Raw genomic sequence first — 72,089 nt, 5'->3', positions numbered from 1 at the left:
TAGCAAACTGAAACTCATCCAACCGAGCCCTAAGCCCCTGACCTCATGAACCCCTCGTGATGATTCATCTACCCTTTTCCTCTTCTCAGGACGACCACCCTTATCCACAACTTTCTCAGGGGATGCCAACTGTACTTTCTGCACATGCTCCTGAATTTGTACAACACTGTCACTCCCTGTGGCCTCACTACTCTTAGACTTCTCCCTTGTGATTTGGGAAACCTCTGCCTTCACTAAGGACAGACCAAAACTAGCTATCCTGGCAGAAGCCCTGGTGGCTGCACGGCGAGGTTCTACATCAGCAATATAAACACATGTCCAAAATAAAAATCTTCAAAATAAAAACAAACAAAAACTTACTCACTGACGAGGAAGCCCCTGAAGCTTTAGCACTCTTCACCGGTTTATAAGTACTTAATTTATCCTTCTTGAAACGAGGCATAGGTGCCTGCCCCAGACAGGCAGGCTATGTCCTCTCCTCCTCAGGCAACGCCATGAAAGCTGCAATTCGATCAGCCGACTCCTCAGCATCAAGATTATTCACCCAGTCATTTACTACAAAGATAAAAGCAAGTAAGTATACTTCCCAAAACATGGCATCTCCAATCAAAATACAATGCAAAAAAGGAAACTACCTCCTTCAACAGCCGGATAACTAAGGTAATCCAGGTCAGGGGCAATAGAATCAGCCTTGATGAACATGTAAGTCTGAGCCCATCCCTTATCATCCCCTGAATCAAAATTAGTAATCAGATGAGCCATTTTTTATCTGACTCGAAGGTTGAACCGACCAGTAGAATGACTTTTCAAGTGGTAGTCATTCTTGAAATGTTCCAGGGTGATATCAGCTTATGTTTGGAACATAACTGCTCAATTGAATGAACAATTTTCCAAACCATTGGCATGAGTTGGAATGGAGAAACCCTAATAGCCCTGATCACTTCAGCCATAAAAGGAGAAAGGGGAAGCTGACATCCACCCTTAATTGCCCACTCAAAAATACAGAACAACCTGGACTACCCCAATTAGCCCTGACTGGACCACTTTCTGGGATCCAAACCTCAACCTCAACAGGAATGAGATCCCTGCCTTTCAGATAATGTTCAAAGGTTGGCTTCAACTGGTTAGCCTCGTGGAAGGAAGAAGCCAAAGCCTTAACAGGAGTATATTTAACCCCCTTTTATGACATGGATAAAATTTCTGGGGGAGTAACCACCTCTACCACTTCATCCTCAGGGATGATATCTAGGACATCAACAACAACATGAACCTTCTCAACTTCAGCAGGAACCTTCTCTACTTCAGCAGGAGCCTTAGAAGCATCCGTCTTTCTTCTACCACCAGCCATATTTTATTTTTGCTGAAAATTGATTTTTTCCAAGAAGAGAATTCTAGAAAGAGAAAGAAGAAATTTTGAGATTGGAATGTGAAAGCAAGATAAAACAAAGCATGGTATTTATAGCCGCAAAAATCAAACGGGCAAGAAAACAAGTGGTTCAGGCTAATCATGACTCTCCTAGGGTTTTGTGAATCTACCCTATTTATGGCAATATAGCCGTTAAAGAAGCTGAACCAAACACAACTTCTAACCCGTTAGAGATTCCTACACAGTTTTTTGCCTGACCCAAATTTTTATCTCTTTATTCCTGGCCAGACCCAACGATGGAATAAGCAGATAAGGGGCAATTGTTGGGCCCAGAATTATCCTGCCTGACCTGACAAAGGCCAGGCAATGTTCAAAGCTAAGACTCAAGCAAGGAATACCTAAAATCAGGCACTAAGAGCATATGGACAGGCACCAAGTAGAGGAAAAATACAAGACAGGGAATTACTAACTCTGCCTGAAAGGAGACTACATCAGGTACAAGAGAAACGTTGTCCAAACTGAGCAGGCAACAATCAGGCCACATAAGTAAAATCTCTACAAACAAGAAAGACCAATTCAAAAGGAAAAGATAGAAGAAAGAGTCAAAGGCAACGGCTGAAATGTTGTTGAAGTCAATCAACTACTTCCGGGTAAATAGGGCACGAGTCCTATTTACCAGGAAATCCTAAACGGAAGGAAAGAGGCTACAGTGGAGCATAATATAAATAGAAGAGAAGACAAAAAACAGAAGGGACATTGAAACACACTCATACTCACTCTCATTCTTGTATTCTTAAGCAGTATCTTTGCCTGTCACACCTGATACATAAATACTTTGTCAGGCTATCTAAAATCATAGTAACAATCACTCCTGGCTTGGTGCCCGTGGTTTTTTCCCTTATTCCCAGGGTTTTTCCACGTATAAAATCTTTGTGTCTTTACTTTTTACTTATTTATTTACTTACTAATACTAGTCAGGCAAACTATTTGAGTTAGATCACCCCTCCTTAATTCCCCTGGCAGGATATTTCAGTTTAGTAAAATCCCTGCTAAAACAGCAACCTTTGCCAAATTTTGTGGAAGAGTTCTTTTGCATTGGTACGGTTTAGTGGATTGGTTAGATGTGGCCACTACTCGATCCTTAGCTCCACATTTCCTAAAATGGTGCTTGCACTGTACCCTTTTTACCTAACCCAAGTCCCATTACAACCCGGTTGTCTCTCTTGTATGTGTATCGTTTTGACATTTCTATTGCGGATATTGGATGGAGTACCATATTAGAATGGGGTCCTGCTTCACAAGTCGAGTTAGAGGAGTGATTTTCGTTACTTTTTGTCACAAAAATCACCCAGTTCTTCATTTGAGTGACTAGTGAAACCCGTGAGAGTCGGTCTTGTGTCTCCCTTGGTCAACGGTTTGATATGGAGTCGAATGTTATGTGTGTCATGTCATTCTTGGGAGTATAGAGAAGTACTTCCTCTTTCCCGCCTAGAGTTTGTTTCTTACGCACTCCGTGTTGTCAATATTGGTTACTTGAGCTAGAATTAGGGGAGTCAACACCTTGGTAAGACCCGGAGACGACATCCTCCACTAATGACCCTCTTTGTTCGACTTTTGAAAGCAAAACGGCCGCTTAGATGACGAAAGCGGTTTGACTTTTGTGATGCATCTTATGTGCTATTTCGTGCTTAAATGTCGGACGTATCGAAATTTTCTACAAGTCCCCACTTGCCTTGCATCGGAATGCATACCTCATTGTGTTTCGGTGTGAGTTGAAGGGACGGAAAAAGCCCGTTAATTGCCTCTCATAAGATATTATTAGTTTAGCTAGTCTTTATATTAAGGGACTCGGTTTCGTTTAAATGAGCTTACTCGAGGACGAATAAGGTTTAAGTGTGGGGAGATTTGATAAGTATAATTTTAGTGTCATTTTACCCCATATTTAATCCTTTACTTGACTCGATTTTTATGTGTTTCATTAATTAAAAAGCTCATTTGAATTCCTAATTTATAATAATTAGTCGCCGTAGTTATATTTATTATTTAGTCGGATTTTTATTTAATATTATCATTAATATTATTTTATTGTTTATAATTTGTAGGCGAGGCATTATAATAAAGTGAAGATTCAAGCGAGAGTAAAATGAGGCGGAATTAATAAGACGAAGAGCGAGTAAAATAAGACGGAGTTAAAATTGAAGAAAGGTAAAGAAAAGTCAAAGTGAGCCTTTTGTTCATGACTCTATGCTCGTTCTTTGTTGGACTCAACAGCAAACACCAAAACTAAATTCACAAAACCAATTTGCCTCCCTCTGCCACCCTCGTCGCCATTCATTTACAATTATTCATCTTTATCATTCGCCTTCACCACGATTTCTTTACTTTGTTCATCACATCAATCAACCACCATGGAACTAGACTCAAGCCCAATTCAGCCCCGCCGCATCACCAGCTCCCTGGACTTGGTGTTTTCACCCTCAACATCATCTTCATCCAACATCAATATCACCATTGAGCAACAACTCGTCATCAACATACAACGAGTAGCAGCCCAGAATCCACCTCGAATAATCCGACATCGAAGCTCCTCAATGTGCACAACCAATTCATCCACCCACCTACATCTCACCTGAACAGGACATCTTCATCATCACCATTTTTGTGCTCATCATCATCACCTTACTTCACCATCCCACTCTCACCACCTCGACAACCAATCGAGCACCACCATCATCATTGTTCACCTGCATCATCACGACGATATTTTCAGTTACCATCATCCCAACCCGCATCAACAGCATACATCCACCACCATCACCGTCATCACCATCACACTACCAGTCTACCACTGTGCTGCAATTCTCCATCAATCCATGACAACATGCATCAACAACAACCACTGCGACAACGAATCTTGCAGCGGAATAAGGAATCCGACAGCAGCATCAACTTGATATTATAATTTCATCCCCAGCCGGCTACCCGTCTGCCTACCAACCGGCTCTCAACAACTTTTGTTCTCCCAGACGGGTACCCGTCTGTCACCCCCCATCCCGGCTGGGAATACATCAAATTTCGCCCTTTTTTTCCAGAGAGCTCCTAGCCTGTGCCACGACCGGCGGCCGGTGGCCGGCTCTTAGAACACCATTGCTGCGTCTTGCCCTTTTGTTTTGCTTTATTTTTTTGACCGTTTAATCCCTTTCCCCTTTCCATTTTTTGGTTTAGTCGTGTGTCCTCTTTTGGGAGTTTAGTCTTAGTCTTATTATTATTATTATAATAATTATTATTATACATATTATTATTATGATTAGAGTATGGACTAGTATTAAGAACATTTACATTATTACGTTAGATACAACTTTTACACTACCACATTAGACTAGAAATTGGACTAGTTTTATTTTCCCCTCTCCATATTTTAGAACCCTAGAAATTATTTTCCTCTCTTCAATTTTCCTCTAGCCAAGTTGTAATCTTGACTAAAAATTAATGTAATTGCTCTTTAATTTATCCAAGTTCTTCATTACTCATTAGTATACATTTAATATTTGGGTTGTATTTGGAGAACTGAAGAGTCCTTCCATATTTCAATCCAAGTTATTGTCTTTCGGTATAATTTCTCTTCTTAATCTCATTTATTTTAGTTTATTTACATTTCTTGTTCATTTAAATTATTGTTTGAATTAGTAACCATGTTTATTGTGTTATTCATGCTTGTTTCTTTATCTTTCAATTTATCTCTTATAATTATGTGTGAGTAGTGTTATCTAAGGTCATGGGGGATCTTGGGTGATTAGGGGGGGGGGGGGGGGTGAAATTGTATTGTTAACCTTTTGAATCCGGTAATTATAATCGGTCTTACTCTTGTGCATATGAAGTGCTCGATGAAATATTTGAACGAAAGTTTGAGTCTTTTATTAGCATGTTTAACTTATCTTGGTGTATTATGCTATTGGGTGGTTTTAGAAGTTTTTAATGAGATGCTTAAATGAGAGTTGGAGCCTTTCTTAGACATATTTCATCCATCTTGGTGCCTATGCTATTAGATAGTCTTTATGCATGTTTGTGATAAGTTTGTTTGTAAACCCTTACTCCCATCCTATGAAATGTTTGATGGATTGCTTAAATGAGAGTTTGAGTCTTTCATTATCATGTTTAGTCTATCCTAGGTCGAAATCCAATAGAAGGCCTATATGGGATGGTCGAGACGCGTTTTTCTTACTAAGTAAATGCTTGTTGGTTAGCTCTAATCGACTAAGAAATTAGGATCAATCTTAGGTAACAATTTTCTCTCCCCCAACTTACCCAAGTGAACCCAAAGACCTTAGCTTTCATTCATTTGATTAGAAGCAATTTCATTTAGTTTAATTTTATATCTCATTTGCATCTTAGTTTACAATCAATCAACCTCTTACATTTATTAGGCTAAATTGAGACTTAAACAAACCAAGTATTTAACCCCTGCCATCTTTGTGTTTGACCCCGATTAAATACTACTTTTTAATTGGGTATTTATAAATACGTTTTTGGTACCGGAAGTGACGGCAAAAACCGGTCATCAACAACCAATCATACCAATCAATCAACAGTACTGAGTAGGCAAATCTACCTTTAGTAATCAGCAGCAACACTGTGTACAACAATAAGCAACCACCTTTACCACCTATCACAAATAGTAGGGAAAACCCTATTACTACCAACCATAACAACAAAAACCTAAGGATGATGATGACTTACCTATGCTCGACATTCCGGGGACAAGACCGCTACCCGACTCATGCCTCCATTCCGATGGTGTCTCCAAGTATAAAGGATATCAAAAGGTGAAGGTTGGGTGAGGAAGAGAATGTATCGTCGCTTTAGGTTTTGAGAGCAAAGAAAGGAAAAACTGATTTGGATTTTACGACTTCACGATTTATAATTTATCGTGGAATCTGACATACTCGATCGAGTATGTAACTTACTCGATCGAGTGGCCTCTACTCGATTGAGTCAGTAGATTGCTCGATCGAGTAGCCTACGCAGTTCCCACACCCCTAAAGGTCACTATGACGCAAGTCCGCACTATGAAGGGTTCCAAAAGGTCTAAACAAGTGTCTAAGGTCAGTCAACGGCTAGTCAACGGGTCTCTAACAGGGCGGGTATTACAGTCTCCCTCCCCCCCCCCCCCCCTAAAAAGAACTTCGTCCCCAAAATTAAACTCGTCGTTTACCCCAAACCCAAAGGTGTATCCTAAACTAAGGTGACTAACAACAACTCAGCTCAACAAGAACTATAACCATACCCGAAACATACCACCTAACTTCCCATGCCAACTAATTATCATCATCTACTTCCAGAAATAAAACCATGAAGCACAACTCCCTTCCGAGTCATAATCCACATATTACAAATCGAAAAGGCACACTACCACAGACTATTAATTCTATTTACCAAACGGATTTAACACCAACAACATCATACAAATTCATCGTTGTGACACCCCTCGATAGGGCATCAAAGAGAACTAATAAATCTAAGCAGAAAATACGAGATTTTTAAAACCTTTAGAAGTTTAAAGTGAGGAATCCACCATAAGTGATCAAACGGAAATAAAAAGTAACATAATTAAGTTTTACAATTAAAAACAAAGTGCGTTGGGGAAAAGATATCCCACGAATAAGCACAAGTCTAAAGATAGGTGAGTCTAAGAAAACGATAACTAAAGTCCAAGGGTCAACGTTCTCGCTAGCTCACACATCTCCCCCATATAATCTGCATCACAAACCTGTCATTCATGTAAACATGAAAGCCACAGTCAGTGGGGAGTAACTCAGGGTTCTCCCAGCCACAATATGTCAAAATACAAGTAAGCAAGAACTTAATTAAACATATTGACCATACATCATACTTGAATAATAATGAACAAGGGGATATAAACGATAATCATAATGAGATAGGCATATTACATTCATAATGAGATAGGCATGGTACATTATATTAAATATGTATTTAAGGGAGTAGAATAACTAAGTCAACCAATTTCATATTAACTCGACTCAACTATTCATGTGAGATAATTAAAATAATTTGGAAGACACGAATACGGTCGTTTAGACAAAAACACGCATTTCAAGGAAATATAACATATATATGAGATTAGTTATCGAATCATATGAAGAAGGTAAATAACGGATCAATTAAATAGAAAATACATGGATGGAAACCATAGCCATTACTTTAAAAACCTCTAAACTAACATTGCACGGGACGTGGCTACTAATGTCGCATTCATACTTATGGCTTGCATCTCACCATAAGAACGGATGAGAATATCGATCCCAGCGATCATATCGCAACTAGAAGCTTGCATCTCACCTCTAGTATCCGATAGGACCAAGACTCTCACAACCAAACAATACAAGGCACAACTCTTGCCCTGAAAGACATACACAAAGTATAGACTCAAACAAGACAACCAACCTAGACTCCAACCTCTTGGTAGGACGACGATCATAATACGGTCCTAGTCTAAACCTGGATCCGGACTCTCGGGATGGACGTCACCCGATTCGACAAACGATATACTAATCGTATCCAAGACTCGAAACATGGCACACATATCTGTAACCAAAGGTCGAGTAACCTCACATCGGAAACATGACACACATATCCGTAACCAAAGGTCCGATGAAAGGCGGAAGGATAACCCAATCCGGAAACATGGCACACATATCCGTAACCAAAGGTCCGAAAGGGATGGAAGGGTATCCTAATCCGGAAACATGGAACACATATCCGTAACCAAAGGTCAGAAATAGGAAATAAGGAATGTCAAGTAGTCAGACAATGTAAAATGTCACACTCGAGTCACAAATAAGAGTAAAAATGATTATATAAACATAACGTAAACAATTCATTTGGAGCATGTATAAGTACGAGAGTATAACAAATATCAGGTGCTCCCATGATAAAAGAGTGTCAATACACCATACACAAGCATTAGAAACAAGTTTAAGATGCATAACCAATAAGAAACATAAAACTCAATTTATAACAACAAGTTTAGTACTCGACTACAACAAGGGTCAACTTCAAACGGTCATACCTTGAGTTCTAGACATGATAATGAAGGGAAACCAGTTGGAGGTGATAGATTATCCTCTTAAGGTTCTAACGGTGGGTCATAAGCCTCAAACAAAAAAGTAACGAAGACGTTATGTCCATTTTACGAAAACTGGTCCAGAGGTGCGCAGCTTGCGCAAATCACTGATTTGCACGACACGACAAATTCATCTTCATCCCCAAATCATTTTTTTATCATGCCATTACCATCCCAATTGCACCATATATTACCCAAGTAACGTCATATAAGTATTAAGGGTGAAATCAAAGCATAAAAGAGGGATTAAAATACAAGGTTCGATTCAAATTCAAACAATTCCAAACTAATAATTTCATGACATAATTAAAGACAATTATTAAGCATGAATAAGACGGTTTCTTTAATAATTCATCCATGTATACAAAAGACTAGAAACTTCTTCAAACCACCAAATGAGATTCCACACAAAAACTCATTCAACAACAAACAAGTAAAAACATGTAAAGAATCTAACTTTAACACATATGTGAACAAACTATAACATATATAAACACCCAAATTGACATAATGTCGAGTAACCCATCACCGTTACCTTTTTTCCACTTAAATCCACAATAGGCTCGTCTACCTTTCAAGAATTCACTTCCGGGTTAACAAATCTTTCTCCTAAACATAAGAAAACACAAATTAAGACTAAGAATCGAAACTAGAAAAATGGTACCATGCGTAAAATGGGTCGACAGCCCCATCTATGGAGGAAAGTCGGTTCCCTTCTTACCTATAAAGATGGAGGGCGATAAGAGGAAGAGATAGACGTGAAAATCACTTGATTCGAACAAGAATTGAGCAAGTTATGGAGTTTTGTAAGAGAAATGTGTAACAATGGTGTTTGTTGTTGAAGACGAGTGCTGAAAAATTGAGGAGGGAGGTGTAGTTAGGGTTTCCTTCATGATTTTTATGAGGAGGAAAGAGTAGTATGTGAGCCCAATAGTCATACTAGGCGCAACATACAGAATTGAGTCGATATACTCCAAAAATTACGTCTCAAGCCCACTACAACTCAAGACGGAAAATGTTATTATTATTATTATCATTATCCGACCAAAATATTTATTTTTGCATAAACTAAGCTTTAAAAATATTCTTTTCATAAGAATCGTGCTCAAAATGAATTAATTGATTTGAATAATTTAAAAATATAAAATAAAGCAATCAAACGGTTTAATAAATTTTAAATGTCAAAATGGGAAATTCGCGGGTGTTACAATCGTTTTCCAACTTACTTATTCAACCCAGTTAAGCCATTAAACACCCAAATGCATAAATTACTAACCAATTTATTCAATACCCCTTTAAATCATTTACACAACATTTAAATTTCTTAACAAATGCTTAAATTACTTCAAAAATTACTTTACAAATGAATAAATTGCTTGCTTACAATTAAATTATTTAACAAAATAATGAATAAATTACAACTAAATTACTCAAAAGAAGATATTTTTGGCATTTTTCACACGCGACATTACTCTTCCCCTCTTAAAAGGAACTTCGTCCTCGAAGTTCACCTTCAAGACGAATTATAAATATTAAAACAAAACGAAAATCACCACTTAACCCTGACATTACGAGATGAACCAAATCAAGATGAACCCAAAAATCACAATCTAACCCTTTGACAATACGAGATTAACATGTGTTCATGTGGGCATATAAGATGGACATAAATCACACGAAATAAATATATCATGCGCAACAATACTAATCAAAATGTCTAGAAATTTTAAAAGTAATCATTTACGTAACCTCATGACAAAATTCATCACCAAGCATAACCAACCCAAAATATTTACCCAAATGATTATACAATTTTAATAACCGCATAGAACGACAATTAAATACAAATTAGCAGCCACAAAAATTTACGAGAACTATTTACCTCTTGGATACATCCCCTATGCAAGTAGAAGGCACGAATTAATAATTAACGATCATAACACAACATATAACGTCAAAAAACTACCCCCATAACCTCCAAGTGACAAGAAGACGGTTTAAAAGCACAAGCAGGGGCACTCGATCGAGTTAGGCTTACTCGATCGAGTACTGAGTTGGGTACTCGATCGAGCTAGTCATACTCGATCGAGTATACACAGATCAAAATGCATGCTAAAATGCACATATAGGCTTGTAATACCTCAGATTTATGAGTTGTTGGGTACTCTATCGAATAGGAATTACTTTGTCGAATAAGTTAGTTTTGCATTCTGGAGTACGTTCTGCCTGATGGGTACTCGATCGAGTAAGGGAAACTCGATCGAGTGGGCAGTACTCGATCGAGTACCTTAGTTACTCGATCGAGTATGACGGGTTTCACGAGTTTTCCGCCGTGTTTTTATAGTAACGCGTGAAGAGTATATACAGAGTTTTCGTCAGTTCCTTGTTACTTTAACCTTATTTCTAAACCTTTTTACAAAAGAAAAAGAAAGCAACGCCAGTTTCTCTTCTCTCATTGCTATCAAATCAAGGGTTAGGGTTTTCGGAATTCGGAGTTCTTTATACCTTCGTGATCGTCGTATTGTGGGTAAGATCTTTGTACTGTTTTTATGTCGTTTAGTTAATACTCCCTCCGATCCAGACCAAAGGTAACATTGACTTTTTGGCACTATTTATGGTCGTAGAGAATCTTCGATATTATTCTTAATCTATAAGACAAAATATATTCATGTGAGATCTTGTTTGATTCATCGTCATGAATGCTATAAGAATATCAAATTTTTATAATTTTTAATAATGTGTAACTAAAGATATTTACGTTGCAAAACGTGCCTCGACAAGTGTGAAAAAGTCAATGTTACCTTTGGTCTGGATCGGAGGGAGTATTGTTTAAAATCCTAATTGGGTGATTTGGGGGTTGTTGGGATTTTTGATGATTGTGAATTGTAATTATGTGACTAATTTATTATAGGAGGTGATTTGGTAGAAGAAGGTTTTTGATCCGCTATTTGTGGTTGATTATTGGTGATTTCATCTCAGGTAGGGTTTCCCTACTCAGTTATTGTGTAAATGTTATAAGATGGTTGTTTGGTTGATTGGCATGTTGATTATATCGTAATTGGTTTTTGGCATTGTTTACATCGGTATTGTGTTGGTTGTTGTTTGTCTGTGGTTCGCGAGGTGCGACCTCGGCTGAGTGGAGTCACTTGCGGGAGTGGTTTTACGTCCTTGATTTGCCCCTTGTAGTTCCCGTCACAAGGGGGATGTGCACATTAATGGACATGAGTTATTCGCTCGATGGAGATGAGCGGGTTTAGGTGAGAAAGGTTGCGGTCCCCCACTGGCAGTGTGGATTACCGGTTGCGATTGGTAATCTGGCAGGGCTAGACCTTCGGGCTAGTCAGATGATTAGTGATGTGACGGAGTTGGAGGATTGTGATTGTGTAACCGTCTGTTGTATTATCTTATATTGTTTATACAGTAACTGATCCCGTTTAATTATTTTGAAAACTGTGGTGATCCATTCGGGGATGGTGAACAGTTGATTAGCAGGTATTGTTTAGATATGTGCGGGATCTAGGTGGGCTGGAGTCACCACGAGTCAGATAGTAGTCTTTCGCTGTTGTGTCTTAACATTTTATTTACTTAGTTGGATTTTTGGTTTGGAACAGTTGTATCGTACCGATCAGTTTGGTTTTGGATGTAGTCACTTTAAACTATTTACTTAAAGTACGTTTTTTGATGGTCACTTTTGATTATTATGCCTCGGGTAACCAAGATGGTAGAAGTCTCATGCGCTGAGTGGTCTTGGTAAGGTGCCTTGGTGTCTGGGGTGTTACAAAGTGGTATCAGAGCGACAATTTTGGAAATTGTAACTAATGAACCCAATGATTGTAGAGAGTCAAACTAAAATGAACTAATGCAAAGGCTTAGGAGACGTCCTAAAGTTGCGAGCTTGCACTTACAACTTTGAACCGGTCACTATGGGGTGTCATGATCGCTACTTGTTTATTGCTTTTTCACATGCACATGATGGATAAAGATATGATTTATTTGAATGGAAAGTATTGGATTGTATGTTGGATATGTTGAAGGATATACACGACCATGATAAATGTTAATGTTTGGCTTTGTAGTAGTAACATGCAATAGGAGTTGTGATATTTGTGTCTATATGATTAAGGTGGGTCAGAGTGGTATGAGGCATTCTTTGGTGTTTTTTTTTATGGCTTTTGATTAGTTAGTAGCTTGTGGAATAAGAGATGTTAGTTGGTAATATCTGAAACCGAATAGTTATGTTGTTCGATTATAGAGAAGTTGTGTTTAAGTTGTTATAACTTGAATGAATATATGATATTGATGTGATTCTAATTGGAGGTGATAGCTTGTTCTCTTATGATTCTAACGATAGATCACACGCCCAAAATGACCAAGAAACGAGTGAGATATGACCTTTTTACGACAATTGGACAGTGTTGAGAACTGCGTAGGGTACTCGATCGAGTAGCCCTTACTCGATCGAGTACACCTCTTGGTACTCGACCGAGTACCCCATACTCGATCGAGTAGCCTTTTTAATTTATTATGCGTGCTTCTGATCTTCACCTACTCGATCGAGTAGGCTGTACTCGATCTAGTAACCCCTGTTTTGGTCATATGCTTATCTTTTCACCTCGTCGCATATCATATTTATTTCAAAGATGTTCTTTTGCTTCTTTATGCATTGTTTTACATGTGTGTTGGTCCTGATGCGTAAGTTATCAGATTTTTTGATGTAAGGAGTAGCATCATATGATTGGTATGAGTTTGGTGGGAGGACATGGGTTATATGTGGTTGTGATAGATAGTGGAAAAAGGAAAGAGAAGATTGATGAGCTTATCGAGGCAGGGAACATGTTTTGTGAGATGTGGTGATTTATATAGTCGCGTGTTGATTAATGTAAAAGTAAGTGAATATGGGCAAGAGGTGATGTAAGTTTAAGGAACGTAAGCATGAAAAGATTGAAACGAGGGATGCGAATGGTGGTAACTCGGAATATTTAAGGATTTATGGAGGGAGATAGTTGTAACTGGGTTGGTTAAGAATATATGTAATGGAAGGTCGTTGTAGAGGGATGGAAAAGAATGATGTATAAAGAGCTAGCTTCAGTTATGCCGTGATGTGGATTTTTAGATAGTGACTGAGTTTGGAATTTGGATTATCAAGAGGTGAGCCTACTGTATAATTCTATAATACCCGAATAATTTGGTAATGACTAATATAATAATTAGTAAATGAGTGAATAATTTAATGGTCTAAGTTACGATTATAGATAATAATGAGATAATTTAAGTAATAAGATGAAATTGACTTATTAATATAAACGTAAGTTATTAACTCGGATCGAAAAGTAAACCCGTATTGTATTAACCGGAACCATATTAATAACTTATTAAGTAAAAAAAAGAGTTGAATCGACATAAAACGTGTCTTTGGCATAGACCTTACTGTCGATTGAAGAAATACCACATTCTCACAATACAAAAACCTTAAAAAATTAGAAGGAGAAAAGGGGGAAGAAGACTAGAAGAGGAAAACGACCCTAGTTCATCGTTTATTGGCAATTTTTGCTGTCAATCTCCTCTAAATTTGTAAGTTTATGATAATCTATTACTTATTTATGTTGATTGTAGTTTGTTAGAGTAGTTTTTATCAACAAAATCGTCATCAAAAGCCACCCGATTATAAAGTTCATAAGAATCACAACACATGATCAAAATCAATACAATTTTCATGATTTTTGTGACAAATACTACTCTAATTAACTACAATTAACATAAATAAGCGATAAATTATGATAAACTTACAAATTTGGAGGAGATTGACAGCAAAAATTGCCAATAAACGATGAACTAAGGTCGTTTTCCTCTTCTAGTCTTCTTCCCCCTTTTCTCCTTCTATTTTTTTAGGGTTTTTGTATTGTGAGAATGTGGTATTTCTTCAATCGACAGTAAGGTCTATGCCAAAGACACGTTTTGTGTCAATTCATCTCCTTTTTTAAATAAGTTATTAATATGGTTCCGGTTAATACAATACGGGTTTACTTTTCGATCTGAGTTAATAACTTACGTCTCTTATATTAATAAGTCGGTTTCACCTAATATACTAAAATTATCTCATTATTATTATCTATAATCATTAGACCATTAAATTATCCTTTCATTTACTAATTATTATATTAGTCATTACCAAATATCAAAAACTCGTGTCCCATATAACTACTTTAAAATATCAAAAGATAACTCCATTAGTAAAAGAATAACCGCTTCAAACCATTTAAACAACCTTCTTTGTCAAATATAATATCAATACACACACATGGAAAATAATACCATAAGCATTATGCTATAGTTTTATAAAATGACAAGCATTTTCCTTACCTGGTCGAAAATGGATACTCCGCAAAAGTGACCTCTAGAACTCCTACAACTCCTCGGCTACAAACTCAGACTCTATACACCATTCATATACATTACATATCAATACACACAAGCTAAACAATCCAACCTATACAACAAACTCGTGACTTCTAAACCATTTATGAACCCAACCTCCATTTTCAAGAATGTTCGCATACAATCTTTAAGAAATAAAATTATCAAAAGATTTGGCTTTAAGGTCTCATGTTTATATTATAGTTATATCAAGCTTACCCATCATCTACTTTTCATAAATTTTCCTACTAAATAGCAAAGTATAAATAGATAAATCAAAGACTAATGCAACTACTTTCAGCACAATTCAACTTCTGTCCAGCTCTTACTAAAACAGCTCCCCCAACCAAACTGTACATTGAAAAGTTCCCAATTTTTTTATACAAATTCTAAACTTCAATATCTAAAATTTCATCTCTAATACGCATCCCCCAATTCTGCACCGATTATTAAGTAAAAATCCTTCAAAGTTACAACAATTACACCGACACCAAAAATTCAATCAAGCATGCTTTTAGTTCATTCAATTAATCAAATTTCGTCCTAATCAATCACTAATCAAAAATCAACAATTAAAAACAATAAATATAAGACTAGTTCATATTTGTTGTGCATTACTTAACATCATTAACAAAATCGTCTCAAAAGCCACCCGATTATAAAGTTCATAATAATCACAACACATGATCAAAATCAATACAATTTTCATGCTTTTTGTGACAAATACTACTTTAACTAACTACAATTAACATAAATAAGTGATAAATTATGATAAACTTACAAATTTAGAGGACATTGACAGCAAAAATTGCCAATAAACGATGAACTAGGGTCGTTTTCCTCTTTTAGTCTTCTTCCCCCTTTTCTCCTTCTAATTTTTTAGGGTTTTTGTATTGTGAGAATGTGGTATTTCTTCAATCGACAGTAAGGTCTATGAGGTAAGGAAAATGCTTGTCATTTATAAAACTAAAGCATAATGCTTATGTGACTATTTTCCATGTATGTGTATTGATATTATATTCGACAAAGAAGGTTGTTTAAATGGTTTGAAGCGGTTATTCTTTTACTAATGGAGTTATCTTTTGATATTTTAAAGTGGTTGGTAAAGCGAGTCTTTTACTAATGGAGTTATCTTTTGATAATTTAAAGTGTTTGGTAAAAATGTTTGTGAGAATGGTTTTGAAATATTATTGTTTATTTATATTTTTGGATAACTTTGGAATTTATGGATATATGAAATGGTTTTAAGTTTGGAAATCAAATTTTATTCTTTTGATGGATTTCATGAGGTAGAGGGGTAGGATGTTACCATGGACAGGAACTCCTATACAGATGTCCAGTGGGGGTTAGTTGATCGAGACCCCGCCTTCTGATTCTCCTCTTTGAGGGGTGTGCACGCTCGGGACTTTTGGCCAGGTAATTACATAGTTGGGGAGGTCATCCTTGGTTCGAAACTTGGTTGACTAAACCTTCTATTTTCCTCTACCCGGATATCATGATAAAGGATTGGTGGAACATTTTTTTTAAAGTGATTTAGAAAAGGTAAAGTGGTTTAAAATTTCAAGAAGTTGGTATTGAACATTTTAGTTACAAGTATGCTAGTTTGCTTTATATACTAAATATTTGTAACGAGACTTGGTTTCCTTACTCAGCCACGGTTGGTTGATATTTTCCGGTTTTTGTGTGTCCACCCAACTATTTATAAATTTGGTGGGTCTGTTATGAACCATATGGTATTTCCCGCCATACTGGGGAGCAGTGTTAAATTTTGGTGTACAGGTTCAATGAGTCTTTTGCTTTTGCTTGGATAATGGCTTGGCTGAACGGGAATGGAGAGCGACGTTTCTACGACTATTAGCTTGCTACAATTTTTGGCCACGTCACTAAACTTTTGTTATATTTTACGCTTCCGCGAGTTTTCAAATGGACTTTTGTTGCTTAAATAATGTAATTTCGAGTTTCTAAGTACGAAAATATGTAATTATCTTCTTAAATTATTTTGGTTAATTTAAGTTTTAATTTTACCTTTACTATAAAACTATTTGAGCTGTAATCACTAGCACGATTCATCTCGTGCACGTAAAACTCCCGATTTGCCCGTTAATGGTTAAATCATGAAACAAGAAATTAAAGAAAAAGGACGGATGAGTTGGGGGTGTTACAAATTTTCTTGGGCAATTAATGGTATGAAATGAATTTTGTTTTCTAAAGATGTAAAAGGGAGATGTAATTAATTGAAGAGTAAACGTTGATTGTGTGGACTGATTGGTGGCAAGTGTGAGTGAATAGCATGATGAGAGAGGATCCGTTGTAAGAAAGAGTGAGAAGGTACTGATATGAATTAATGGAATTTAAGTTTTGGAGCAATGAGAAGGTAATCGGAACATGAAAGAGTTAGGTAGTAGGAATAAAAGAGTTTAATTGTTAATTGATTTTGTCGAGTGTAATGGGAAAATAATGAGGGGAGTAAACTAAGAGAATGTTGACCGGAGTTATGCGATATAGAAGTAAGGAATCGTCGAGATGTATGATACTATCACGAGGGTGTGAGTTAATGGTTATGTAGGAAACCCAGGACGACATGTTAGTCATGATTTTCGAGGAATTTAGGTGAGTAAAAAGTTGGTAGAGTATTTGCAGAATATGAGATTTTGGTGGTGAGTTAGGTGACGATACAATTAAGGACAAAATTGGAATGAATGTTGAGGTAAATTATGTTGACAGATTTGTTGTTTGTTAATTGGGATGTTAACCGAAATAGAAATAATAAGAGGTTTGTTATACGAAAGATGGTGGTGTCGTGATGTTATCACTAGTGGTTTAGGAGAGGCTCGTACCAAACAGGAGTAACGCCGATTCCCAGTCCATTACCTGGAGTAGTGAAAGCCCTTGATACAAACAGGAGTAAGCATCATGGTATGGTTGATGTCAATCGCTATCTATCCTTAGGCCCAGATAAGAATTTCGACCGTCCAGACGGGACGATTGGTCGAATGGGTTGGGTTGGGCCTAGGAAGGCCGAATAAAATGATCTAGGAAGACCGAGTTATGAAAACCGACAACTGTCTCGTATAAACTATTCCCTAACCTTGTTCAAGTTTCACCCTTGGCAACACGTAAGTGTATTACTCCCCAGCGGAGTAGCCAAACTGTGGACGCGGGCCCACGGGGTCGCTTGGGAACAAGCGTTTGCATTTGTGGACTCGTCGCCAATTTATTGTGGAAAATTGGAAACCGTTCGAATACCTCGTGTCATGTCAAGACACAAAGTAGTGACATGAACACCAAGAACTCGTTACCCTTAGCATTCTATGTCAAGAATGACTCTCGTGGATGCCAATGAACATGGATGTTCACATAGATCTGGAGTAAGGGGTGAGGGTACGTATTAGGAAGCTCTTTTGATCATCTATACTTGATATGTTGTCGATTATATGCATGCAATGCAACATCCAATAAATTAATCCTAGCATGTGAGAATTAGCAAAGTCGGTGAACACGTAATTTAGCATGCAATTGTTCAAAGTAGAGATTTAAGGTTGATTACATGTGAAAACATACAAACAAACGATAATAATAAAATACAATAAAAATACAATAATTAAAATTACAATGATTACAATGGTTTGATTGATTTACGTCGAAAATACATTTAAAACGGATAATTTGAGAAAAGAAAGAGAAAATAAATTAATGAACGGATTAAAGGTGATAATACGAATAATAGTAAGTTAATACGTAAACCAATAAACTAGGTCAAAGCAACAACGGAATTTCAGAGACAGAACTCAACCCGGAACAGGCGTAGCAGAGCTGCGTCCCTTGGAAGAGGCGCAGTGGTCACTGCGTCTATTTCTGAGGTGAGTTCTGGCTGTGAAGCCGGAACTGCATATCATTAATGTTCGTTGGTGATTTAATGATCGATTATTGATATTTGACTCGGATAGAAAAGGTTTAATGGATTATTTATATATGAAGGGGTCATAAAAACAATAAAGGACGGACTCGAATTAATTAGAACAAATTAAAGACTAATTACAAGATTAATTATGAATTAAATTTATTAAAACTAACTAATTAGGTTTAAGTAAACGTTAAACTATTGATGATGATGATGATGATGATGATGATGATGATGATGATAAATAGATGAAAATATGTACCAAAATCGAACTCTAGAGACTTGATATTAATGAATCGAATCTCTAAAACCCGGATTTGATTTTAGTGACGAAAACCGGCAAATATTAATTACTTGGGATTTAAGTCGGGAATTAAAAGTGACGAATTATTCACGAACTATGTATTAAAATTATCATACGAACGAAATAAGAAAAAAAGATGAAATAAAATAGACGAATTGACAGAAGACGAAGGAAGAAGAAGGAAAGCAGGAACTGCGGCAGCTTCAGGAAGAGGCGCAGCAGATGCTGCGGCCCTTCAAAGAGGCGAAGCAGTTGCTGGGTTCCTTCTCGAAATATGTCTCCCGTTAATCCGTAAAAAGGTTTGAATAAAAAGTTTTATAAATCGGTTTTAAAACATGCTTTCGACGTAAATCTTACAATAATTAGTACAAAAATAAAATACAATAATAAAAGATGAGATTTACACCCTCAGACTTACATGTTTGACGAAACGAGATTAACTAAGTTAACGATTAGTGATTGCTCGACTCGAATGTACGACGAAAGTTCCCTCGTAAGAGGAATTAAACTAAATAGATTAAGTTGATTGAGTGGAGTTGGTCAAATTGGTCGGTCATGCAAAACGAGGCTGGTACTCAGAAGGATCTGAGCTTACGTGGTCGAAATTTCAAGCACGTAGACGCCAATAATCAAAGAGCACGGTCTTAGAATGCAAAGGGAGCAGAGAAGGGCGGACACTCGCGTGAGAAATATGAAGAACGAAGGTCCCTATTTATACTAATCACACGAAGGAATTAGGGTTTCAATAAAACTTTGGAAGTAAATCTCGAAAAGATCTTAAATTATGCAGAAAGGAGCTGGGGAAGAGGCGCAGAAACCACTGCGGCTCTTGGAAGAGGCGCAGCGGGTGCTGCGTCCTTTCCCCAGGGGTTTCCTCCTGCGGAAGAAAGATTTTCCGCGTTTCTATTATGGAATTGCGGTTGATATCAATTTCCTTATTATTTAAAATATAATTTCGTAAAATACTTTGCCAAAAGATTAAAAGATTGAAATATGGAATAGAAATATCTGGAACATTCCAGAATATTCCGACTCGGCATTTTAAACGGTTATTAGAAAATGAAGACGGTTTTTTACCCGAACTCCAAATGAACTCTAATTATTGTCAAAACGACCGTAACAGTGCGTAGATGACGACCAAGGGGTAGACACAAGTATTTGAGCTATCACTTAACGATAAACTTACGAATTGTCATAAATCGTTCCGTGTACCAAACATGCGGCCCAATCATCACCGGGTGGTTTGCGGGAGGTGCGGAAATGAGGTATCTACACAAACAGAGGCACGAGGAAGAAAAAGAAGAAGAGCAGCAACTGATAAGCAGCCCCTGGAAGAGGCGCAGCAGATGCTGCGACTATTCTAGAAGGCGCATCAGTTGATGTGTTTCTTCTCGACGTCATATCGCTGCTGTTTTTATCAAAAAGGTTTGAAACTTGACTTTTGAAAACGGTTTGAGCATATTTATGATATAAATTTGTACATAAATTAAATACGGAAAATAAATAAATAAAATTGGGTTTTTACACCCTCAGACTTACATGTTAGCGTCGCGAGATTTAACTAAAATCGGTTTTAGTGGTAACTCGACTCGAACTTTAATGCAAATATGAAAGTACCCTTGAAAAAGGATTTAAAACAAATTGATTAGTTGATTGTGTAGTGGTCAAATTGGTCGGTCATGCAAACGTGACTGGTACTCAGAAAGATCTAAGCTTACGTGATTGACTGATCAAGCACGTAGGCGTCGAAAGCTTAGAGCAAGGTCTAGAATGCAAAGAGAGAAGAGAAGGGCGAACACTCGCGTGAAAAATATGTGAGGCAAAGGCCTCTATTTATACTAAACACACGGAGGAATTATGGTAAGGGTAGAATTTGGAAAAGAATAGGAAAGAAAGGTCCGGAAATAACCAAACACGGATTGGGTTTTGAGAGAAAATAAATGAAAAACCGATTTGGGTTTTACGACTTCACGATTTATAATTTATCGCGGAATCCGACATACTCGATCGAGTATGTAACTTACTCGATCGAGTCACTAGATTACTCGATTGAGTAGCCTACACTAGATCGAGTTCCCACGCCCCCAAAGGTCACTATGACGCAGCTCCGCATTAGAAAGAGTTCCAAAATGTCTAAACAAGATAAGGTCAGTCAACGGCTAGCCAACGGGTCTCTAACAGAGGGGTATTACCGCATGCAAGATTGTTTGTGCTGCATTTGGGATTTGGTCTTGGTGTTGATGGTGGCGGTGTCCGATGGTGTTGACTGGCTCTTCTTCCATGTTTGGTTGAATCGGTTCGGTAGGCATGTTTGGCGTGAGTCTGTTATGTGTGGTTTTTTCCTTTTTGAGATGTGATTTGGGTGGTGTAAGTTGGGTTGGAAGAGGCGTTGGTTTGGTTGGCTCCGGTGGTCCGCTTCCAATCTTCCTTGTTAGTGTATTTATGTCTTATGTTTTTCTTGGTATTAATGTCTTTTCGTTTCCTCCAAATAATCTCTTGCTGTGAGAGACCCACCTTTAGCGGTGGGCGGTTAAGGGTGTCTTGTCCCCAACCTCTTGGGTTATAACTTCTATGAGCATGGGTGTCCTGTCTCCGTGGGTTCGTGTTCGTGTTGGATATTGCATGTCGGATTTCTTGGTCTGTTGATCCTACGATCAACGGACTCGATCTCTAAGGTGTAGGAGATTTTTCTCTGTCGATGGCAGACTTTGTTATCTTACTTATCATCTTGTCTTTCTACGCCCTTTTTGTAAGATCGTAAGTACACCTTGCTATTGTCACTTTGCGGCTCGTTGCATCAACGGTATTTGGAGGTCTTCCTTGTGTATGAAGCTCGTTCTAAGGCATATGGCTATTCCTGCTCCCTTCACCAACATGCCCTCGATGCTCTAGTTTGTCTTGTTGTAGTTTTAATTCTAAATAATGTTTATATAATCTTTAGGAATGGCTTTGTTGCACTAGATTTGGTTGCCAGGTTTATGGTGCTACTTAGTCGAATAGCTTACTTTATAAATTTTAAAAAAAAAAAAAAACAAACAAACAAACAGAGCTTGTAATACTAAGCTGCAAATAATTGGCGAAGTAATGTTGCAGCAAATCCTCCCTCCGTGCACCCTATCAAAGTCTATGATCTCTATTGCTGTAAGTCTGTAACTGCTTCATCTATGACTGCAGCCGTTCATGGCTCGTCTTCTTCAGCAACATCATTCGCTACAACAATATCGCTTCCTGTGCCGGCCATTTGAGACATGCTTATATATAAATGTTTTAATTTATCATACACCTCATTGTATTTCTATATGAGAAAAAAATATTGAACTGTGAACAAATCAAGAGAGTTCATTAAAATTATAAAATGTATTAACTAAAAAGTTTTTTTCTTTACCATAAAGCTAATAATTTATAATTTTTCTCATAATTATTTTAATGAAGTTTTTACGAAGCTATTAATACCAGTATAAAGTTAGTTTTGTTTATAGTACAAAGTCTCCGTATGCGTTAAGTTATTCTCTAATATACAAAAATCCGGAATACTCTTTGTTAAGTTCATAGTTTTCATCTATTTGGCCCAAAAAAACGTCAATTTTACCAAAACGTCGCTTATCAAAAGAGGCGTACAAATAGGTGAAATAGGTCTGATCTTCTAAAGCTAATGCATAGGAAAAAATAAAAGTCGTTCTATATATTAAAATGAAATGATATTTGACTCGTTTTAATGTTAACAGGGTATCTTCATCTAAAGATAGACCAGTTGTGCAGACTCCAGTCTACAGTGTAGACCGTTAAAAAAACAAGTAGTCTTGCTGAAGACGGGTCGGAGAAAGTGACGGGTAATGACACTCACAAAACGAATAGGGGGGAAAAGGTGGGGCATCCCCATGTGCTTCCCTCTCTCCTCTATTTGGGTAATTTGTGAGAAAAAATGGTATCCGTCACTCCAAAGTGACGGATACGTGCCGTCTTCAATGAAATTTTGTGTTAAAAAAATCAAATAAAATGAAAGAATCTCAGCGTGGGCCTTGGTGAAACTATTTTGGACACGTCACACGCATAAGGCGTATAAACTGTAGATCTTTAGGGTAAATGGGTAATAATCGTATACATATAATACACGGATTTGTTGAAAACGTGATGGGCACGTATAACATTTTCCTTAGTAAGGCATATGCTATTTTTGTATTGTTACAGAGAACTAGTATGTACTAATGTACTATATGCGTATGAACAGTGGCTATACTGGCTAATATTCTGTATTCAGCTCTCTTGTTAGGAGTTTAGGACACAAGAGATAACTTTTCACCTTTTCTTTTCTAAATTCTTTATACATAAAAAAAATGTATAAATTTCACAAATATACAAATTTTTCTCCATCCCCGATGAATACTTTTTTTAGGGAAAAAATGATTTTATAAAATTAAGAAGAGCCCAACACGAAGTTGGAGGAAACTACATTAGCGTCTCAGCAATAGCATTCGGACACATATCCGCCCAAATCCGAGTTGCCATTGCTTTTGGTACAAACAACAAGAAAATAAAGATGATTAATTTTTAACCACATAAAATAGATGACCCCACAAATATGAGTATTGAGTTGCGGTTACTTTTGGTACAAATAACAAAAAAAATAAAGATAATCAACTTTTAACCACATAAAATAGATGACCCACAAAAACATGGAAAATAACCAAAACAAATGCTAATAATTAAAAAAAAATAACTATTGAATAATATAATCAAAATGAAAATATTGTTCTCACAGGTCCGTAAAAAAAAAGAAAAAAAATATTTTTATTTTTATTTGGAGCCTTGGAGGGAGTATTTTGTATTCTCACATAATTATTTCAGTAAAGCTACAAGTACCACCATTGTCTATTCCATTACCATACTCAACCTCAACAGTTTAAACCTAATCTTTGCTATTCTTCTCCAAGAAAAGAAAGGAAAAGAAAAGAAAACAAGAATTATGGGTGAGGTAACAGAGATGACTAAAGTGTACCGGGATGGACGTACCCTAAACGGATTGTACATCCGGGTTGACCTCCCCGGTGTTCCGGAGGACAAACTGGAATTATATCATAATCAGCAAAATATATTCTTTGGAGGAGTTGTACCAAAAATATGGGATAGTATTCCGTCCCGGATTAAGATTTACTCAGGTTACATAGTTATCGACAAAAATCCCGGTAAAAATAATTTTGAATTTGTTGTTCGAGATGGATGTGTTCATCTCTTCATTCCTCATTGCACTAAAGGGGAGATACACTTTATTGGTGAGCTTGGATCGGGTGCGTATATATTATATATTAAATATGTTTCTTCAATTTGTGTTTTAACAAGTATTTGTGTAACTCTTAGACTTTAAAGTTTCCATTTTTTTTGCATTGTATGTAGGATCCGTCACGACGATGGTCAGTCAATTTGAAGAGGTAATATATAATTCTTATTCTTATTTATGTTTATTGTTAATGTTATTGTTCAATTGTTGTCGTTATTTTTGTGGTGGTGGTGGTGGTGGTGGTGGTGGGTGATTGTTGTTTGTGGTGGTTTTGGTGTTGATGTTATTGTTGTGGTGGTTGCTGGTGTTATCAACGGCGAGCTAGGCGGCAGTCGTATTGTTAGTGTCCTAGTGTCTATTGCATGGCACATTCATAAATTTACCGCATATCCAATTTCTGAAATCATTGATTTACTGTTTTTCTATTCAAGTTTAATTTGACATATTTAATTGTAAGCGTATTAATTGTAAATTTTTCGTGGATTGGGCATAAGCAGTGGTACAGGGGGTTTAAGGGAGTTGGAATACAACTCAAAGTCAAATTTTGGTCTTAATATTTGAAACTTGACTTCTGTTTCATGTTACTGTTGTATGTAGTATATTCATCTTTCCATGTTCATGCTGTGATTGAGTTTTGTATTTATCTTTCTACCATCCATGCCTAGGACTTTAGGGATTGAATCTGTATATTCTAACCCATTTAATTTTCGTGTTCCATGTTGTGTTTCATTGCCACTCCCGACACATAATCCTCTTTTTATATTTACCCAATTACTTTTAATGGTTAATACTTATGTGTTAAATGAAGAACTAGTGGAACACAAGATGGCCTGGGACACGGATATGGGACAAAGAATCCAGACTCCAAGGGATTATTTTATCTTTTTTGCTTGTGACATAATGACAATGTAATCTCTTTGGTATTTTGCTATCTTTTTTCTTGTTCTGTGTATAATAATGTTCATATGGTTTAAACCATGTGTATTGCAATTAGGTCAAGGAGCTCTCAAAATGCATGTTAGAGAAACTATCCATATTAGAGGCTAGCAACAAATCAATTAAAGATCATCTTCAGTCTATCAAACAAGACGCGAAACCATCGTCTATGTTTAAGCTACCTATGACATATGATCAATACGAGATTCAAGATGAAATCGCAGGCGAAGGTGCTTTCGGGACTGTATATAAAGGTTGGGATGTAGTAACTAAGAAAAATGTTGCTATGAAGTCGATTCATTTGCACGGCAACAAAATTCAGGAACCGCTAGCAAGGGAGATCTCTATCATGTATGGTCTTCAACATGAACACATTATAAAGCTGAAAGATGTTTATACTAACCCTCTAGGAACTCTTAACCTTGTGATGGAGTACATGTATTGTAACTTGACCATGCCTATACAAGAATGCAAAGCCGGCGGGATGATGACAAGCTCACTTGATGTCAAAGTATGTTCTAGTTTTATTACTCCATGTCATATGTACGTACAAGTCAGTAGCTTATAAATAAATGAGATTTGTCTGCAAAAATATAGTAATGTTCATACTGTTGCTTTTTTATGCCTTTAAATGTCAGAGCATAATGCATCAGATCCTTTTGGCTGTGGATTATCTCCATGAAAAGAACATAGTGCATAGGGATCTCAAATCTGAGAACATAATGGTCGACAAACGTTGCAAAATTGTCAAGGTTGCTGATTTTGGCTTGTCCCGATTACTAGGACACAACTTGACTCCTCAGGTAAACATCAAATTTGAAACTTGAAAATGTTAACATATTCAATGATGTTATTGCTAAATTTAGTTGATTGTTATTGCAGGTTACTTCTCTGTTATTTCGAGCACCAGAAGTTCTCCTCGGAATTGAACAGTATACAAAAGCCATTGACCTATGGGCAGTAGGGTGTGTATTTGCTGAATTGGTTAATCATGAGCTTCCTTTTATTCTTGCTGAAAGAGATGGAGATGGGACCAAAAACTTGATTGCTCTCATGTTCAAGTAAATATTATCATCTGTCAAAAGCCTTCCGCTCACTTGCACTTAATATTACCGTCTTAAGAAACACTAGCTGAATTTTTTTGTATTTGATTTTGAAGGAAACTTGGAACGCCGACAGAACAGAGTTGGCCCGGGATACATTCAATTTGCAAATTTCCAACAGATATTCCAGTCTATCCTCAGGTATACTCCCTTCTGTAGTTCTTGGATTCAACAATTGATGTACTAATTTAATATACTCAGATTCTATAACAATATCGGATGATTGATCAGGCTACTTTCACCACTCCGAGACTAGATGACCGTGGTAATGATCTTCTATCGGTAAGTAAGAACACCATTTCTCTCTTGGAAAACAATTTTATCGTATTAATTTTATTTCATTTTTGTGTATGAGTATTACCTAATAACTGTTTTAATTTCTATAATTGCAGAGGTTACTCTGCATGAATCCAAGTGAAAGGATAACGGCAAAAAAAGCATTGGAACATTCTTATTTTACTCCAGTTGAGCCTCCAAATTTCTAATTACTTGGGATCAATGCTGTAAACTTCCTTGGATTTAAACCAAGTCTTTTTTGTCGCTAGAATTGTTACTAGCTATCTAGGTTTCTCTTTACTTTGTTGTTGGTACTTCGTTATACTTTGTTGATTGTATTCGTCTTATGAGCGACAAACTCATGTTACTGTTCCCTGACATTAAGGATGAATGGGTTTTCAGTGACTGCCCCATGCATGTTCGATTTTCAAATCTCTCGTTGCACATGATCCTAGACTCCCTGTTACACTACGCATCTTAAATTTGACACTTAAAAAGTTTTTCGCAAATGGAGAGTTGGCACAGGATGCATATTGTTGTGGGGAATGATGGTTAGTGCAGAAGACGAACCACGAATACGTGGTTTCATAGATGAAGCAGTTACAGACTTACAGCAATAGAGCTAATAAATATATCTTGAAACACGCTTACAACTGTTGGGTATAACTTGAATAACTTAAGTTACATTTGAAACATAGTACGGTAAACTCTTCCAGATTCATGAAATCACATTATAGTGTCCTACTTGTATACACAGCTCAACATCAGGAAGCTAAATAAAAACGGAATCAGTTGCTTGTTCCGCCTGCTGTGAAAGGCTGGCGCCACAGGAAAAAAGTTGACGCTAATGGGTTGGGAACCCGGGTCATAAATATTGTCGTCTCAATGATTTTACTAGCTAACCAAGTTGGTGTATGGAGTCATCAGTTGGGTGACAGTCACCCACAATAACATTTAAGTTTGAACCAACTCAAATCAAGCCCTAGGATCCAACGAGATAAAAAGTCACTCTCAAGAAACCCCATTATTCTTCTTGAACATAAAACATGAATATCAAGAAGAAGAGACCCCAAACAACTTCAACTTGAAGCAAGATCACGATCCGATCAACTGCGAAGCTCATTCTCGACAAAAAAAGTCGCACCCCATAATTGGAAATGCAAAGACCAATTCTGCAGAGGTTTTCATGTCTCGCAGTAGGGTGGTAGCGATGTCTTCTCTCATTGAGGAACAGTAGCTAGAAACACTCCCATCTTTCGTCGAGGAACAATCATATAGACATACAATGACCATTCGCTCAAGAGCCACTGCATTTTTCAACAAATATCGAGCAAGCTCCATCTCGTTCCACCATCTTCTAAATCCATCAAAGGCGGACAGTCTGAATATTATATGGGGACTCTGTAGTTACGCTTCCGCAACTGTTTGTGCACAAAGGAAGATTTAAAATATTAATAACAGATTAGTACAAGATCCTAAAAAGAATGTGGACTTGCACAGAGAAAACCTCCCAAAAGTCCCAATAGAAAACTGAGCCTACCCGCGTACCGTTTCTTGACATAATTGATTTAGGAAAACAGGTGGACTCTTGCATAGTAACACTAGCTAGAACCCTACATTAAAAAAAACATGCTCCAAGTATAAAATGATGCAGATTCTTAAGAACAATTCACTAACAGACCAAAGGTTGAAATGAAGCAAATACAAACAATCGAGAACAATTCAGTTCAAAACCAGCATTTAGAAACCAAATACTAACCTGCAGATGTAATATCTCAAGGAAAGGAGAAGCATTTAACAGACCAGTGATGGTAAAAAGGTCAAAGCCAGTTTGTACATCAGTTAGAAGCTCGAAGCGCTTTAGACACAGAGAGTTATTTGCAGGACGCGGCTGTACCTGAAGATAAACAAGAAATAATGTCATAAAGCAAGTGACAATGAGGAATAATATTACCAAGTATCCAAATCTTTCAATTACTGACCAGAGTCATCACCAAAAGCGATAATTTTTGAAGTTTAGGAGCATGTGTGGCGAGGTCTTCAAATGTCAGTGAGCAGCCCCGATAATGGTATGCAGACTCAGATTCACGTTTTTCAAAAGAGGGACATTTGAAAATTTAAAATAATCTACGCAGCCTTCACATTCAAGTGACTCAAGATCTGTGAACGTACTGTTAAGAGTTTCTTCAAACGGGGCAATTCAATTACAGACGAGATATCTGTCTTGAAGCAGTGAACCAGGCTAAGTGATGTGAGATTCAAGCCATCAGACATGACACACTCTATGTCCTCTTAACACAAAGGTACAAAAGATAACTCAAGCGTAGCTAAACGACTTATCCAACTTGTGCACCCAGAAGAGAATGTTAGGGTACACTATCTCAGCCGTAAGCACTTCAAAGAAAAGGCCTTTCCAGAGTGAAACAGTTGATCAGAGAGCACATAGCATTCTTCAGGCTTGGTTGATAAATATGGTGACGGAAATCCTCAACTTCCATCCGAATACCACTTTCAAATTCAACCCACTTATCAACCAACATATTCTTAAAAGGATTCTTCTGTGAAATCAGCTAATTGTATCTTGTTCATCAAGGCTTGATTAAGACAAAATATCAGTTAGAGTTTGCCTGCGGTGAAATTTTCCGTCTGCCTTAAACATTTGATTAAAATACCGCTCACACAACATAGATAAGGTAAACAAATGATTGAGACAAAACTTGTTGTACTTCTAGTTTGTGTGCACTACATTCACATTAGTAATCACACTTGCTTCTCTAATCACTCATATTTCAATGAATCAAACTTGCATCCATAACAAACACCTAAAAAATTTGCAAAGCAATGTATTTTGCTAATCGTCAAAGCTAGATTAAAATAGAACTTTTAGTTAAATTGTTAAAGTGTTCGAACTTTGTTAGTTTATCTTATAATATTTACTAGTTTGCCTACGGTGAAATTTTTCGTCACCCCTAATCATTTGTTTGACTTTGATTAAAATATCGTTCACAAAAAATAACAAAGTAAAATATCTTGTACTTAACTGAGCTTTCTCTCCGGACAAAACAAGGATGTAGAAGTTGGGCTAGCGGAGTTTATTTAATCTTTTTAAACACAAAAGCAAACTCCGAAACAATGAAGGAAGACAAATAGAACTAAAAGCCTCGAACCACTCATTAACTCATCCATAATCATCAATACCCTATACTATTATTATTATTATCTTGTGAGACTACAGTGTACAACGACCTTATAATACTTTTACACCTCATTGAATACTAGCGATATGTGAGGTGCAGTACAAGCATTATACGGCCGTTGTACCGTAACAAACAAAACAAAATAAACTAGCGTCGATTTCTTAGAAGTCAAAGCAATGAGTTAGCAAACCATAATTTAGGGAAAATTCAATAGTTTACACAATATAATAAGAACAATAAGTCAATAACTATAATAACAATCAGTCATAAAGAACAAATATATCGAAGAGTGACGAAATCGCAAGAAGAAACAAATGATTAGATGAAGAAGGGTTTAGACATGCCTGATTGAAATTTCGAGAAATTGGGTTTTCAAAGCTGACAGAATGCTTAACCCTACAAATTAAATCATAAATTAAAATTGGGGATTTTGATGGTTACGATTGAAATTTGCAAAGTAAAGGGATTAGTACAGATAACTCCGTGGTTGTTCAAGGTTTCACTATTCCCGCCATGAAAATATGGAGTGTTACCGTTGACAGTACTGTAGGTAGGGCCGTTGGGGTGTAAACTGTAATCTAAGCCGATTTGAGCTTGGTTGAGCTTGGAATCAACTCCGAAACTTGAGCTTGAGCTCGGAATCGGCTTGAAATTTTCCGAGCTTAAAAAATTAAAGCACAAATCGGCTCGAATTTGGCTCGAGCTCAATACAATTATTATTTTTTTATGCTGTTACTAAACACTAAAATTAGAATATTAATTGGGGAAACATGTTAAAACCTTTGAATATGCTAAAAATTGCCCAATATGTAGTTTAGCAAACACCTTCTTAATTTATGAAAAATCTGTAAGACAATGATACTATAGTTTTACTACTTTCTAATTTAATTTTAATTTTCATTTTAAAATAAAACAAAAATGAATTTAAGGGTATAATATGGATCTCGGCCATATGATCCATATCCGGATTCTTTTTTATGCATATGGATCCGATCTTTATCCATATCCATATCCACTGAATCCAAAATATTGCGAAATAGGACCTGTTGGATTTGGACCGGATCCGGGATTCATTACCATATTTGGTAGGGTGAGCATACAGTTTTGAAAACCGTTTCGGATATCCGGTTTTAAAATCACATTTATTTAGTATTCTTATATGGAATTTTCTTATATCCGGTTTTCGTAAACCCGAAAACTGTATATACGCTTCGATTTTTCAGTGTCACTAGTGTAATTTTGTATTTTGAGGTTTTTTTATTCCATATTTTTTTATTTAATAACTTAAAGAGTATTAACAAATTACAAGTACGGAGTATAATACTACTATACAACCAGTTGTATAATAAGTATTGTACAACCATATACATTAATTCGAGCTTATATGTAATTTTTCCGAGTTTTACAAGAGTTTATTTTTTTATGTTTAAGTGTGTGAGTTTAGAAACTTTACAGCATAGCTCAGATTCTTTTAAACAAAACTCGAAAGCTTTAATACACAGCTCGAATTCTACACCGTACAACTGCATACAACTGGTTGTATAATCTACTAATTGAATTATTTTAAGAGTATAAGAGTAATATGACCGAGTCATTGAGATACGCGATATTTTGTAGTTATCTATTTATTTTTTTTTATAAAAAAGAACTATATCGAAAACCGTACATCCAGTTCACAAAAACTTTAGAGAGACAGTCTTTCAATAGCGTTATTGAGAGACGTCTCACATGATGAGGAAAGGGAGTTACTTATTTCTTATTTTCCATGTTAGGTCTCCCACTAATTTAGTGGGAGACGGTCTCTCTAAAGACCTAGAACTTTAGATTTTGCCAATGCATATCCGATACGATCTTTATATAACTGTACGTATATTACTATATTGGGCTTTTATTATCAATATATGAGAATTCGTATAATTGAAACCATATATGTTATCATATATTTATAATAGAACTGTATCGTATATTTTTTTTTTCTCACTCATACGTGTGAGCACGCTTTATATTAGAACACTAGTAAAACAAGTTTTAAATAACCGTTTTTTTAGGCTTTTAATTTTCATTTAAACGGTTATGGTTTGCAAATTGAACTAATTAAGTGAGACTAATTAAGTGAAACCGTTTTTAATAATTGTTTTTTGGGCTTTTAATTTTGACAACTGAGACTAATTGACATGTTCCATTAGTTTTTGTTCAAAATGAATACCCGACCTTAAACCACCACCATCATTCTGGAAATTCCCTCCACCCCTAACGACCAATAGAGGAGATTTTAAGGATAGGGATTGGGGTGGTGTTCGAAGGGGTAGAGTTGTTTTGGTAATTGTCATGGGTTAGGGTGGCAAGTGATGAGTTGTTAACGCCGGCGGAAGGACCATTAGCGAAGATTGTGGCAAGAAGGTGGGAGGGAAGGGTAGGAATGGCGGGTGAGGGGTGATGGTGGGTATTGGTGGTTAGGCTGGGTGCTAAGGGTGATTTAGTAGGTGGGTGAGCGAATGGAACACCTTCATTCGGTTTCCTTTTTCTAACACCCTATACCGAACAGCCTCAAAAACTATACAAAGCTGTGGGTGAGCGAATGGAACACCTTCATTCGGTTTCCTTTTTCTAACACCCTATACCGAACAGCCTCAAAAACTATACAAAGCTCCCCCTATCTTGGTGAACTTAAATCACAAAATAAAGAATTTTCAATTACATAAAGTACCGGCAGATTGCCAAAGTTATCCAATTCTACCTAGCCAAACTATCATATTACAGACAATGAAGTTTCATTCATCTCCTTTGAAAGTTGAGTTTGCCAATAAAATAGGCGAAAAGCAATGCAAAAGTCAGGGGAAACACGAGGAGCATTGCAGCAACAAGCCCCAAGCGATGATGATGAAACCCAAAGTAGTTGTGTATGAAAGAGGCGACCGTATTCTTTGCACCATACACTGTGATATTGTCGTGTATATCGCCATACTGGGAAGAAAGCAGAGCATTCAAAGTCCAAGATGTCGGACTTGCGTAATATAACCATAGCCACCACTTTGGAATATGCTGCAAATAGCCAAAATACACTATATTATTACATATCCCTGATTCATTCATATCAACGACCCCCAGTCCATCTCCATTGGCCATAACCTTATGATCAAGAGAGTTCACATCAATAGGATTTAGAAATTAGAATGGAATGAGAACATTATAGTGTGCTCTATGTTATTAGAATAGGTTAGATATTCGATTTGAAGAAAAATCTAAAGTTTTTGCCTTTATATAAGAATTGTCAAAGTATCATACTCAGTGTTTAGTGGTGGACCTCGAAAAGATTATCCCCAGGACCTCAGAACTTTTTAAGTGGATCCGCCAATACGCATGTCTAAGTAACCAGAGTCGGATTCAGGTTGCTGAAGTACAAGGAAGAGTCGAAATGAAATAGATTATACTACAGGAGCATGATGAGCTGTGTGCTCTCCAAGCAATATTCATTATAGCAAAAATAATCGACTTATTTTCTATCTTTCATTTTTCTTTTCAATGTTCTTGGGACTTGGGAGCACCATGCTAACATTTGCCTGCTCATGGAAAATAGAATGGGCTTTCCAAAGTCAATTCGATAAAGAGAGAACATCTGAAAGAAGTAGCTTACCGGCTGAGGGATAAGAAACCCAGAAAACAAATTCATCAAAGCGTATAAACCAGAGGCAATAATTGAAGCCATCTGAAAGTTTGGTGTAGCCGACACGAGCACCATAGCCAAGTAACTGAAGTACACCAAAGTACAGAACATGGCATAGAAGTACCAGAGGACTTTGTAGGCTGACGAGTAGTACCCAATCATTGGATATGTGATCATTGTGATTATGAGAGCCATGATGAAAATATAAGGAAGCTCGATAGTCACCTGTTACATTTAGTAGAAAACGCTAAGAAAACAGTCAACGGAATAATTATCAATTTATCGTACTGCTGCCTTTTCTGTATTGTAAGAAAAAAAACATGAGTCCTCGGATATATAAACATAGCAAATGGAGGCGGACGGGGGTAGAATCAGATTAAATTTGAGCTACTATTTTTTTGTCAAATACTCCATTCCACACATTAAGCTCCACTGGGTTTTGGCACAATGTAATGAAAGAAAAATAAGAGTGAAAAACAGGGGTAGAGGATGTCATTTTCCATGAAACATGGGTGGGTCTGGTCAGTGAGGATACTTGGGTCATTTTCAATACAAAAAAGTTACTTCGCACTATATTTGGCAATGGGCTACATGAAAGAAATGCTCAAATGGAAAACGCGTACGAAGTAACTAATAAGAGGCGCAGACATTGGACATTGGTACAATGGACGCGAATGTGATTCGAACTTTTACTCTAGCATACCCAGTCTGGTAATTCGTGCAAAATTGGCTCAAGGTCCCGTCAACACTAACTTTATCATTGAATTACTGAAATTTAGGGCGACAAAACAATTTCTTTTCTCACAATACTTTGCTTCTTGGGTTACCCCTTGCATATAAATGCTTTCGCCCTTGCAGGAGCATGATTTAGCCAAAGCAGAAAATTGGGCGTATGTTATCATGATCTCAAAAATCAAAAACTAACTTCAGGCAACCCACATATTTCCCTTATGATTTTCAAATTTGGTAATTGTTGTTTCAGAATCAGAAGTTTAAATACTTATCCATACCTGAGCAAAAGCATAGGCCCATGAGGAGTACATGCCAGCAAATCTTTCACGATATACAACAGTTCTTTCAGTGGCGATATGTGGGATAGCAGTAGAGCAATTGTTTATTCCCATGAAGAGAACAGCAGAAAACATGGAACCGAAAACAGTGAACAGACTCTGTTGATCTTTTCTGTGACATCAGAAGGTAATTTTGCTTAACTATTACCCCAGCAATATACTAGGTAATTAGGTAGCTTTTAGCAAGCAAACAACATACAATGATACAAATACTGAAACCAAACTTGAAAAATCAAGCATAGACAGCAGTTGCCTTGGAAGAGCTATCAATTTGATTTGTGAGAGTTTTTGAACTTCTTTTTAACAATAAGGCAATGAAGATTCATGAGAAAATTGGGTAAAAATCATGCATCGACAGGTGTTGTTAACACACGAGTAGAGTTGCACACACTCGACCCCCTTGACCGGCTATTTACTATAGTTTTTGAGACATCAGGATTTCATGATACCAACTCTATGTTGACATAAGTTGCCTTGGAAATTTAAAATCAATGAAGATTCATGAGAAAATTAGCGTAACTTACATATTCCTCCCTTGCTTCCAGAATACCAATCCGAAAATAACAGATGAAAGGAGAGTAAACATGAAACGGGTCAAATTATACGACGGGTTTCTCCAGTAAGATTGGTGTTGTTTCCATAAGCAAGATGTATACTGGCCCCAGCCAGATTGTGAGAAGCGTCTATGAAAATGGATATCCTTTGAACCTGGAGCTGGGATACTTAGCTGCTTTACTAGGTCTTCATTCTCCCTGGAGTCAACAGCAAGAAAGAGGCGCAAGACATCAATCAAGCCATATATATTAAAATGACATCCAAAGCAGCGATGCATTCAATATTGATCAAACAACGATCTTACAATTAATAAGGACCCCTGAAAATAAGTACCATCAGGCATCAGCACCAAAATTTTCAATATCTTAAAATAATGAGCAGCGGACAATTCTACGTCTGTCATTTCGATATAAAAGAGCTATCAAGATTTCAAGTTTCATCATAATTCACTCTGATTTTAATAATGTACAAGGAAATGAAAAAAATTCTACAACTGAGGCAATTTCGAAATCTGGATGATGTAACATACTACGCCATTATTCAGTTCTTCAGTATTACTAAATCAGTAACAGAGTAACAATTAAAGTCACTAACTTGTGCAAAGCAGAGTCAAGATAAACTTCAGCAAAATCAGCACTAATATCAATTTCACTTGATGCAGAAGTGACTTCTAGCATCCATGTAGCAGGATTATAATTGTCCCTGATCTTGGGTATGCCTGGTATACCCTAACAAAGCCAGACAGGAAAATTGTCATAAAAGTATTCAGAAAGATCTTCGCTAAGGAGCCATGGGGAGACAGAACCTATAAAATTTTGGCAAAGAGGGCACGTAATGTAACCTGGAAGTATTCAATGACTCTACAGGAATGCTGCCCAAGTGGTCCAGAATAGATCATGCGCCCACCGATTTCAAAAGAAGCAACTACAGTAACAAAAATTTTATACAGGCCATCAAAATTTCGATAAATATTCAACATTTGAATCTAAATAACATATTTTTAAATTGTAGACAAAATTCAGAAGAGGAAATAGATCATGTTTTTTAGCAAAGGCAGAAGGATTGCTAAAGAGATGTAACGGTATCAATAATTATGAATATAAATCCAGTTTATAGTGACCACTTAACACCTTTAACTCAAATAAGTGATACATCAGAGCCAAAGGTGACAGAATAAAGATAATTTCATGACTAGTTATCGCGCAATACAACAACCTTACTCAAAATGGCGGAATAAGACAGGTTGGATGCACAAAATTACACCCTGAGTTAACAATTCAGAGAGACTATTTTCGGAGGATCCATAATGAAAACTGTACCGAGAATCACATCGAAGGGCTGCTATTTCAGACTAAAAAGAAGAACATTCACTTTAGTGTACCATTTTTTCTTTATTCCATCATCATCCGAAACCAAAGAATTGAAAGATAGTTTGTACTTTGTAGCCATTTCAAGAAAAGGTAATTAGTTTGTTGCCTTTCAAGAAAAAGGTCTCTTACAGAGGATAAATGGGATCAAACTAGCGGTCAACATTTTTGGCCACAAATTATTGACATTGATTGCAATACTCAAAGTCAAAACATAGTCTGTCATCTGAATACATATTTTATCCAAGATAAAAAAGAAACCACCCCAAAATCTTGCATGCCAAAGAGTCTATAAGATTATTGTAAGAATAAGTTGTACATTTGTATCACGCGGTTCCTTCCTCATATTACTCTCCAGTCTCCACCCCATTCCCATCAATTGATTCTCGCATGGGGTGTAAATTTTTTTTTTTTCCAGAATGAAGCTTAAGGTCATATGAAATATCTTACCTCATCAAATGCTTCAAATATATCAATGCTTGGTTGATGGATGGTGCAAACGACAGTCCTACCAGTAGTAACCACATTCTTCACTGCTCTTATGACAATGGCAGCAGCTCTTGCATCCAGACCTGTTGTAGGCTCATCCATGAATATGATTGATGGGTTGGCTACAAGCTCTACAGCGATAGTGAGCCGCTTCCGTTGCTCAGTTGATAAACCATTTATACCAGGTAAGCCAACTAAAGCATCCTTAATCTCAATGAGCTCGATAGTTTCAAGAACTTCATTCACAAATTCCTTGTGTAAATGAAAGGAAGATGGATTAGTACTGCTATTTGGCATGACAAATAAAAAGAGAATCAATCATAAGCTTCTACAAAATCAAAAGTATACAGTTTTGGTCTTTGAATCAATGCTGTTAGGAAGCCGAAGCCAAGCTGAAAAGATAAGTGATTCCTCTATGGTAATGTGAGGAGAATGTAAGTCAGTTTGTTCGCAGTAACCAGATATGCGGGCAAATGTCTCCTGTACTTTAGGATACCCTCCTATTCTAATTTCACCTTCAATAGTCCCACTAGTCTTACGTCCAGAGAGAACATCAAGCAGAGTTGTTTTTCCAGCCCCGCTCACACCCATTAGCGCTGTGAGAACACCTGGCCTAAAAGCTCCTGTGATATCTTTGAGTATTTGAAGCTTCTTCTCTGAAAAGTCCCGTTCTTTCATTTCCTAAGACAAGCAACGAATTATAGCACTTCAGTTACCTGCTTCAGATACTATGTAACAAGTTATTGCTTGAAAGGATTCAGTGCTTAGAAAATTGAGTAATGAGATTACCATAGGAGTGTCAATGTAGTATTGCACGTTGTGAAATGTCACTGAAAGGGGTTCAAAGGGCAAAATTATATTCCCTGCCATGATTAGCCGACATTTTTTAGGAGATGTTCCAATGAAGCCAAATATTCGTTATTCGTTGGTTCTAGATTATGATGAAATACAGTAAACTGACTCACTAAGCTGGTTGTGCTTCTTTTTATTGTCAAGTAGCAGTCATAAGCAATTCTCAACGCAATTTTCATCTTGGGTCCTTTGGAAACAGCCTCTTTGTGCTGCTAACACAGGGGTAAGGCTGCATACATTGGACCCCTCTTTATCCGGAAATTTGTAGGAGTCATTGAGACACTGAAGTAATGTTGTTGTTGTTGGATAGATAGATTATGTCGACAACAGTTGAGTTATGAGGGGAAGAGAATCAATAGACAAACAATACTCACTCAAAACTCAGAGGAGAGGATAGTTACTTACCATTATGAAATTCCAAACTACTCTTGAAACTGCTTTTCTTAAAGTCGCTATAGTCATCTCTGCTTGGATCTCTCAGTCCTTGTAACTGAGATAGCTTTTCTCGTGAGATAAAAGCTGTGGATGACCCCGGAGCTAAAAACATGATCATAATTTCAGAAGAGTACAGATATATAATGACATACCACACAGTCTTTGAAATATATTTGAACATGTTTATGGTCTTACCCTTCAAGAAAGTTAATGCTAAGATAAATCCAATGGTAGAAAATACAAAAATCCCGGTAAGAGCCCCAATTGAAACCCAAAAATAGTAATCATCAAAGAGTAGTCCACGTGATTGAAGAATTTCTTGACCAATTGTTGTGTTGGACGAAAGCAACTACAGCAAAACAAGTAGTTCAGTAAATTGCTAAAAGAAGGTATCGAACAGTATTTTCAGCAACCGTGACAACATTTGGCATTTGTCAAGACATATAAAGTTTCTAAGTCCTAGCATTTGCCAAAGAAAATTAATTTATATTGACTGTATTATGCCTCCTTACAATCATCGGGACAATAGTTCAAAGTTGGCCTCATGTTCACCAATAATGTCAATTCCACGTGCCAGTAGAAGAACAACGATACACTGATTAGGATTCAGCAATTTCTGAATGATCTTACAGTAAGTTCTCAAAAATTCTCCCTTATGAATGTCACTAAATCAAAGGATAGTTTTATAGCTACCAGGACCTTGCAGAATTAAAAATTGCCCACCTTCTGCCATCTTGGAGCTAGAAATTCATTAACAGATAGGCCTATCTCCCCATATGTGAGCGGTGTTAGCCAGAAAACCCAATTCAACCAAACTGGCATAGATGCTGCAAGGAAACACAGAGGGAGGTAATGCTCTGATGAAGATGAACCAAACTGACAACATTAAGGGGACTAATGCTCTTACATCGTGGGATAATAAATCCGCTGAAGATGAACATAAAAAGAATGAAGATAACAGAAGCAAATGTGGATGCTACTATGGTTTGGAACAATGATGCCAACAAACGGAACGAGGACATTGATGTCAAGTGCACTCCAGAATATAGAAGTGCTTGACGAAAAAACCTGCATAACACAGAAATTAGTCTATTTTACAATCTCTTTATCCAAAAGAGACTGGGTCAAATGTACTGTAAATGTAAAAGAACATACGGAGCACTCAATAGATGTGTTAACTCCCTAGGCCCTATAGGGCTACCCTATTCTATCATCAGAACTATAAATCAAGAATTGCAAATTTACTAAGTGAAGCAATTACCCTCTATCAAGGACAGTGGTAGTGCCATAATCAATACTGATGCATTATGAGTGAGTGAGCTATAAGCAAAAGTTTTCATATTTGGTGTAAGGGGAGCCAAAGAAACGTATTTATGCTGATGAGTGAGAGCCTAGATCATGACTATTCCCACTAGTGAATTTACAAGCTAAGTAGCTGAGATCTGCTATAAGCATATTAATAAAAGAAAGCAAGCCTGATGTATGATGATCAAATAATATCAACTAATGTATTATTTCATTTAACCAAGGGAAACATAGACACTCAACTCATCAGACTTCTGACAAACTCACCTTCCAGCCTCTGGAGTATAGCCAATAGTGTAGTAGGTGAGTGATGTCCAGACAACAGCAAGCAAAATGGAAAGAGGCATCTTCAGAATAGTGGCTGGGACTGCATAGGCCCAAGCTGGATAAAAATAGAGGTCTCTCTGTTTGAAGAAAATGGGAAGCCTCATGATTGTCATTGCCATTTCTGGAAAACCATCTACAAGAAGTATGACAAGGCCATAGAACATAGCACCCATATAGTAGTTTGCATGAAGAATGTCAACATGCATTCTCGTATGCCAGTATACAGTCATTGCCACCAGCGCCATAATGATCAACTGCAATAATTGAATACTAGTAAAATGTTTTTTTTTAAAGGAGAAATAGCAATCATACAAACTCCGATTCCATATGCAGCAGTTTGATACATAGACTTTACCAAAAAGAGACTATTCCATATGTATCTTCTATGTGTTTCCTGGTCTTTTCTGATTACAACAACAACAACATCAGAGCCTTAATCCCAAAATGATTTGGGGTCGGCTGACATGAATCATCCTTTAGAACCGTCCAAGAGTGAACGCACACCTCAAAATGCGAAAAAAAATTGAAAAGAAAAATTGAAAAACAAAAGGGGAGTGGGGTCTTTTCTGATTAAAGTTTTTAAATTAGAATATCCTCCAGCATTTCTATAAACTGAAGATTACATGTAAGTTAAAGAGCAGCGCCTTAACATAATTGCTCACGTCAAACAAGATAGGAAACAAAGCAAATGAATAAAACTGACCTGAATAGTTTTAAATATGTATATGAAAGAGTTTCTCCTCATAAGAAGGAATTCTCTCGACAAACATGCTTTGAAGAGTTCCCATTTAGGTAGAGAAAACTTGCAGAAGGCAATAGCACTATCGTCAGCATCCGTCTTAACATGTGACTGTGAAACCTCCTCAAATAGACTCTTCCCAATTGGAGATCCCTTAAATTTATCACAAAACTCATCAACAGAGATAAAGGTATAAGGTTCACTACCACACCAGTACTGCGCCTGATCTTTTCTTGAAATGACCTGAAAAGAACGAAATACAAACCAGAATGTTTATGTGACAGAAATGCGTGGCAAGTTGATAAGAATTCTACTTGATAACAAATACGTAATCCGGCACATGTAGACCTATTAAATGGGTCGGGTAGATCGGCCTATATAAATTTTGGTCGGAATAAGGTCATAATACATGCCAAATATACTGATAAAATTATTATTTTTATTTATACTATATATTATTTAAATAATAAACATACATTTTTCATAATTTTATTAAATTTATGGCCAAAAGCAAGTGACCTTAACCATAGTATACTGGTAATTAATTTTTGTTAGAGGTTGTTTTGAGCCATGCATCAAAATTTACAAGTTCATGAACCTAGATAAACGGTATGGGTTCAGCTTGCCCAAGATATACAGGTTTTTGAAGTTAATATTGAGTAGTCTATAAATTAGAATGGTAATTACAGAAGAAGAAAAATTTACAGTGACATCAAGTCTTAGAATGTCAGTAAGTGCTTCTAACTCATCTTGATAAATGGCTCAGAATGAGTTACCTCCTGGAGAAAGTCAGCCACTCCTTTCCTCTGTGGACAACTAAAACCGCAGTTCTCAAAGAATTCTACAGCATGATTGCTGGGTCCATGGTATACAATTTTTCCTTCAGACATCAAGATGACATCGTCAAACAGGTCATAGGTTTCTGGTGCTGGCTGAAGGAGGGCAACAAGTGCAGTAGCGTCTGTGATGTGGACTAATTGTTGGATGCACGAAACAATCTGAAAGGCAGTGGAACTGTCCAACCCATTTGTTATCTCATCCATAAATAATGCCTTTGTTGGTCCAACAATCATTTCACCTGCATTTTCCATCAAACCGGAATTTATGAGGAGTAACAACAGATTGAGGGTGTATTGTGTAATTCAAATTTCTTACCCTCTCCATTCATTAAGATTCACTACACTTTCCTTTCTGAAACGTTCGAATGAATTCACTATATTTCCACGTTGGGTAAGACATAACCCACAAACACACTCAAATTTGAGTGGACCCAATTTTCTATCGCAAACTTTTGATGCCCTAGAACTCCGGTGGGACCAGTAAATGTAATGATTTCAAGTGAAAGGTGAGAGTACTTCGGAACAATGTTGTATTGTACCTGTAGTTAATCGCTTCTTTTGACCACCTGAGATGCCTCGCCTCATAGCATCACCCGTTATTATGTCAGCGCACACATCAATCCCAAGAATCTGCAGGAAAATTAACAACAGGTAAATAACTGACTGTTAGGTTCACCAGAGAAATCATACGAAAGGAGGGATGTTCAAAGAGTTACTTTCAAAATGTAGTTCGTCTGAAGGGAACTCTTAAGCCCCTCGACAGCGATTGCCTGTAAGATTAAACCATCAGTCTCAAAGAAACAGTCATTACATGCATGATACTTAACTATTTAAAGAGAATACTGAAGATTAAACCACAAAAACATAACGAGTATGGAAATTGGAAAATGCTACTTTTAACAGAACCTCAAGCCAGGATACATGTACGTTTAAGTCAAATTATATATATATCTGAACTAGGACATAAGAGAAGGCAAACAAATTCATTACTGTTTGACTTTGGAATAGATAGAATGAACCAAAAACGGTCACCAATGTGCTTCTGATTCTTGTATTGTGAAATAGCCAACGTCAAATGCAATTCTCCAGCAATTTTCATTACGGGTCAGTCGGAAACCGTCACGCATGCATAAAGCAAGTAGGTCAAATGGTCAATGAAGAAGGCTAGTAAGTCAGATACCTTCATATATGCATCTATATCAGGATCTGGAACAATTCCTTCCTGCTTTTCCCTTCTACAGACCTCAACCATCATATCTGATGCGAAGCAGAATACTATAATATAAATATAAAAGCATAGCAAGTGTAACCATCACGCAGAATTACCAGACCAACTTACCTGCTCGACTTCCAACACCCTGGCAACGAGCTGAAAAGTCAATTGTCTCTCTCACGGTCATCTCAGGAATGTGCAGGTCATGCTGACTAATATAAGCAGAAGTTTTTTGTGGTACAAATTCATCCAGTTTACACCCATTGTACTCAATCTCTCCTTTTTGCTGCAATCAAAATTGATAAAGTCTCTAGGTAGCATATGAGGAGGAAACCGAAATTGCAGCATAATTTTTTTCCGTAAAAATCAGCATAATTATCCCCTTTTAAGATTCAGTCATATTTCTATAGTCTATAACACTAAACTGCATTTTTAAGGATGATTTTGTTAAACCTTACAACTCCTTAACCGAATGAATATTACAAGCGTAAGCTACATTAAGTGTAATTACATGGAATTATAGAGAAATGGACAAAATAGATTATAGAGACCTGTAGAGATCTATCCAGATTTCCGGAGAGTGCCAATAGGAGGGTGGTCTTTCCACATCCTGGAGGACCAAGTAACAGAGTCATCCTACACACACCATTCATATTTGAATCAATGTAATAATGTATTTATCTAGGAGAATAATCCTTGTTCAGAAGATAAGTAATTAATGTATTTATCCCGTGCAAATGCACGGTATTTTAGATATAGATATTAGAGAATTTGACAATTAATTAAACTAATGCAGTTTACCTTCATTGTGAAAAGGGTAGAAAATTTGCATAGATATTTTATTAGCCTTATTTATGTAAAAGTTAAACAATGATTGATGTTATACAATTAATTAGGAGATAAATATTGTTTAATAATAGTAGTAAATATAGATAGTGAACACTTTAATTAGGGAAATAAATATTATCCAGCAGAATATCGCTTAGGCGAGAAATTTAAGCGGGAGGATTTGGGGATTAGACGCGGTTTATTATGTGTCAGACACGTATTTCCATGTGTCGTGTTAGTGTCCATGTTGGACACGGACACACTCGGTGGTAGAGTGTCCGTGCTTCCTAGTTCGCCGTTGCCTATCTCCTTAGGTCAGGATATGTAATATAGAGATATAAAATAGATCAATCGCTAACAGACCTTCTAGGCTTGATTATGCCGTTGACATCCTTGATGATGCTTAGTTTTGCTTCTTGCAGCTCAGACCCCAGTAACTTTGAAATGATCTGAAGCATAATGTAACAAGATGATTTTCAGGAAAAAAAAATAATAAATATCTAGGGCTTGAAGTCTAGACATGGATGAATCATAAAGCAGAGTACATTTTGTGCAATACACGTCATCATTTAGGTAATGGGTGAGAATGCTCTAGATAATCCACAAGCTTACAGAGAAACCGCTTTTCAGAGTGTTCCAGAGAGTTGGGAGAGGCTTTCCATCAACAACCTTGCACTTAGCATCCACAGAGAGGTTTACATACTTCACCTTGACAGCAGGAAATTTCAAACCAATTCTGTACAAAAGCAGCATTTCAGAGTCAAGTCATTAGCAAGTAAGTATTAACATTTAGCTTGTGCTTAGAATGGTTTGGCAAACTTTATAAATGAATGGCATAAATTTCTCAGAGACTAGTAACACTTACTTATCTACTCTCTTCTTAAGTTTCTGCAAAAACCGAAGGTTATCTTGTTCAATCTGTTTAATGAGCTTCTCGATAAAAAGATGTCGTTCTAGAGGCCCAAGCATGGAGACATCAATCATCCGTTTTCCATTAGCCATGCTTTCATCATCATGTTCATCAAACAAAAAAACCTTTGACCGTTGATACGTCGGTAATCTCTCAATTTTAGCCCATTTTTGAATGTGCTCCTCATCAAAGGCATCTCTTGAAGAAGCAAAAGACGAATTTCTCCTCGAACTGGACCCAAGACCTCGGAAGGATAGCTCTACTAACTCATATTCAAGAGACCTAATTCCATCCTGATCGTCACAATTTTCCATTGTTTAAAATTAGCACAGTTCAAATGTGCAATGCAGGAAAAATAACAGCAAAACTACCTATATAATCATTTTAAAAGTGAGGAAGAAAAGAAAGAATCAAACTGACGCAAATGACTCATAACACAAAATGATAAAAGCAAGAGGGGGGAGGGCTCATCTATCTATTATTTAAAAAGGAAAACTTGATAGCTACATTCAAAGCATAAACTTTCCTTATATATAATATTTTAGTTTTCCATCAAGTACTGGTTAGATACTGAGACTACTCATAATGGAAGCAAAGTGGCAATTTGGCTGCAAGATTGTCTCCATAATAGAAACCGACATATGATTGGCTTATAATTAGTTAATTAAAAAAGGAACAATGTAACATATTTAGGCTATTAGAATCAATACATTGACAAATTACATTCAGAAACACAACAATGAGATTTGAGAAGCAGTCATAGTACAGATCTATGAAAGATCATAATACAATCTCTCTCTATATGTGTTGTGTATATATATATATATATAATATACAATGACTGTAACAACTAAATCATATTGTAATCAATGTGATGTATACAATGACGGAATCAGAATTAGGAGGAAGGATAATTTATGTTATTAATACATCTTATCAGGTAACTAAGAAACGCCACAGAATTTATACTCAGGAGAGTAGAGACTTTGTTTTCTGAAGTTTATTCCTGTTCCAACTTGCAACATGTACTACACATTGTCTACACAGCGTTTATCCGACATTAATATCACAATATTGAATTAGCTAAAAGCACATGCAAGAGCCAAGAGCACAATAAGATATTTGATAAAATTAATTATATGGATACTTGAGGCAAACAGATACAGAACGACTACTCAGCTAACTTAAGCGGCAAAATTGTTGCACATCACACCGAGAAGGCTAAAAACTAGTTATCAATCTGATAATATCTTCGTACAGAATAACTATATTCTCAGTGCAAGATAAACTACGGGAAAAAAAAAACAAATAAAGCTATTGCTACTAAGTTGTTACGAGCAATACTGCATTACTACCAACATTCTTTAACCTTTTCCACTCACAAATCAATATAATAATACGAATATATCTGACTAGCAATGGCAATGACATCCATGTAAGAAAACTTAGTACCCTAACTAATTTATTGTTTTGTTAAGGAGAAGGTAGAAAAAAAGGTATTGTTCTTTCCACGACTCGTAAATTGTTCAATTAACAACTGTAGCTTAATTACTATCCACTCCATCTTTTTATATATGACACTGAGTTTGAAACTGCGGGTTTGACCTTTGATTTGATAAAAATAAGTATTTCTGAAAGTGAGGGAACCTATATCATTACATTGGGAAAAGATTAACAGAAGATGTATGTATTATTAGAGCACAATCTATCCCACATTTCTCACATACTTGCATGATTGTGCTAGAGCTTAGAGCACAATTAAATGGATGTGTATTATTAGAGATAACTCTGCCCCCACATTATCGCCTATTATATACTTAACTGAACTTTCTCTCTCGACAAAACCAAGATTTAGATGTTGGAGTAGCGAAGCTATTTAAAAAAAAATGAACACAAGAGCAAACACCGATAAGCCTGGAACCATTCATTAACTCATTCATAATCCTAAAGGCCCGAGAACACCCACTTTCCCTTTACACAATTAAGGCTGACACTTCCATTTTATTTAGCAATATTTTGGGATTTTAGGTGAAATTTCTCACCATTGTTCCTTAATTAACTCCGCCCCTCTCCTGAAGAACTCGGTCCTTTCCACATGTAATTTTGACCAAATTCCTTACAATGAGATTTCAACCCTAATTGTGGAATTTACCCTATGGGTCGCTACGTTTGGTAGCATGACCCTTAATACTTTGAATAAGTTTTATTATATGGGCGCTTAAGATAGAAAAAATATAAAACAAACTCCAACAGAAATCAGCTACCTTAGCTGGTGAAGTTGTTGGACATCACACTCTAGACCAGGTTTAATTATGATTAGGAGTAGTATTTCATATAAAATAATTGACGAACAATTAAACTACTGCGGATACAATCGTAAACCTATCTGTGAGAATGTTATACGGCGTACAACAACCTTATAATACCTTATGCACCTCATTGAATACTAACAATATGCGAGTGCACAAGCATTATAAGGCCACCATACGGTGAAATAGTTAAATATTCTGGTAATAGTTACAGATGCATTATGCAAGCAATGAGTTGGCAATCCATAATTTAGGGGAAATTCATTCAATATAATAAGAACATCAACAAAATCCAAAGCAGATAAACAAAATGACAACAATAACGATAATAATAACAATAATAATCAGTCATGAAGATGAAATATATGGAAAAGAGTGACAAAATCGCAAGAATAAACAAATGATTAGATAAAGAAGTGGTTAGACGTGCCTGATTAAAATTTCGAGAAATTCCGTTGGTAAAGCTGATACAGAAAGCTTAACCCTAAAAAATTAAATCATAAAGAAAATTGGGTATTTAAGGGTTAGGATTGAAAATTGCAAGGTAAAGTGATTAGTACAGATGACTCCACGGTTGTTCAAGGTTTCACTATTCCCGCCATGAAAATGGAGTGTTACCGTTGACAGATTGTCCTGCTCACTCGTTTTGGCCCGAAAGCACAAATACTCGTGCAAGTCTGCCTTATGGCACGTTTGGCAACTTGGAGTATGAATTAAATTCCGGGATTGAGACATTTCTAGAGTTGGCACACTTCTTTGGTTCACTAACATCGGGAGTGGTTGGTATAGTCGATGTCATCCCTTCTTTATCTGGGTTAACTTGTTGGAAGTATTGCTTCAAAAGAAGCTTTTATTATCCACATTGATAGAATTGGAATTTTTGGAAGTAAATTCTATGTGGTTTTTGCACAATTTTCAAGTTTGATGGTTTGGTCTTCTATACTGATTGTCGCGGTTTTTCCATACGGATTGCTCAGTCTTCTAAAACTGATTATTGTATTTTTCTATACAAATTGTGCAATTTTCTAAGAATGATTTACAAGACAAATCATAAATACAATTCTAGATTATTCTTATCATTCCTATAAATACTCTATGTTTATGACATTTCTATACACAACACATTCTCTCATCTACTCTTTCTCAATCTACTCCTTCTTTAATATGTTTCACTCATAGCTGATTTTGGCAATGTTCTATTAGTTATTCTCAATCTGAGTCTTTGTCGTACACCTTAGACTCGGAAGTCGTGTAACCCTGGGAAGTTGGTTGCTAAGAGGCCGTGTGTATCGAGCGAGGCAAATTCAACTTAAGGGCAGTGATTTTATCACGCCACGACTAATCTCTTTTCTGTCCATCTCTTATACAGATAAGCTCTTCCTTTTCTATTTTACATATATATACACTTGTAATATTTACATTAACATGTTTACCATTATATTATTTCTATGTTTTATTGATTCGTTTGTGAAATACATTCTTATTCTATTGACAATCGATATCTCACGTATAACATTCTAAAGTTGAATTTTTTTTATTTCTTTTTTTTTATCGTTGCGATTGGTGATAGTGTAACCAAAATTGTTAAGGCAATGTTAGCATTGTTTTCTTAATGGTCGCATTATGTACAATGTAAATACCCTAATGTTTTATTGTTCTTGGTCATCATGGAGGAAAATTGTAACATGAATATATTCACATAAATCATATACGTACTTATTCGCTAATTTTGTCAATTTGCTCTTGTTCCTTCTTAAATTCATGATTGCGTGAAGACACTGTTTTACAAGTTTGTATTTTTTGGCAATTGTTCATTTGACTTGACTTCAGTAAATGAGACGTTGACTAGCAATTTAATTATTTTGATTGTTCATATGTTCTATACATGATTGGCTTAATCTCTTAAATTGATCTCTTGTATGGCTTGGTGTCTGACTTGAAATCATAAGTTAAAGTATTTCGTGCTTAGACTAATTTGGTTCATAGTCGTGAGAATCGTTAATTGATTTGTTCTCAAGTGTATGTATGGTTAAGGCTTTGAGTAAGTCGTGGACTGTGGGGGTGTCTAGTGAAGGTAACACTCTCCTTATCTTTGTTGTAAGACAACTGAGTTTCAGTGTTAAGATTGATTGATAGATATGAACCTTTTGACGTTGAGATTGTATAAACTTGTTTTTCCGATTAGTCGTGAATGGTTGTCTGGTAATACATGTGTTCAAGTAATTATTTTTATCGGGTTAAATGCTGATACTGAATCAAGAAGAGGTAAAAGTCGTTCTTTTGCAGTAAATAATGTCTCATTTATGTGAAAGATTGAGAATGTGTGGTGTTTTAAGATCAATGTGCATGTCTTGCTATGTATGGTCTTGCACTGTTACTCTAAATTAGACAACGGAAATTTCGTTTGTTGCGATTAATGAATATATTCATACGCACATGAATGTATAGTTTGATTAGTTGTAGTGCATTTACTTTGTCAAACGATAGTGATATGCAATACAAGCATGTGAGTGTTAATAGTAAAAGGAACTCAGATAAAAATGTTTGGCTTCTGATTGATTGGTTTGTAGGGGTGTTGATTGAGTTATCCCAAGTAAAGTGAGATTACCCTTTATTTTTTTGTGACATTATTGGATATTGTCCGTAAAATGAGTATTTTTTTTTCTCACTTATTTTTTTTTTGTGGTCATCTTTAACATGAGTTAATCTCATTGGTAAATCACAACTCGGTCATTCTTAGTGGACTTGTGCATATGTGTATATGATGGTTGTCTTTAACGCTTTATTATTAACGACATGTATTCATATAAGTTGAGACAATGAAAATTGTTGAATGAAAACCATGATCATGTGTGAAAGTTTCCTCGTAAATGTTTGAAAAAACCCTAGAGAAATGTGAAAAGAGTCTCAAATATATGTTGTGACAATTTTGGGATATAGCATATTGTTTTCGGCATAATGGCATATGCTCTTGATATATCTAAACTTTTATGAAAGTGTTTGAATGGTGATAATAATAGGTTACTATTATTGTTATAGTAGTATAATTGTACATGTTTGTACAATGACATTTAATTTAAAGTATTAAAATTTGTCAGGACAGCTAGCCGATGGCGAGGAGGCCTTTCGGTTGAATTTCGTTATGGGGGAAGTGGATCCCTACAAAAAAATATGGGTAAGACTACGTTGAGGTAGCAAATGACAAGTATAAAGCGCTGTAAAATAATGTGGTACCACGGGAGAATTTCGTGCACATAGAGACAGGATAATGAGATCTTTTACCAGTGGCCATGGTAGTAGTTAGTGATGGAGTCAGCACAAGGAATGGGTTTAAAGCCTAATGGGAGTGAATCGTGACGGGGCTCCCCCACTTTGATTTACCAAGTTCAATGGGTCAAACGGAGTCACGAGGATCTCATGCTAGAATACTACTACCATTCCTATCTTTAATAAAAGTGATGTAGTATTTTTTTCTATATATTGAGCTAATTCTGTCATGTGAGGAAGGTTGAGCTAAGCGCTTAATAAGTCCATAGTCCTTGTTTAAGGATGGTTTGTGACAGTCAAACCTAATGGACTTACCTATGTGAATGTGAGGGGAAATGCCCTACCCCCTATGAGGTTCTTAGGCTTTAGGACCTCTAGAGCGTTCATGAGATCCTAGGCATGTGAAGGGCATCTTTTATGACATTTCGCGAGGACGAACACGGATTCGAATAGAGGTTTGTGTGCAGTTATCCGTTACAAACCACCGTGGAGAGTCCAATGCCGAGAGCAACTCGATACGGCTGTAGCAGGTAACTGTATGCACTGGGTGACAATTCAATTCCTTAGGAACATTGTCATCTTAAGACTTACGTTCCGTTGCCTTATATCAGCTATTCCTTTCTGTGGACGCAGGCCCACGGGGGCGAAAAGCGAAGCAAGCTTTTCCTCTTTGTTTATTTGCATTTGTGGAGTCGCCGCCAATTTATTGTGCAAAATTGGAAACCGTTCGAATACCTCGTGTCATGTCAAGACACAAAGTAGTGACATGAACACTAAGCACTCGTTACCCTTAGCATTCTATGTCTAGAATGACTCTCGTGGATGCCAATGAACACGGATGTTCACAGAGATCTGGAGTAAGGGGTGAGAGTATGTATTAGGAAGCTCTTTTGATCGAACAACTAATCCCGCCCGCCTCGATAGCGGCCTCTACTAATGATAAGGGAAATTGTCTATACTCGATATATTGTCGATTTATATGCATGCAATGCAACATCCAATAAATTAATCCTAGCATGTGAGAATTAACTAAGTCGGTTAACACGTAATTTAACATGCAATTAGGTCGAATCGGGATTTAGATTGATTACATGTGAACATACAAACAATACGATAAAAGAAATACAATAAAAATACAATAAAGAAAATTACAATAATTACATCGGATTAGTTGATTTATGTCGAAAATACATTTAAAATGGATGGTTTTAGAAAAGAAAGAATAAACGAATAAACGAACAGATTATGGATGATAATACGAGTAATAGTTAATTAAATACGTAATTAAAACTAGGTCAAGGCAGAAACGGGAGTTCAGGGACAGAAATCAACCGAGAACAGGCGCAGCAGAGCTGCGTCCCTTGGAAGAGGCGCAGCAGTCGCTGCGTCTGTTCCTGGGTTGGGTTCTGGCTGTGAAGCCGGAACTGCATCTCGTTAATGTTCATTGGTGAATTTAATGGTCGATTATGAATAATTGACTCGGATGAAAGTGATTAACATATTATTTACATGTGAATGAGGCCATAAATACGATAAAACATGGATAGAACTAATTAGAACGAATTATTACAAGATTAATGAGATTATTTACAAATTAACAAACTAATCAAATTAAGTAGGCTAAACAGGTTATTAATGATGAATTAATGATGGTGACGGTAAATAACAGATACAAGTATATCAAAGATGAATTCCAGAGATTCAATATGGGTAAATCGAATCTCTAAAAACCGAATTGATTTTAATGACGAAAACCCGCAAATATGAATTATAAGGGATTTAATTCGGGATTTTGAAAGACGAATTAATTATGAAGAATAATGAATTACAGGTCAAAATTATCATACTTAAATTGTTATGTTAACGAAACAATGAACAATTGAAAACGAAACAAAACAATCGAATTATCAAAGGACGAAGGAAGAAGAAAGGAAGCAGGAACTGCGGCAGCCTCACGAAGAGGCGCAGCAGGTACTGCGTCCCTTCGAAGAGGCGCAGCAGTTGCTGCGTCCTTTCTCGACGATTGTCTTCTGATAATCCGTAAAAAGGGTTTTTAAACAAGGTTTCACAAATCGGTTTTAAGCATATTTTCGACATAAATCTTACAATATTAATTACGATAATAAAGAACAATAAACAAAAGAAGGATTTACACCCTCAGACTTACATGTTTGACGAAACGATATGAACTAAGTTAACGTTTAGTGATACTCGACTCGAATGTACGACGAAAGTGCCCTCTAGGAGGAAAACGAACAAGATTGATTAAAGTTGATTGATGTGGAGTTGGTCAAATTGGTCGGTCATGCAAAACGAGGCTGGTACTCAGAAAGATCTGAGCTTACGTGGTCGAAAGTTCAAGCACGTAGACGCCAAAAAGTAAGAACGTGGTCTAGAATGCAAATGGAGAAGAGAAGGGCGGACACTCGCGTGAGAAATATGAGGACCGAAGGTCTCTATTTATACTAATCAAGTAGGGTTTTCGGAGAAACTTTGAAAGTGAATATCGAAAAGATACGAAAAATACGCAGAAAAGGACTGAGGAAGAGGCGCAGCAGGCACTGCATCCCTTGGAAGAGGCGCAGCACCTGCTGCGTCCTTTCCTCAGTGGTTTCCTCCTGCGGAAGAAAGATTTCCGCGTTTCTATTATGGAATAGCGGATTAATCTCGTTTCCTTAATATTTTGTGTGAATATTACGGGAGATATTTTACCAAAGATCAAAAGATTGGAAAATATGGAATAGAAATATCCGGAACATTCCAGAACATTCTGACTCGGTTATTAGAAAATGAAGACGGTTTTTTACCCGGACTCCAAATGTACTCTAATTACTGCCAAAACGACCGTATCGTCACGTAGATGACAATTAAGAGGTAGACACAAGTGTTTGAGCGATCACTTGACGATAAACTTACGAACTGTCATAAATCGTTCCGTATACCAAACATGCGGCCCAATCATCACCGGGTGGTTTGTGGGAGGTGCAGAAATGAGGTATCTACAGAGCCCCCACTTTGACTGAGGCTTGGACAAGGTGAAAGTCAAAGTATAGCCATCAGGTCAATCGAAGATTACAACCTGACGACTATGGCGACGCGAGGCGGCTCAAGAGGTCTGAGCCAATGACCTGTCGTCGGGAACATTTTAGAGTATGTCGACTAGCGGGGAGGGTCGTTTAATGTCCATTAGACTACGTAAGGAGTGTAGGGAAATATCCGTATAAAACCCTTAAAATTTAGGACTATAACGCAATTTTAACATGTGAATATTGTCATAAACGAAAAATACAAGAGAAACGATAAAGGTATAAGAATCAACCTCGGGTCCTTTGTGAATACGGCCTAAGAACAGAAATCAATATAGATTTCCTCCTAATCGTTGCACCCAAGACCGTCTGAGACTATGCCCCTTGTGCTAGAAAGTACTCTCTAATTGCCTTGCAATATTGAGAGAGAGTTTTTGTGAGGTTTTCGATGTGAGATCTAGGTTTCAGAGAGAATGCCTCCAAAACCTAATTTTTTTTGCAAAATGAATGAATTAGGTCAAAAGGAGAGAAGCTCTCCTTTTGTTCCTCTCGGTTTGGCCGTGGGTTTGCTTAGGGAGGGAGTGGGCTTTCCACTTCCTCCTTATTAAACTCGTGGTCCGACTCAAAATGCTAAAATGTATATGACGGGATTTTATTATAAATCGTCATCGGTTATCGGTTATTAAAAATCGACTAGTAACATGGATTAGTCGAAATATTAATACTTGTCCGACAAAGACAATATTGTATAATTAATTCAATATACACCAATTAAATATAATCGTTTATATTCAATTTACGAATTAACCACTTAATTCGTCTTAGCCATTATTATTTAATCCGTATTAAATAATTATCTCACATCGCGTTTGACTAGTTATTAGTCAATAACTCCGACTAACTGCTTAGTCATATTAGGCATCAACATGACTGTATTTTCATACCGTCACATCTCTCAAACGTGTCCTATAGGTGTGACTTTTAGGGACCAGTTGATCACCGCCATCAGTATGACAATAACGTCAAACTTATCTAGCAAGCCAACCGTTATTGATAAACGTGAACCAACTAATAAAAATACAAAAGTATACCCTTTGATCCTTTTCGAGATTTATATGTCATTGCACTAACTGTATAGGACACCAGCCCCAACAAGCTCCCACTTGTCCGTACAAGTGTACGTGCAATAACGTTATCCGCACTAACTGGAGGACACCGGCTCCAACAAACTCCCACTTGTCCGTACAAGTGTATGTGCGATAACCGATTCTCATATTCATTTAAAATTTCTCCCACTCAATGTAAAACAATTTGCAGATCCTAATCCGCAAAGGTCGTATTTTACAATCGATCTGTATCAAGAGTGGTTTCCCCGACTAGAGAGTAACTTAACTGAGAAAACGAATCCGCATTCGAGCATGACCATGCATTTCAGTTACAGCTCCTCGAGTGGCCCTGAGAAATATCGAGTACCTGATAAAGGCTGAATATTTCCTTCAACTCGACTCCTGCCGATCTAAGCACAGCATGAAATGACCCAGAAACAATCTACTTGGCCCCCTGTTACGGATGACCGTGAGAAAGAAACCAAAGTCACCCAAAATCTGCCTTAGTCTCAAGAGACAGTCGATAGTCAAAAGAATCGACTCTTAGGATCACCATGGAGGTCCTATCCACGACCTGGCACCGAATGTTATAAAACATTTAGGACTCCACGTTGTTGTCACAATAGTGTCCTACGAGATATCCGTATAACTCGCCTCTGTGATTGGTCTGTCAACCATTTGACTTATGGCTCGTTGAACCTACCATCAACCAACGTCACAAAATAATTGCCAGAGTTATCAGCTCACGTGGGCAATTAAGGACCAAAAATATGATGTTTGTTCAGTTCACTTTGTGGTGTTCAAAATTGTCGTACAAATCCACATGAAAAACAAAATATATAAATATCAAAACGATGATGTCGTATAGAGTACAAAAGAGAATGAATCTAATCCATAAAAGAGTACTACAACTCAGGAACACGTTTAATTCCCATGGAATTAACATGCCCTTCATGCTTATCTTGTCGTAATGGTTTAGTGAGAGGATCTGCTATATTATCATCTGTAGCAATCTTTTCTATCACTACCTCCTTTTGCTCCACGTAATCTCGGATTAGATGAGCTTTCCGTTGTACATGTCTAGACTTGTTGCTAGACTTAGGCTCCTTAGCTTGGAAGATGGCACCTCTATTGTCGCAATAGATGGTGATCGGGTCATTCGAACTAGGCACTACAGATAGTCCTTGTAAGAACCGACGCATCCATATCGCTTCCTTTGCGGCCTTCGACGCGGCATAGTACTCGGACTCGTCGTAGAATCTCTTTGTAACACTTTGTTTGGAACTCTTCCGGCTGACTGCAGCGCCATTAAGAGTAAAAACGAATCCAGACCGAGATTTCGAGTCATCTCGATCCGTTTGGAAGCTAGCATCTGCAGAATCGGTTGCGCATAGCTTTTGTTCGCCTCCATAAGTCAATGCCCAATCTTTAGTCCTCCGTAGGTACTTAAGAATGTTCTTGACAGCCATCCAATGTGATTCACCTGGATGTTGTTGGAATCGACTTGTCATACTCAATGCATATGCCACGTCCGGACGTGTGCATATCATGGCATACATGATTGATCCTATAGCCGAAGCATAAGGAATCCGGGTCATGCGCTCTTTCTCTTCCGGTGTCTCGGTGCCCGAGACTTGCTCAAATGCACCCCCGGAGCCATAGGAAGAAACCCCTTTTTGGAGTTAGTCATGCTTTGAATCTCTCTAGGATCTTGTCTATGTAAGACTCCGACCGAGAGATAATATCCGACGTGATCTATCTCGATAGATACGGATGCCCAAAATTCTTTGTGCCTCACCCAGATCTTTCATCCGGAAATGGTTCTTCAACCATACTTTTACCGAAGTTAAGAGAGGTATGTCATTCCCAATCATGAGTATGTCATCAACATACAATATTAGGAAGACAATCTTGCTCCCACTCGACTTGATATATAGACATGGTTCCTCGACCGATCGAGTAAATCCATTTTCTTTTATCACTTGGTCGAAACGATGATTCCAACTCCGAGAAGCTTGCTTAAGTCCATAAATGGAACGCTTAAGCTTGCACACTTTCTTAGGATGTTCTGGATCGATGAAACCTTCGGGTTGTACCATGTACAACTCTTCCTCCAAAAAACCGTTTAAGAAGGCGGTTTTCACATCCATCTGCCAAATTTCATAGTCATGAAAAGCGGCAATCACTAAGATAATCCGAATGGAACGCAAAGATGACTACGGGTGCAAAAATTTCATCGTAGTGCAAACCTGGCACTTGGGTGAAACCTTTAGCAACTAGTCGTGCTTTATAGATATCTTGTTGACCTTCCACAAAATGCTTTATCTTGTAAAGCCATTTGCATTGAAGGGGACGAACCTTAGCAGGTAAGTCAACAAGATCCCATACGTTGTTCTCATACATGGAGTCCATCTCGGATTGCATGGCCTCAAGCCATAGCTTTGAGTCGGAACTAGTCATGACACCTTTATAGGTTGCGGGTTCACTACTCGTTAAGAGTAGAATGTCATCTATGTCATGTTCCTCGACCATACCAATGTATCTGTCCGGAGGAATAGAGACTCTTCCCGACCTCCTAGGTTCCTCAGGAATATTAACCGCAGCCGGGATTGAAGGAACTGGTTCCTCCAATGGTTGCTCGGCATTTGGTTCTGGAATCTCCGACAGCTCGAAGGTTCTATTACTCTTTGCATTCTCGAGAAATTCCTTCTCTAAGAATGTCGCACTAGCCGCAACAAATACACGTTGTTCGGTTGGCGAATAAAAGTAATGACCAAGTGTTCCTTTAGGATAACCTATAAAGTATGTCTTGACCGATCGCGGGCCGAGCTTATCCTCGTGTCTCCACTTGACATAAGCCTCGCAGCCCCAAACCCGTATAAAGGACAAGTTAGGGACCGTTCCCTTCCATAGTTCATATGGAGTCTTGTCAACAGCTTTAGACGGACTTCGGTTAAGTATTAGAGCAGCTGACAGAAGAGCATAACCCCACAATGAGTCAGGCAACACGGTGTGACTCATCATGGATCGAACCATATCAAGTAGTGTTCGATTTCTCCGTTCGGACACACCATTCAACTGAGGTGTTCCAGGTGGAGTTAACTGTAAGGCAATCCCACAGTCCTTAAGGTGTTGATCAAACTCGTGAGAAAGATACTCGCCACCACGGTCTGATCGTAGTGTTTTAATATTTCTACCCAGTTGGTTCTGTACCCGATTCTGGTATTCTTTGAATTTCTCAAAGGATTCACTTTTGTGCTTCATTAAGTAGACATAGCCATATCTACTTAAATCGTCCGTGAAAGTGATGAAATACCTATAGCCTTCTCGTGCGATGATTGACATAGGTCCACACACATCCGTATGTATGAGTCCTAATAGGTCGCCAGCGCATTCATTCCAACACCTTTGAAGGAAATTCGAGTCATCTTGCCAATGAGACATGATTCACACGTGCCAAATGATTGAAAATCAAAGGCCGAGATAGCTCCATTCTGTATGAGCTATTTAACGCATTTCTCATTAATGTGTCCCATACGGCAGTGCCATAGATATGTTTGATCTTTGTCACCAACCTTTAACTTCTTATTCATTACGTGCAATATTTCGGTGGTCTGATCTAAAACATAAATTCCGTTCATGGAGACTGCCTTGCCATAAATCATATCGTGTAATGAGAAAATGCAACTATTATTCTCTATTACAAATGAAAAACCAAGTTTGTCAAGTGCAGAAACTGAAATAATGTTTTTAGAAAGACTGGGTACATAATAGCAGTTATATAAAAATAACTCAAATCCGCTAGGAAGCTGGATCACATATGTTCCCCTCGAGACGGCAGCCACTCGCGCTCCATTCCCGACACGCAGGTCCACCTCACCCTTTACGAGGGGTTCGATGTTTCGGAGGCCCTGCACATGATTACACAGATGAGAACCACAACCAGTATCTAGTACCTAAGTTCCGTAACTTGCGTGGTTAATCTCAATCATATGAATAAAAGAAGAAGAAGAAGAAGACATACCAACAGGATTAACGTGACCTGCATTTATGTCCTCATGGTATACAGGACATGTACGCCTCCAATGCCCAGTCTTGTGGCAATGATGGCATTCCATGTTACCAGTCTTGCTCTTTGTCGCGCCTGATGAGGTGCTCGACTCACCAGGCCCACTCTTACCTGATCCCGACTTCTTAAACTTCGGTTTACCTACTGCTAGGTCTGCCTGAGCTTTGCCCTTACCCTTGCCCTTGTTTGACACAACGAGAACATCCTTTTTCAGGCTCCCACTAAACTTCATGTCCTTCTCGGTCTGTACGAGAAGGGAGTGTAGTGCGTGAGGACTTTTCTTCAAATCATTCATATAGTAATTGGCTCTAAAGAGCGCAAAACCATCGTGGAGTGAATGAAGCATGCGGTCAATCACAATGTTCTCGCTGATTTTACAATCAAGCGCCTCCAGTTTCTCGACATTCTCAATCATGCTGAGAATGTGTGGGCTAACCGGTTGGCCCTTCTGGAGTTTCGCCTCAAAGAAGCGACAGGTATGCTCATAGGTCACGATTCTCGGTGCTTTGGAGAATTCCTTAGTGAGCGTGGTGAAAATCTTGTTTGCACCTTGGGCTATGAAGCGTTTCTGCAAATTGGATTCCATTGCAAAAATGAGTACGTTTTTAATCGCACCCGTTTCCATGACGAAATCGCTATACGTGACGATCTCGTTAGCTCCAGCTGTGGGGCCTGGGTTTGATGGGATGGGCTCAACCAGATATTTGAGCTTCCCGTCAGCAATGGCAGCATTCCGTAATGCCGCCTCCCATTCCGCGAAGTTTGATCCATCATTCTTCAGTCGAGTAGACTGATTCATCTGATTCATGAAGATCCGAAGCCAGGACTCACGGTCCAATATGGCACTTGGCATTGGGTCGTCAGCACGGCCAGCCATTTTGTTATTATCAGTTTAAGTGATCGTGATCTACACTGAAAAAGAAAGGAAAAACAAAACGAAATAAGCAACTCATCGAGGTGATTTAAGTCTATTAAAATTCATTTTAACATGTAGACTCATTGCACTTGCATAATTGATCTCCCTCAAGAATAATACAAGTGATCCCAAGACTCAATTTCCGTAAATTGATAAGCCAACTGTTTAGCTAGTTCTACCGTTAGAACTCTTGGTCGATAGATTTCCGTAAATCCTATCTATAGTCCACCATAATCACAGGATCGTACGAGTGACCATAGTGTTGAGATAAAATAGGTCAATCAGTTCCAACTTACCCGACGTAGAAGGGGTCATATTATGCCTATCGACGAAGAAGGGATTCATTGGAGTTTGACCTATAAAGACTATTCTCAATTTTGGTTATACGAGGAAGATCCCATCAACTTAGTTTTAATTCATTTTAAGTGAACGAAAAACTAGCATTACGTGAATGAATTAACTTAGGTGATGGCTTAAGTAAAAAACGTGTGATATCTGTATATCAAGGAAAACTAACGCGTGACCTCTATATGAGTCAGTTTTCATGCAATTATTAGGTGGTTTGGTTTTAGGCGGAATATGATGCAAACTATCGTTACGATGAAAACATAAATAAAAAAGCAATACGTAAATAAAAATCCTAGTGTGGCCTATCCTAGTAAAAAGAACATAATACAACTTTGGAATCCACCGTTGGACCCGAGAAGCTTGTCTTGATGTTCCATCTTTGTCCATGCAGCGGGAGTGAGCATCCGATCTCCATCTTTGGTCTTCTCAAAATTACAATTTAAAATTTACAAAATATAAACCTATTTACATTCTAAATTAAAACTGTAATTACAAGGAAAAATCAAAACGGAGATGCTAGATCTCAAAATACAACCAAGACCGTGTTCCATCATTACGGTAACACGTTCTACTAAGGCCACACTAAGTTACAACCGTTTGTAAAATTAAATACGTAAAAAAGATATTCATGGCATTCAAAAGTAACGATAAATAAATAAAAATGCATCAACTAAAAACAAAATTTATTCGTGACATAATTCCGTAATTATGTTAAATTTATCCAAACCACCTTTTAACGATTAAAATTATGTGACAAAACCGCTTCTATCAACTTAATTTTAATTCATGATAATCCGTTACTTTAAATTGCTTTAAAATAACTAAATGGTACGTGAGTGAACTGTTTCACTATCAAGCGAGTGTACAACATCCGTATAATGTACATGTTATGGCCAAAAATACCGAAAAAAATTTTTTTTTTTTATGTTAGCTGCAATTGCCGAGAGCAAAAAAACAAAAAAACATAAATTTTTTTTTTCTTTTTCTCACGGCCTAACCGAGTGCTGCCCAAAATTTTTTTTTTTTATTTTCAAAGGCTCATGCCGTGAGCAATATCAGGCCAAACAAAATCGATTTGACAAAAACCAATTGCAATTTAACCTAATCCGTATAGAATTGAATCCACAATTGATAAAACTTTAACATATTGCAATGAAAAATCGATTACAAAAACAATATGCAAGGACAAAACGAAAGCAAAACGAGACTATCGTCTGATCAGCAGTAAGCCGTGTGGCACGGCTTCCAATGCAAAAAAAAATAAAAACAGCCGTGAAAAAAAAATAATTCCGCACTTTTTTTTTTTATTAAACAACAACCGTGTATACATGGCACGGTTTTCAAGGCAAAACAAGATCGTTTCAAATCGTTTTATGAAAATCACAATGAAAAATTTACGTGGCCTCGCTCTGATACCACTTGTAGGGAAATATCCGTATAAAACCCTTAAAATTTAGGACTATAACGCAATTTTAACATGTGAATATTGTCATAAACGAAAAATACAAGAGAAACGATAAAGGTATAAGAATCAACCTCGGGTCCTTTGTGAATACGGCCTAAGAACAGAAATCAATATAGATTTCCTCCTAATCGTTGCACCCAAGACCGTCTGAGACTATGCCCCTTGTGCTAGAAAGTACTCTCTAATTGCCTTGCAATATTGAGAGAGAGTTTTTGTGAGGTTTTCGATGTGAGATCTAGGTTTCAGAGAGAATGCCTCCAAAACCTAATTTTTTTTGCAAAATGAATGAATTAGGTCAAAAGGAGAGAAGCTCTCCTTTTGTTCCTCTCGGTTTGGCCGTGGGTTTGCTTAGGGAGGGAGTGGGCTTTCCACTTCCTCCTTATTAAACTCGTGGTCCGACTCAAAATGCTAAAATGTATATGACGGGATTTTATTATAAATCGTCATCGGTTATCGGTTATTAAAAATCGACTAGTAACATGGATTAGTCGAAATATTAATACTTGTCCGACAAAGACAATATTGTATAATTAATTCAATATACACCAATTAAATATAATCGTTTATATTCAATTTATGAATTAACCACTTAATTCGTCTTAGCCATTATTATTTAATCCGTATTAAATAATTATCTCACATCGCGTTTGACTAGTTATTAGTCAATAACTCCGACTAACTGCTTAGTCATATTAGGCATCAACATGACTGTATTTTCATACCGTCACATCTCTCAAACGTGTCCTATAGGTGTGACTTTTAGGGACCAGTTGATCACCGCCATCAGTATGACAATAACGTCAAACTTATCTAGCAAGCCAACCGTTATTGATAAACGTGGACCAACTGATAAAAATACAAAAGTATACCCTTTGATCCTTTTAGAGATTTATATGTCATTGCACTAACTGTATAGGACACCAGCCTCAACAAGGAGGCTCGCCAGCCATAAGAAGAGACCATACCTGAAATTCCTTGAAACTCCAGGGGAAACAAAACGCGATATTGGGAGGAGGCAGCAGGACGTAGTCTGGAACTGCTGGGAGAAATCTGCTTGGGTCGGCTTCAAACAAACTTCGGAAGAGCTTGGGGTCGATGTTGATCTCCATGTCTCGAGAGGGACGATTGCCTGTGGTGAACTTTCGCTGGGGGAACATAATCGGAAATTGATCTCCATGTTTCGAGAGGGATTGTCTGTCCGTGTACTCTCACTGGGGGGAACATAATAAAGGTGTGCCGAAACACCTGTCAGAGAATATTCGCTCGTTGTGACAAGCAAGGTCTTGGTTAAAATATGGCGACGGTTTGCAGTTGGCTTGGAAATACAGGTCCGGGCGAAGAATAAATGTCAAACGGACCAAATATGTGATATGGTATCGAGGAAGAGGCGCACCAAAGATGGGCCCACAAAATAACGAACTTATAACGAATTTTGAAAAATTCATATGGAGGGAAACTAAGGAAGAGGCGCAACAAGAGCTGCGTCCCTTGGAATAGGCGCAACACCTGCTGCGTCTTTTCCTGGACGTGGCATTCCTGGGTAAAAACCCGATGAAACAGAGGTTTTGTTTCATAATTTCGAAATACAAATTCTCTAATTTCTCTTTCAAATTCCAACCATTTCTCGTCAAAATTTGATCAAAAACTTGCATTTGCCATGACTAATCGAGGTACGTGTATTATTTTTGCATTTATCTTCTATAATTGATCAAATTGGACTGACAAAATCAGGGTTTTCAACCCTAATTATGTCGAAAATTTAGGGCTTTTTCCCCAAATAATTTTGCCTTGCAAAATTGACCTTGTAAATGGCTAATTTGCAGTATAAGGATCATAACCATGTATTTGTTTCGAATTTTCGTTGAGTTTTGAGCATTTGAGTGAAATTGAGACGGTCTCACAGCTAAACCGTAAATCGCTTCGAAAATAGCTTTAGGATTGCCCATATGTGACGAAACTTGATATTTAGAATCCATGTATGATGGGAAAACTCCCTATCATCTCGGAATTTTGATTTGTGACGGCTTTTTCAGGACATTTTCTACGGCATAATCGTCGTTATAACGAAATGCTGTCGAAATTCCGACTCGAACCCATGACTAGGCTTCAACTTAGGCTTGACTTGACCCAAATTACCACATGAGCGGCCGGGTTTGTGGGAAAATTGCCAAAGATGGCGAGAAAAGAGCGATTTCGGAGCTCCGAAAACTCGAAAATCCCCTAATCAAGGCTTGTCGTCATTTGACGCGGCCTAATTCACTTTAATTCTGCAGGTGATGAGGCTTCTACGTCAGGGAGAGCTCCCATGGACATGGATACCGCTATTGACCCTTCTCGTTCGCTTGAGGAGGCGTTAGAGCAGGCTTTTACCGCCGCGGTGACGGCTGCTGAGGACGAGGTCCTTGAGAAGGAGGTTCTTGAGGAGGAGGAGGATTCCCCGAGACGGGCCAATGTTGGACGGGGTGGTCGCCAGCTGAGGGGAGCACCTGCGTGGGCTGAGACTTGGGACAGCAGACACCTACTTTGGGCTGCAGAGGGTCACCTGTCCTACAGGACGGTGAAGAGCTTGGTAAATCGAATTCATCACTCTTCATTCATCTTCTTTCATTTCTTTTTGTTATTCCTTTTCTTCTTCAGTCAAGCTAAAGATAACTTTTGTTTCGAATCTAAATAGGAGGCCGGGAACGTCAGATCGTTCTCGGGCTACACGACGGCGATGGGGTGCTACGAGAGGCTGTCGGCTGAGGAGCGAGCCATCATCGAGCGGGGAGCGTTCGGTGCTTTGGTGCAGGCTTGGAGGGATATCACGAGGAGGAAGCTTCGGGCTAACCTCAGCCTGGTCCGAGCTTTCTTGGACCGGTTTTGGGACACGACCTCCACATTTCACATGCCTTTTGGCGAGGTGGGGGTCACGTTGGAGGATTACGACATGATTTCTGGTTTGTCGTGTGGGACTGAGGTGGTGGAGTGGCCGGAGACAACCATGAGGGTAGACTCGGCTGAGGCTAGGAGATTGATCGGCTGGAACTTGATGCCGAAGGCTGCTGCGGTGCCCGGATTGGTGCCTAGTTCTTACGTCCGGGACTATTTTGCGGGGAAGACCCCGACGTCGGTGGTGATCGAGGGGAGGGAGACGGCTCATCCTCCCTGCACTGCGGAGCAGAGAGTCCGATTGTGGCTCTGGTGGTTCCTGTCTTCGATCTACCTCGGAGACAAGGGATAGAGGCTATCGATGAAGCTCCTTCCCTTTCTTTCTGACCTGAGCAACCTAGGCTATTGGGACTGAGTCACTGCTGGTTTTGCGGTACTCATTCGCTTTATAAGGGCCATGGTTCGTCCGGAGTTGATGGAAAAGGGGACTTATCCTGCCGCTGTCGGCCCTGGACTGTTGTTGGAGGTATGAACCTTCACTTCATTTCATGAAAGATCATTTCCTTTTCCTATCGAATCACGAAAGATCGTTGTTGACTATCTTGTTTTACAGGCGTGGGTGTACTCCTACTTTCCGGGCCTCGCGCTCAAGAGGACGAAGCCGGTGGAGAGGGCCTATCCCGTTGTGAGAGATTGGGTGATGTGCCGTATGAGGAGTCGGCGTTCCTTTCACGACGTTTGTCGACGGGAGGTGAACGCTCTTCAGTTGGACGGCGTGAGTATTTCACCTTGCGTTGTTTGTCTTTCTTCTTTACTTTTTAGAACTGATCATAAGAATGACCCTTCGTTTTATTTTCTTAGTGGGTACCCAGGCCTTGGGTGGACTACGCTGTCGCTCCTCCCTTTGTGGCTGAGGTCCTTCGACCTAGGAGCTCGAGCCGGTTGCTGCTTAGGACGTCGATGGGTCCTGTGTGGTACTTGGGCGAGCGTTTGGCTCGTCAGTGCTCTCGGGATGTCTTGACGGTTCCCATCGATCCTCCTCGGACGATGTTCAGGGAGCCTTCTGAGGCTGAGAGGGAGACTGACCTGGCAGGCGTTGGTGGTGACGCCCTCCTTCTTCCCGGTGAGGACTACTCGGCGTTCCTCTACGGGAGGCTGGCGTACTGGCCGGCCGTGGTAAGTGTTTTACTCTTACTTTTGATCATTTTGAGAACACGATGAATGATCATCGGTTAACGGAAATCATTTGACTTTGTAGGAGGTCAAGGCGGCGGGCATCGAGCCCCCAGAGTACCCCGAGACCCTTGAGTACACTGGCGCGACGGGGATGACAACGATCTCCAAGCTTCACGATTTTGATGCGGCGGTGAGAGATGCTGGTCTAGACGAGTGGCAGCATCTAATTCGGAGGGTGAGCCTCCTGACTTGTATAATTTTGTGTAAGAACACATTTGCTTGAGTTTGTCCAATCGTTAAGAATCTCTTCTTTCAAAATGCAGGTTGCGCCATCCCGGTTCGTGGCTTTGTGGAGGGTAGCCAACCGGCTGCGAGCTACTGCCGTCGAGGAACTTGCTGGCGGCCGAGGACGTCAGGTATGAACCTTCCGTTTACTTCATTTTTGAATTTTCTAACTTTCCTTATTGTTTGAAATGATTGACATGAGCCAATTCTTGTCGTTTGTAGAGGGAGCGTGAGCTGGAGCAAGAGCTTGCCCAGTCTCGGGAGGAGACAGCTTGTCTGCTGAGGGAGCTCGAGGTCCGTGACGCCGAGGTTGCAACTCTCGAGGCGAGAGTTGTTGAGCTAGGCGGCGACCAGTAGTAGTTTGCTTGTTGTTTGTTTTTGTCTTCGGCTGTATTTTGCACATTTTGTACATTTTTAGAATCCACATTTTGGACATTCAGACTTTGTTTTGGGGCTCGAGCCCCCAGTTTAGTGTACATATCCCCTCTTGGTTGTATATATGATGGCCTGAGTGCCTTTGCTGCTGGGTTGCTTTGTTTGTACCTGCAGGTTAGCTTTGAACAGGTTTGGTAGACGACGGTTTATGCCGTCACGCTGCCGAAATTTACACAGAAATCACATAGAACATACATTTGTACACATGGCCTAAATTAGCACAAAACAACGACTCGGAAATGACCGGACGGTAGGGAGGGCTACCCCCTAAAAAAGGAAAAAATAGAAACATATAAGTTTGAAATGTAATGTGGAACGGGAGTGAAATGATTCCTCAAAATAAAATAAATGGATAAGCGTGCTAAGATGACGAAAATGTCGATATCGCCTCGAAATGCGTGCCCATGGAATTAGGAAACACGAAACATGGCAATTTGACGGATTTACCAAAATATAACCCGTATGAATAGGAAATTATTATTTGAGGAATTAGGAAAGATCCAACGCGGAAAAACACAGAAAGAAGGCTGAGGAAGAGGCGCAACAGGAGCTGCGTCCCTTTGAAGAGGCGCAGCAAGTGCTGCGCCTGTTCCCCAGTGTATCTGTCCTGACGGATGTTAGGAAACAGCTTGTAGTATAAATAGAGACGTCGAGGGAGGTTTTATTCATATAATTCTTCCGTCTTTCCTTCGTCTTATTACATAAAGCTCTCAAAATAAGCATACATCATGAATACTCTCGAAATTCGTCTAAAAGAATGGACAAATGAGTTCTCTAATGTGGAGAAACACGACATGGGTGCTTATAATTTTGGATCACTTTTGAGCTTGAAGTTGATCAAGGTGGTCAAACCGTTCCTAGATGCTTGTCTTGATTATTGGGACCCGAATTATCACGTATTTGCCTTCCCCGGAGGCGACATTTGCCCATTTCCCGAAGAAATTGCTGCGATTGGTGGTTGGGATCCAGAACATTTGCCTGATATTCTCTCTACTTCTCAAGGATATAAGAACAAGTTTAGAGATTTGCTTGGGTTGACAAGAGCTGAGGTGGACCGTCTTGTGACCTCAAAGGGAGTGCGAATATTGGACTTCATTGATCGATTCATCAATAGGGCCGATCCCACTATCTCTTATGTTGTCAGGTGAAGGGCATTTGGGTTTTGCCTACTACATGTATATGTCCTTCAAGGGCATGTGGATGAGGATTTGAGAGGTGATCCTTGTTATTTGAGCCTGATTGAGCAAATGGAGATGCGCAGGAGCCCAGCTTGCCTGTGTCTAGGAGAGATCTTGTTGGGGTTAGATAACAAGAAAGCCAACCGTGACCTTCCTTATCTGGGAAGTCCCATTATTTTGCAGGTAAAAGAATAAAAAAAACCTCTTTTTTTTCGTTTTTCTTTTTTTGTTTTTTTTGTTTTTGTTTTAATACCTGCTTTTGGTAGGTCTGGCTTATGGAGCGTCTTCGATTGATCGAGCCCCCAGTTAATGTTTCTGCTTATCATGCTCGCTCAATCGCGATGAGGATCAGGCTCTACATGGTGGACTTCACTCGAGTCTGCAACTATTGGGAAAACAAATTTAAGAGTGACGATGGTCCCTTGATTAGATGGATCGTACCATGGTGGCATCTTAAATCTGTCACTGGAGTATCATCCTTGGATCCTACCCGGTATGTGCGCATACCTGGCTTGGAGTTTATGATATGCATCTTTCCGGAGAGGTGGATGAGGCAGGTTGGATTGAAGCAGATGATTCCGAAGCTTGACACTCCCAGACGCTAGTGGCGCTTACTACTGAGAGTCGAAGAGAATGGGCCATCAAATGGGCTCAAAGGAATATGTGGTTCTTGAACTCTTCTGTTAGTGCTCTATAGGTGTCGGATTCCTATCTGCGGTGGAGGAAAGCTACTACTCCGGAGGAGCGCGAGACATTGAGGAAATGCGAGCCTGTTGACTACAAGGTTCGTGATGTAGAAAAGGAGAAAGAGAAGCATCTGACTAAGGGAGAGGAAGAAGCCGGGTTTCGAGTTGTTCATCCTTCGAAGAAACCGAAGAATTCTCCTGCCGTCGAGATGGTGGTTGACAAGAATGGTAAGGCTAGACCACGAGAGAGACCGTTGGTGATTAGGTCGGAAGTGGCGCAAGAGCGTCCGGCTCGAGGTCGAGACAACAAATATGATAAAAATGACAAAGACAAAGGGAAAATGGAAGAATAGCCTAAGTCTTTATTATTATTATTTATTATTATTATTATTGTAATAAGAAGGTGGGGTTTTTAGAATCCTAGCCTATTTTTTTTTTTTTAATATTATGTGGCATATTATTATTATTAAAAGAAATGAAATAAAAGAGGTTGATTGGTTACGAAACCGTTACGATTTTCTATCATTATTCTTGTCGAATTCCAAATGCATTTGCAAATGTCCTTCTATTCACATTTAAAATAATTAATGGGTTGTATCATATGAAGGATTGCCTACGTATTCATTAAAAAAATGAAATCAAACCCTTGCGCGTAGTTCAAGTAAATATAAAAGAATAATTGTTCTAAGCAAGAGCTTGTAATGAACTTAGAAAATAAGCATGAGCTTTCACTTACTCCTAAAATGCATTTCAGTTTATTTGATGATATGAGGATGACAAATTGTCAAAATGCAAGAGCAAGATGACATTAGCTTATTTCATCTTGGCCAGGGGCTGTTTATTTCGTGCCACAAGAGCGACACGTGAGGTTACGCGAGGTGCGTTTTTGCTCCTATTCTAGGCATAGTAACGTTTCAGTTGGTCGAGGTTTGTCGGGTTGGCAAATTCATTCCCATCTAAGTCTGTGATCCTAACCGCACCCCCTGGAAGTATGGACTTGACTAGAAATGGCCCGGCCCAATTGGGTTTGAATTTTCCTCGTGGATCGACAGGTAAAAGAGCTCTAATTGATTTGAGGACCAATTCTCCTTCTTTGATGTTACTTGGCTTAACCCTTTTGTTGAAGGCTCGTTTGATGCGTGCCTGATATGTTTGCACATTATGCAATGCACGCAATATTCGTTCATCCAGGAAGATGAGTTCTTCATATCTATCCCTCTTCCAATCGGCTTCTGGGAGTTGACTTTCGAGTAAGATACGCAAGGATGGCATTTCTAGCTCGACTGGTTATACAGCTTCCATGACGTAGGTCAAATAGAAAGGGGTGGCCCTAGTGGGCGTCCTAGCAGATGTACAGTATCTCCATAAAGCAAAAGGTATCTTTATTGGCCAATCTCGATAGTTGTCAATCATTTTCTTGAGAATTGTGACAACGTTTTTGTTTGCCGCCTCTACCGCGCCATTAGTTTGTGGTCTATAGGGCGAGGAGTGGTGATGCTTGATTTTGTACTTGGCTAGCAATTGCTCAGTCTCAGCTTGGAAATGTGATCCATTGTCACTGATGATCTCATGTGGGCAACCGTATCGACAGATGATGTTAGTTTGTATGAACTTTGCCACGTTCTTGGCTGTAAGACTGGTGTAGGAAACCGCTTCTACCCACTTGGTGAAGTAATAAATTGCTACTAGGATGAAACAGTGACCTCCTGTTCCGGCTGGAGTGATCTTGCCGATGATGTCAATTCCCCAAGCAGAAAATGGCCAGGGAGATGTCATGATGTAAAGCAATGAAGGAGGGACATGTTGCACATTCCCAAAGATTTGGCAATGTCTTATATATTTGATGCAATCGGATTCCATTGTGGTCCAATAATACCCCAAACGTGTGATTTCTTTGCCATCATGGGTCCACTCATGTGAGGGCCACATTCTCCATCATGGACTTCTTCTATCACTTTCCGTGCCTGTGAATGATCAAGACAGTGTAGGATTACACCAAGAGGTGTTCTTTTGTATAATTCTCCTTGCATGAGGACGTATTGGGAAGCTAGTAAGCGAATAGCACGTTGTCCCCTCTTGTCCATATCCGGTGGATAGGTGCCATTGAGTTTGAAGTTTAGGATCGCTTGGAACCAAGGTTCCTCTGTGATTTCCTCTTCATCAGTGATTTGATGCACATAAGCTGGCTCTGACCGTCGTTCGATGCATAAAGGCATTTCTACCATGCTATCCGGCATATTAATAAAAGATGCAAGTTTTGCAAGAGCATCTGCAAATTGATTCTTCTCTCGAGGTAGGTGTAGGTAGGTTACTTGATCGAAGAATTGGGCTACTTGGTCTATTCTGGCTTGATAAGGTGCTAAGCTTTCACTTCGGATTTTCCAAGATCCCGTAATTTGGTTGATGATCAAAGATGAATCCCCATACACTCGAAGATTCTTGATGCCTAAATCTACTGTTGCTTGTAATCCAATGAGACAAGCCTCATATTCTGCAGCGTTATTTGTCACATCGAAGTCGAGTTTGACAGAGATTGGTGTATGCTCGCCTTCAGGAGAAATGAGCAACACTTCTATTCTAAATCCTCTTAAGTTCGATGCTCCATCAAAATAAAGGTCCCAGGAGTCTACATCGGTTTGGAGTATATCCTCATCCGGAAACGACCAGGTGTCTATTGTTCGTGTATCATTAATGGGATTTTCTGCGAAGAATTCGGCAATGGCGCGCCCTTTTATAACTTTCAGAGGAACATACTTGAGATCGAACTCTGAGAGCATCAAAGTCCATCTTGCTAAACGTCTATTGAGAACGGGTTTCTCGAAGAGGTATTTGACAGGATCCATTTTGGAGTATATTTTGACGGAGTAGCTAAGCATGTAATGGCGTAACTTCTTCGTTGCCCATAGAAGAGCGAGGCATGTCTTCTCGAGTTGTGTGTATTTGCACTCGTACTCCAAGAACTTCTTACTAAGGTAGTAGATAGCTCTTTCTTCTTTTCCTACGGTTTGAGCTAGCATGGCGCCCATGGCCGTTTCGGTTACCGTGAGATATAAACCAAGAGGTTGATCTCGTTAAGGTGGCATGAGCACTGGTGGTTTGGCTAGTATTTCCTGGATTTGGTCGAAAGCCTTCTGACAGTCATCATCCCACATGGTGTGATCTGTTTTCTTTAACTTCTTGAAGATAGGTTCGCAGATCATGGTGAGTTTCGATATGAATCGACTTATATATTGCACCTTGCCTAGGAACCCTCTAACTTCTTTCTCCGTTTGAGGTTGCGGCATTTCGATTAGAGCTTTGATCTTAGAAGTGTCTATTTCTATTCCTCGTTGGCTAACAACGTATCCCATAAGTTTACCAGATGTTACTCTGAATGCGCATTTCTGAGGATTGAGCCTCATGTTGTACTTTCGTAGCCTTGAGAAGAATTTGCGAAGGTTCGCAATGTGCCCCTCTCTATCCTTGGACTTGACAATCATGTCATCTACGTATACCTTAACTTATTTATGCATCATGTCATGTAAGAGCGTAGTTGCGGTGCGTTGGTATGTAGCTCCGACGTTAATTAACCCAAACGGCATAACCGTGTAGCAATAGTTTCCCCATTGAGTGACGAAGGCGGTCTTATGCATGTCTTCTATGGCCATCTTGATCTGGTTATATCCTGCGTATAAAGGATAGTAATGCGTGATCTGCTGTATTGTCCACCAATATGTCGATATATGGTAGAGGAAAGTCATCCTTAGGACTTTCTTTGTTTAAGTCTCTAAAATCAACACAAACACGGATTCTCCCATCCTTTTTGGGTACGGGTACTATGTTAGCTACCCAGCCTGAGTACTCGGAAACTTTGATGAACCCGGCTTTGAACTGTTTATCGACTTCTTCTTTGATCTTGAGAGCCCATTCTGTCCTCATTCGACGAAGCTTCTGTTTCACGGGTTTGAAACCCGGTTTGATTGGGATTCTATGCTCTGCGATGTCTCTGTCGATCCCTGGCATGTCTTTGTAGGACCAAGCAAAAACGTCTTTGAACTCGTGTAGGAGGTCTTGAAACTGACCCTTTCGGTAGGGCTCAAGGTCGTCCCTATCCTAAGTTCTTGGGGTTCTAGTTCGGTTCCTACATTGATGGGTTCAGTGTTTTCTATTACTGGCCCCCCTTCCCCCTCTTGTAGTATTTCTTTGGCTATGTAGGGAGGTATCTCGATTGAGTCTGGGTCTGGGTCATCCTCAGTATCATCGTAAATAGAATTGCATTCAAGATAAGACGAAGAGTAAGCAGAACCTGATTTATTCATATTAAAGTTTGAGAAAACTTGAAACAAAGAAGCCATCTGATCTGTAGTCAGTGGCGGTAAAGGGACAGCCATTGGGACATTTCTTGAACAACTGTTACTACTTGATACTAAGCTAGGAGAAACAAGGGGAGTGGGAATGACGACAGAA

The 72,089-nt window shown here is 38.3% G+C and overlaps 2 protein-coding genes and 1 long non-coding RNA gene across 6 annotated transcripts; 1 reads left to right on the top strand and 2 right to left on the bottom strand.

The window, feature by feature from the left end:
* The first annotated feature begins 23,838 nt into the window (after positions 1-23,838).
* On the top strand, positions 23,839-27,117 carry LOC141647466 (cell division control protein 2 homolog). Its single transcript, XM_074455660.1, has 8 exons — positions 23,839-24,411; positions 24,518-24,552; positions 25,396-25,848; positions 25,976-26,140; positions 26,220-26,398; positions 26,497-26,581; positions 26,672-26,722; positions 26,833-27,117. The coding sequence occupies exons 1-8, from the start codon at positions 23,865-23,867 to the stop codon at positions 26,923-26,925; spliced, it is 1,608 nt and encodes a 535-aa protein (XP_074311761.1). The 5' UTR covers positions 23,839-23,864; the 3' UTR covers positions 26,926-27,117.
* A 210-nt stretch (positions 27,118-27,327) lies between these two features.
* On the bottom strand, positions 27,328-30,677 carry LOC141646012 (uncharacterized). Of its 4 annotated transcripts, none has more exons than XR_012545276.1 (5): positions 30,387-30,677; positions 28,699-30,309; positions 28,476-28,613; positions 28,257-28,329; positions 27,328-28,137 (listed from the first exon to the last, which is right to left on the bottom strand). It is a non-coding gene; the product is annotated as an uncharacterized LOC141646012 (long non-coding RNA). The 4 variants fall into 4 exon arrangements; XR_012545278.1 differs by having other exon boundaries at positions 28,265-28,329; XR_012545277.1 differs by lacking the exon at positions 28,257-28,329 and having other exon boundaries at positions 28,699-29,310; positions 30,258-30,309; positions 30,387-30,652.
* A 1,894-nt stretch (positions 30,678-32,571) lies between these two features.
* LOC141647463 (pleiotropic drug resistance protein 3-like) lies at positions 32,572-47,871 on the bottom strand. The gene is given in 26 exon segments (XM_074455658.1): positions 32,572-32,955; positions 33,548-33,802; positions 34,588-34,759; positions 35,172-35,399; positions 35,797-35,930; positions 36,044-36,111; positions 36,114-36,126; positions 37,020-37,310; positions 37,407-37,739; positions 37,848-37,921; positions 38,316-38,447; positions 38,541-38,694; positions 39,069-39,172; positions 39,253-39,413; positions 39,918-40,231; positions 40,681-40,959; positions 41,493-41,794; positions 42,095-42,185; positions 42,272-42,325; positions 42,736-42,812; positions 42,895-43,054; positions 43,320-43,404; positions 43,960-44,045; positions 44,209-44,332; positions 44,462-44,799; positions 47,246-47,871. Coding segments are annotated over 25 exon segments (4,095 nt in total). The 5' UTR covers positions 44,599-44,799; positions 47,246-47,871; the 3' UTR covers positions 32,572-32,688.
* Positions 47,872-72,089: the final 24,218 nt, after the last annotated feature.

Source organism: Silene latifolia, chromosome 3 (assembly GCF_048544455.1).
Source record: "Silene latifolia isolate original U9 population chromosome 3, ASM4854445v1, whole genome shotgun sequence".
Lineage (NCBI taxonomy): Eukaryota > Viridiplantae > Streptophyta > Magnoliopsida > Caryophyllales > Caryophyllaceae > Silene > Silene latifolia.
Note: the sequence above shows the minus strand (reverse complement) of the source record. Positions and strands in the feature narration are given on the sequence as shown.

What these genes read in the sequence shown, in the direction of transcription:
- LOC141647466 (XM_074455660.1), top strand. Translation starts at nt 23,865, where the DNA reads ATGAAAATATTGTTCTCACAGGTCCGTAAAAAAAAAGAAAAAAAATAT. An exon ending in TATTGGTGAGCTTGGATCGG is followed by an intron (nt 24,412 to 24,517) that starts GTGCGTATATAT and finishes CATTGTATGTAG; the next exon opens with GATCCGTCACGACGATGGTC. An exon ending in TTGATTGCTCTCATGTTCAA is followed by an intron (nt 26,399 to 26,496) that starts GTAAATATTATC and finishes TTGATTTTGAAG; the next exon opens with GAAACTTGGAACGCCGACAG.